General features: G+C 43.3%; 2 protein-coding genes across 5 annotated transcripts; one reads left to right on the top strand and one right to left on the bottom strand.

Moving 5' to 3' along the window:
• Positions 1-3,710: 3,710 nt before the first annotated feature.
• On the bottom strand, positions 3,711-16,136 carry PLEKHB2 (pleckstrin homology domain containing B2). Of its 4 annotated transcripts, none has more exons than XM_030456393.1 (8): positions 15,797-16,136; positions 12,454-12,501; positions 11,614-11,766; positions 11,303-11,405; positions 10,356-10,395; positions 9,753-9,842; positions 8,732-8,846; positions 3,711-7,799 (listed from the first exon to the last, which is right to left on the bottom strand). In XM_030456393.1, the coding sequence occupies exons 2-8, from the start codon at positions 12,488-12,490 to the stop codon at positions 7,663-7,665; spliced, it is 675 nt and encodes a 224-aa protein (XP_030312253.1). In that variant the 5' UTR covers positions 12,491-12,501; positions 15,797-16,136; the 3' UTR covers positions 3,711-7,662. The 4 variants fall into 4 exon arrangements, with proteins under 4 accessions (XP_030312253.1, XP_030312254.1, XP_030312257.1 ...); XM_030456394.1 differs by lacking the exon at positions 15,797-16,136 and adding an exon at positions 15,582-15,661; XM_030456397.1 differs by lacking the exon at positions 15,797-16,136 and adding an exon at positions 13,665-13,690.
• Positions 16,137-41,501: 25,365 nt separating this feature from the next.
• On the top strand, positions 41,502-69,839 carry FAM168B (family with sequence similarity 168 member B). Its single transcript, XM_030456398.1, has 7 exons — positions 41,502-41,736; positions 48,225-48,305; positions 55,415-55,498; positions 59,216-59,358; positions 60,242-60,419; positions 63,536-63,665; positions 64,695-69,839. Exons 2-6 carry the CDS (start codon positions 48,236-48,238, stop codon positions 63,646-63,648), a joined length of 588 nt encoding a protein of 195 aa, XP_030312258.1. The 5' UTR covers positions 41,502-41,736; positions 48,225-48,235; the 3' UTR covers positions 63,649-63,665; positions 64,695-69,839.
• Positions 69,840-71,017: the final 1,178 nt, after the last annotated feature.

The raw sequence follows: 71,017 nt of genomic DNA, 5'->3' as shown, positions 1-71,017 counted from the left end.
AGCCCTCCTGTCCCTTCTTCTTTGTAAAGAAACACAATCGTGCTCTTGAACTACCAGCCCTTGCCCTCTATTCTAGGCTGTTTATTATTTTAAACACTGTTAATTGTTGTTGTTTCCAGTCATATCTGATATAGGTTGTCTGAAAATGTCAGACAGTACTGACAGCCCTGTATCCTCCCTGCACCCACACAACTTACAGCTTTTTGCTAACTTGTCTGTTTCCCTCTTTTGGGAACCAGACCTGTGACACCATCAAGTGGCTTTTTCGAACATCAAACAAACTGCCTGTGACAGAGCTGGGAAAATCCACCCAGAAGATCCTAGTTCCAGCCCCAGCCTCTGCATTAAAGCTGGGAATATCCAGAGCCCAGTTTAGGGTGTCACTAGCTGTCATTCACCTCCCTGTGCTTGGCTGGCAGCTCCTGCCAGGCTGTGTGACTGATTTTCCAGACATTTTCCAGCCTAGGAGGAATTACTCCTCTTCTTGGACCTGACATTTTCCAAGCCTGGAAGCTGCCCCAGGTTAGAGCAAAGCCACTTCAACTCCAAGCTTGGCGAGAACATGGATAAACAAAATCCTCCTTCGTTTCTAGGAACAGAAAAAAAAAAAAATCATGTGGCTTTATCACAAACAGCTCTTCAGCTGTGGAGCAGTCAGGGATTTTGAGCCTTTCAGGACAAGAATGTGTCTTAGCATTCCCAGGGAAAAACTGCTTGTGATCCCCAGCAGCCTTGGAAATTATTACACTGCAGACATGCAAACTGTGCAAACCTGCAGGGTTTTTTTTCCCACTCCTCATTAATACAATCATTACCATTAGCCCAGACTATTTTTGCCGAATTCAGAGCTCCTGTGGGGACTGGGACAGCGTTGATAAAATCCATTTATAAAGGTGAAGGCGAAATACCACGGCTTCCCTGCAGGATTGAGGGGACAGCAAGGGTCTCTGGGGGGCCTGAATGCTGACAGGATTTCCTAGGAGAGCCCTGGTTGGAATTTGAAGCTGGATGCTCTGCTCCTTCTCCTCCTCCCGCTCCCGCTGTTATGGAGGTACCTGGGGGGGGAGCTGCGGACCGACCTCCTCCTGACCCCAGCGGTGGTTGCCGGGGGGTCGGTGGGGGTTTCCTCGGGTGGCAGAAAGCACTCTGCCTTTCGGAATTATTTTAATAATCCCTTAGCTCCCGCAGGAAGAGAGAAAGAAGGGGGGATGAGGAGAGCGCTGCTCCATGGCCAGGGTGGCGCCGCCATCTTGTGGGCAGCGGCGGTACCGGCCCAGCCCCATCCCCCGGGGATGGCCGCGGGTTTCGGATTGTGAGTGTCCGACCCAGAGCCCAAAAGGCTGTATAAGAATTTTTGTGTGGCTGTATAAGAATTTTTTTTGTTGTCCTTGAGATCCCTGGCCAAATTTAATTCTGTCTAGGCTTTACCTTTCCTAACATGATCTCCGGCTGATGGGATAATTTCTTCCTACTCTTCCCAGGTTCCCTGTCCTTGCCTTCACACACTCTGGACTTTCCTTTGACGTGGCTGAAATCCCCCCGGAGAACCACAACTTGTGACTGCAAAGCTGCTTCTGTCGATTTGTAGAAGGCTTCATCTGCTTGGTCCTTAGCAGACCCCTAAAAAGGTACCACCTGCCCCTGTCTTCCCTTTATCTCTAACCTGCAACCTCTGAGTCAGCTCCTTATCCATTCCCAGCTGGAGCTCTAGGGATTTCAATGGGTCACTGATGTGGAGAGCATTATCCCCTCCTCTCTTTTCTGTCCTTCCTTAAGAGCTTGGACCCATCCATACCCATGGAATATGGAAGTCATCCCACCATCCCTCAGTAGTGCAAATAACATTGTAGCCCTGCAGGCATGCACATGTCTGTACCTCCTGGTTTGTTTCCTATTTAATGGGAATTTACATAGAGGCATTTAAGTTGGATCCCCCTTGAGGATTACATTTGCCTTCATTTCAGGTGTTTTCTTGCTGACCTGTGGTCCTTCTCCAGGTCCAGAGCATCTCCTACTGAAAATGGTCTCAAAGTGGTGGCAATGGGATAGATTAATGATGCCCTCCTTTGGCAACTCTTAGCTTAAAACCCTTTTTACTGAACAGACAAGCCTGTGGCCAAAGATGCTCTCCCCTTCCTCCAAAAGATGAACCCCATCAGCCCAGGTTTCTCAAAGCCACTCCCATGGTCTGTGTTTAAGTCCAGTATTGTCAGTCTGAAACTTTCAGAACTTGCACCTTCAAAATCATCATCAATTAGATCTTAAGCTTTAAATTATGAATGCAGATAACATCTGGAATTTTTATTTGCCCAGTGAGTCTTGGAGCATTTTAGAGATGCCTGAAGAAGTCTGGAACCTAATGAGACAACCTGTGATAATCAGAAGACTCCCAAACCAGTGCACTACTGTCATTGCTGCTACAAGCTCTGGTTTGTAGGTAAGTGCTCTCAGCATACTGGAAGTGGTGATAGAGGGGAGAATTTGCAGCTTCACTTAACTGGAGAGACCAGCAATGGCTCCACACTCAGCTCAGTGTTGTAGTGGAACAGCAACAGGAGAGAGGGACAAATGAAGGGGTTTTTTAGGAATACAATCCAAGTTAAATGACTATGATTTAGTACCACAGACACAACAGGGAATGTAGTAGAAGGGAAAGCAGTAAAGCTTATTCTCTAATCTGCTGCCAGTCCAGGAGTCTGGCAATTGCTGAGTCTTGCAGACCAAATTTAGTTTCCCAACTTGTTCTAGTATAGAAATTTCAGTCAAGGTTCTCTGATGAGCAAAGTGTACAGAATAGTCTCCTTAGCCTAGTAAATCCATCATATGGAACTGAGAGCTGGATAAAATAAGTGTAGCCAGCAAAGCATATTGGAGAGAAGAGCCATGTGCATTCCTACATTAAGTGACTGATTGAAATAGCAGTTTTGCTCTCATTCCTCCCTCAGACAACTGTCTAAAGAAACCCTTCTACCCCTCAACAGTACAACCAAAAGGTGCCTAAACCAAGGATTTACAAAGGTTACAAAATGTACTGGGATCCTTCTGACAAATAGGTTAATTCCCAGCAAAAGTACGAGGTAGTGAGCCTTTAGGTGGCAGAGCTCCTTAGTGGTTTTATCTAAGCAAACTTATTGTGCCCAACTCCACTGAAGGAATTAATAAAAAAGAAACAGCAATACAGCAACAAGTAGCATTTAGCCCAGAGCAGCATCTGTGCCTCAAGCTGCTTACTGTAATACTAAAGAGTACAAATCTGATGATTTGATAATACAGTGTCAAACAGTAAATCTGGATCAGCATTGCATATATCCAAGATTAAGCATTTCTGAGGCAAAGCCTTCAACTCCCTTAAAAGAGAAATAGGCTTTAATTCTAATTTTGGGATAGTGGTTTTACTGTGGAGTTACTTTGCTGATTTCACAGACTTTACATCATCTTTATTAAAGGGTAACTGAGATGGCTGAGGTATTTAAGCCTGAGCTCTACCTCCAACTGCCACAGTTGCTTTAGTTAATTTTTCTACCATGAAAAGTCAGCCTTGTAATTGCTTAGGAATGGCTGGAGATGACAGAATTTATCATGGATCATGGCACTGTTTCCCTGCATAGGAAAACTGTTAACTGCCCTAGTGTTTGAAAAACATATACCTGTCTATAACTTAATTGAGAAATGTTGTAAAAAGGCCACTAAACATGGAAATACAGAACAAATACACTTAAATATGAATTTTATTGCTAGAAGTATTTTGCTGTAGATCAGTAATGAGAATGAGGAAATAATAAAACAGCAGCTAAGATACAGGGTGCACAAGAACATGAAGGACTTCAAGGGGGGGAGGAGGCACATTTGCTGCATGCTAGTTCCATGACTTACACATATCTATATTAGCCATATCATGAGGAAGAAAAGCCACAAACACAGCTGAGGAATTATGAATTTTCTCCTTTACTCAGCTTGCTTAGCTGGTTCCATCACCTACTCTGTCTCTACTGAAGAACAAACACAAGGAAGCCAGTTTGGTGTGACATTTTAGTCCCATCTAGACACAGCTCAGAACATTCTTCAGAAAAGATGTCTTTGCTAGAAATCAGTAGTTGCTCTGTACAGAAACATTCCCACCTCCTTCTCTCTGCTTCATATGCACTTACCAGAAGAGGCAGGCTCTCTAGCCCACACGCTCAAGCAAAAGAAGCCAATAGCTATGTTTTCAACCTAAAGTAGGAATTGGGGAGGGAACCATTGTTCAGCTTTTTAAAGTGGTGGGACTTAGCAAAAGGCTGAGCTTTTCCACCCCACTCTCTGGCCTCTCTCCAGCTGTCCATAACTGAGAATCCAAAAGTAACTGGTCACAGATGAGCAGAGAGACTTAAGACCTTTGTAAGCACTGTCATATTAATTCTGAATTGACTGTAACTGCTATACAACAGATTTAGTCATCCTTAAAAAGAATGTACACTGCAGAAACAGTGGCACTTCAGTGGCTGCGGACCTCCCATAGCATTAGAAAGTCTTTGGCCCCAGTAGGAAAGCAGATGCTTGGTTGCCATGTTGCCATCACAGCATCATCAACAGCACTGCTGAGAAACAAACACCTCTCTAGGACTCTCATTTCACTCTGTTTAAAAATGATCTTACCACACCCACTGCCTCTTCCCATCACTGTGGTATCTCCTATCTGCAGATTCTGGCATGGCAGTCCCTCCAAGCCCCAAAATCCACTCTGGCCCTGCAGCTTCAGCTCACAGCAGCATCTACACAGCCTGCAGAAACACTGGACTGGGCAGAAAAAGGCAACTGAGTCATGCTTGTATCCAGATGGACATTAGGAGAGATATGAGCAAACCATCTCCTCAACAACCATGAATTCAAGTGGCTACCCCTGTGCTGCTGCTTTGAGCACCAAGATATTTCCACCTCTGTGTCTGTTGTGAGCTCAGAAAGGCAGCAAGCACCTGCAAGAAGGTAACTGCTCCCTCCATCTTATGCTCTAATCCAGAATTGTACATTTGCTCTCTAGCTTCTAAATGCCTCTGCTGCCAGGGTAGAAAAGTAGTTCATTATTTTTGTATAAAGCCACCTATTGTTACCAAGGTAGAACTAGAAGCTTCAGCTTCTATTTGTAATTTTTTTTTTCCTCTTGAGAAGAGGTAGTGTTTGGTTTTGGTTTTATTTTTTTCATGAAGACTTACTTCAATTTGAACTCTTAAAAAAAGATCATTTCTTGCACTAAATACTGCCCAGGAATGTTTTTGAATCAACATAGTTGTTATCTTAGATACCTGATTTGAAGATCTGGGGACCTATATAGAGTTATCTCCTGAAAGCACAAGAGATGCTCCCCTCTTGTGATCAACAGCTCTGGCAAAGAACAAAAAAACCACACACACAACACAACTCTAAACATAAATTACCAGCTGATTCACTTTCTGCTACTCTTTCACAATCATTAGGAAATTCAGAAGAAATCACAATATTGTTCATTTGTTTTAGTCTCCCCACCTCTTACAAGCTGAGTATCACACAGGGAAAAGAGGAGATGGAGGCATTTTGCAGACCTAGTTCCATTGCAAAGTGCAAACTAAACAGCAGTGTAGAGCTGTAGTCAGTTCCAAGGTATCTCAGAGCTTTAAAAGGGTAAAAATGATTCACTCAAGTTCCAGGAAGTCACCATCTCTTTCTGACCCCCAGAGTACCAGGCCTCTAAAAGAATTTTAGTATTCTACTCCAGTTTATTTTGGTTGGGACTAGCAATGGAAAACTTTTATTCTAGTCTTCTTTTGAACCCCCAGCAAGTCCTTTCAGTACATAGCACTGGCAGAACACACAGAGTTTGTATTAATCCTTGAAAGGACATGCACACACACATTGGTGTACAGCTCAGAGCCAACATTTCTTGAAATAAGTTTACATTCCCTGAAACAAGCCCACTCTTAGTAATGCAGCCAAGATTACATCTGTTTACTTTACAGTTATTCCTGTTTGTTGAGTTGGTCCTAAGAGCCATGTAAAGCTTAGTGCTTCCCATGTCTGCTACTCAAATTTGTCCCAAGACCTATTGCTTAAATCTGTAGGATGGAGCCAAGACAGCTTTAGGGTGCAATGAAAAAGGCTGCAGCTTGATCTTAATTTATGTGGGTGAGAGGTCTCACCTCTTTTCATCTTTCCTGACATACCAGCAACACCACAAAGCTTAAGGAAATTAACTACTTCTGAATGAAAGCATAAGACAACATATTAAAACAGTATGAATACAGGAAGCTGAAAGTATAAAAATAAGTCCTCTTACTATAAAGAACTCAACTTAGGCACCCTACCTCTTTTACCTGAAGAAGAAAGCACATGTATTCAGAGCTTTCTTTCCCCTGCCAAGCACAGCTCAGCATGGATTTTAACAGGATAAAGTAACAGGACACACAACATGCATCCCAGTTGCACTCCAGATCACAATCCCTAGCACAGCAGCCTGCAGGAGTACATGTTGTGAGGCAAAGACAGCCAGGTTCCTTGGAGTGTTTTCCTTACCAAGTGAGGGAAGGAAACAAGCTGCTGAACTTGAGGGGGGGGAGTGTGCACAGAACAAACCCAGGCTCAGCTGTGCTCAAAACTAATTGCCAATAATGAACCTGGTTCAGGAAACTTTGGAGGCTAAAAGGCAGCCCCAGGAGCCATGGCAAAGCAGCTGGTATCAAAGTGCCTGTGTGCAAGGTCTACTTGTGCTATTTGTCTCTCCTCTCTTGACTGTTACAGCCTGTAGAGGGGTTCTGGTAGGCCCAACAGGGAAAGGGTTGTTCAAGTTAATTCTGCAGACTTTGCAGTGCCATGCCAGTAGTGACAGAGAGGTCACAGTGGCCTCTTCCTCAGCATGGGGTTGGTCTGAGGTGACTGCTCTACAGACAAGACAGACCACTTGCCAAGCTAAAGATCCATTACTTCACTATCAAGAGGGATTCAGGGTAAAGAGGGAGGTGGAACAAAAAAAACCCACTGGTCTTCCCTGCCACTGAGCATTCACATTTCTGGGAGGACAACAAAAGAGCTGAGGAGTGGTGCCACCTCTTAGCAGTTTGCTTATATGTTCTTGAAGACAACTTCACCTGGATGGGGAGACAGACAGGACTCCATCCATAAAAAATACACTACCATCTGCAGGCAAAAAAGTCCTCAAGCATAGCAGGCTTCCTAATGCCAAGGAGTTTCTGCTGAGCCATAGGTTGGTTCAGGGAATGTTTAGAAGCCAGGGAATGTTTGGTTTACAAATAAACCAATGCAGGGTTTGCAGAGCTACTGAAAATCTCCTGGTAGGACAAGATTTTAGATGCCCCCAAACCCCCATTTTTTTCTGTGGTGTTTATAAGAACAGTCTGTTCACAAAAGTGGTGACTGCTACCATGTTACACTTGTGCTCACCTTGATCTTTATCAGCACAAACCCTAAGAACTCCCAACATCTGAACAGGATTTAAGAGCAGCAGGTGCCACCTCCAACCACTCAGCTAAAGGGTGCCTTTGAACTCTCCTCAGGACAGTTAAGAATCATTTAATAAGATGTCACTACTGAAAAATAACTATTGCATTTCTTAAAGTTTAACAGTAAGTAACGTTGCCAATATATTATTGCACACAATAAAGGTTTGGGGAACTACAAAGGTAAGGAAAGGGTCAGCTAGAAGACCCAGAATAATGATCCCAGAGCCATTCCAGTTGCTGCTCCAGCAAGCATTCCCAGGGCAAGATCTCCATCACTGTCACGGTAACGCTCTCGAATGATGACATGGTTTGCAGGAGGCTGCCCATAAGGTCCTAGGTAAGAAGAGAGTGTTAGGAGGAGAGGAAAAGAAATGTTTTAATAGCATTGTGATTCCAAAACATCTCTGTTTTGTCTCCTTCTTCCTTCCACTGCAGATGATGTCAGCTACAAAGGTAGAATACCCCTTGGCTTTGAATCATCTCCCACATTTATTAAATAAATCCAGAGGCCCAGGAACACCTCTAGCCTTGGAAGAGTTTAAAATCTGGGAGATCTTTTACATCACAAATGTAAAACAGCACTGTTCTGAATTTGTATCAGCCAATCCTAAATTAAGGTGACTAAGCTTAAAAGCACACCCTAACATTTTACTCTCTTTCCATTTTTACTAGGATTGAAAGCTGTACAAACTGAGAGCAAGAGAAGACTTCACAAAGCTCAAAGCAGTGCCTTACAGCAATTCTAGTCATGCAGGTAAGCTGCAGTCATGTTTTGGAAGTGTATTTACCTTTGGAACTTACGTTTAATTCTGAGGTCGTAGGTGAGTATCAATGGTGAAATAATTAAGTTAGGTATAAGAGCAACAGATGAATCAAAAGCTCCATCAGTGCCCACTATGGAGTCCTGAATCAATCTTGTTCTGGCTCTCTTTATCTTTCCTTAGAAAACAGGCTGCTTACCTATTTTGAGAGTTGCGTGCTTCAAAAAGAGGCTATTAAGTTATTTAAGTGCACTGGGATTACATTAGCATAGAGTGGTTTGGCTTGAGATGGACCTTAAGGATCACTTAGTTTGACAATTAGGAAGATTAAAAATCACTTTATACAAATTTCACTGCACTTGCTTTGTAGTGAAAGGGTGAAGGGACTTGTTTCCAGTTACAAGTAGATGTGGTGGGTGGCAAAGGATGGAGATAAATCAAACCAGAGAGACTCACTTACAGAACTTCAATGGGAAGGTGAAGGATGTGGATGAGACTGATTACCTTGGTATGGATACTGATAGGGAACAGCATAAGCTTGTCCACTGGAGGTGTAGAAGACTTGAGGACCAGGAGGGGGACATACACCATTGTACTGGTTGTAGCCATAGCCATAAACCTGATTAAATTTAAAAAGTCCATTACAAAGAGATTCTTTGCTGGGCATCTGATTATGCACCTCCCTCGTTTCCAATAGAGTCAAAGGTTCACTAAAATATCCAGTCTGTACTGATGCAGCCTATTTACTCCCTGGAAAGGATACAGAGCAGCTGACTGACTCCTGAGCAGCATTCACTCTCCAACCTTCCTGGAGAGTGAATGGCAGAGGCAGGGCCTGGATTATCACACAGAGCAGCTTAGCCAGCTTTTTCTCTGTCCTCCTGCCAACAGCAGCTCTCTGAAGAGCTCAGAAATGCCAGGTAGGCAGCAGCTGATCCCAAACAACTTTTTCTTTAGCAAGTAAATGTCAGATTCAGGACAAACGCTCTGTAGCTGTAGGTTTTGGATCCATTTTGTTCTCTAAAAGAGGAAGCTGCTCTTCCACTGCAAAAGAACTGTGAAACCAGGAGCCAGAGTTACTGTGTTGCTCTGACATCTTGGATACAGCAAAATCTTTGTGTGTTAACAGTGACAGCTCCAGTCATTAAATCCTATTTTTCAAATTCCTGATTTTATATCCTTCCAGTATTGACAGACTGTGAAAGTGCAGTCACACCTCCTTATGTTAAAAGATGCATAGCAAATATTTTTCAAGATCAGACAAATAACTTCTGCCCTGTCTCTAAGAAGCTTAATTTTCCCAGTTGACTGAGCAACCTCCCTACTAAATCTGCCTCAAGCTCTGTCAAAGGAAATCCATCTCAAATAGGAGTGACAATAGATTTTCAGTGCCTTACTGTAACTCCTTTTGCACAAACTTTAAAGCTGGACCTGTGAAACATTTGGGAGCACAGTTTGAGTGCTTAAAGCATGGCTGCTTCTGCTGCCTCACTTATTTTTAACACTTCCCAGCTGCAACTCTTACCTCAGGTGTTGGTGTGGCATAAGCTGTATAGGGTGGAGGGGCTGAGGAAATGGCTGTCTCATCATACATCACATCAGATCCCACGTAGCCCTAAACACCATGGAAAAATAGCAGTTACCACCTTTTCCTGCTGTCAGCCAGCCAGAGTAGTGCCAGAATTAACACTGAACCTAAAGAAAGGCTAACCCTTAGACAAGCCTGCATGTTAAGAAAGCAGTGAGTATTATAAAGAGCTGCAAAAAGGACTTGGAGAGCAGAATAAAAATGCCTCATCAACCATAGGAAGCCACACAATTTTTTGCCTGTGTTTGCACACACACGTTCACATGTGTACATGGAAGCAGGCTGACTCCTCCCCTAAGTTTATAGCTTCAGTTTTAGAAAATACCCCTTTTTTTGCCTGGATTTTGCTGCAGGGATGCCATGTGCTTGTGATCCAGAGGATCATTCTTCTCCCTACCCCTCATGATGCTCATCATCCTGTTTTTCTCTAGCATAGAAGAATGGACATGATTTCAAAGTAAACTGCTGGACATAACACTGATGTGCTGCTTCACTATCAGTATAAAGTCTAGGTACTTACTAGGTACTTGGTATACTTACTGTGTTTGTTCTGGCATCCTGGAGAGCGATTTTCCATGCCCTGAAAAAAAACCCACATTATTTAGTGGAACACTGCTAAAAATTAACACCACTTTTTCTTTTTAGGACGATGAAAAAAAACCCCAAGATTAGCAAGCAGAGATACTGCTGGAGAAAAAATTAAGGTACTGCATATGTCCAAGCCTAATGATACACTAAAATGAACCCAGAAAGAAGATACACCAAGACTGAGAAATAATTCCTTTCCTTGAAGAGCTGAGATGGAATGGGGAGGAAGGAAGGAAGATGGGGAAGAAGGAAGAGATGAAGTTTTGAAGGTCCTGACTGCAAGCACAGCGTGCAGCCATGCTCAGGAGAAGGTAAGAGGAAGAGATGCACCAGGGAAGTTATATTTTCTGCTTGAACAGTTGCATTTGTGCTGACTCGTGGTGCTGTTACAGCTTGACCAGAAGGTATATACACTTCCCATAGATATTCTCACACCATATGGCTGGCAGCATGCTCAGTGCACCATACATACTTGGCAAACAGTGATGACAGAAGTTATCTATCTATACATAGCCAAACCCAGCTGAGAGCCCACAATAATGGAATATGCTTCTTTCACTGCTTATTGAGATGTCCTTGGACTATGCAGGGTCATGCACTGCTCAGAGAATGGGAAAAATGCAAAAAGATCTGGTCAGCAAGTCTTGCATTAACCATATTATTAAAATTTTTATACTTCTCCCCCTTTACTGCTTTCAGTGACTCAACCTGCAGTTAGTTTGCATGGCTAGATAACATCTTGCAGGACAGCTATGTTTTTTGTCACTGAAAGCCTTGCTTGAAAACTTTCCTAAAATGTGTCTCTGAAAGGCTGAAGGAAGGAAAATAATTAAGAATAGATAAAAAGAAAGATAAAAGGGGAAGTAGCAGCAAAACCCAATATTCTCTGGCAGACTTACAGGCAGTCATCTGCACTCTCTGCACAGAGGTTGACTGTCTTCCCATCACGGCAAACTATCTGAAGTAAACAGTCTCTCTGCTTCCCCTCTGGAGGCTGGAAATCTGGGTCAGAAAAAATAGACAAGTTATGAAATAATTATAACCACGATTTCATGATGACATTTCCCACAAAAGGCTGAACAAAACAAAAAAAAAAAAATACAGGGCCAGTTGTAACTGCTACCCATGGTATCAGAACAAATGAGAGAAGGAAAAGAACCAGCAGACGTTTAATCTCGGAATGTACAAAAGCTGAAAGTTTCATTGTTACCTCGACATTCATTTCCCACCCTGAGGTTGATGCAGTGGATTCTCATGTGGATTTTATCTTCTAAATCGTGGCGATTTGGGTCATCATAGAATATGAAACGGCCATCAGACCACAGGTCAAACCAGTTCTTCTTCCAGCGCCGTAGAATAGTACCTTAAAAACCAGAGTTAGTTTTGAGGGACATATTAGGAAATAGAATAGTACCTTAAAAACCAGAGTTAGTTTTGAGGGACATATTAGGAAGTAGAATAGTACTTTAAAAACCAGAGTTAGTTTTGAGGGACATATTCGGAAGTACTTACATCTAAGAGTTACAAAAACACCCCCAAAAGCCCCAAGAAATCCTCCATAGTTGCTCCAAGACATTGTGAGGTGCCAAGCAAAACCTGTACTAAATCTCCACTTCAAAACATTACAGAATTGGGTTCCACACTTCAGGTAGTATTCAAAGTCACAATGGAGTTTATTTTAAGTGTACAACCTGGCACATTAATTCTAACTTGCTGCAACACCAACTAGAAGGCATGACTAATTCAAGACATGAAGATGTCAGGTAAGGTTTCCCTGTCTCCACTTAGCACAAATTACAGAGCAGCCTCTGAAGCTGAATGCCACTCTGACACCTCAGAGATGGTATATCCTGTTTCCCACTGCTATACCCAAAGGTCACATCAAAATGCTGTTGTGACAGGTCATTCCGTGGAGTGTCCTAAAGGTAAAAATAACAAGCCCCCCAACACTAAATAGAGGTAAGGTTTTCAGAAAGACATAGGGACGACTAAGTTGTTTTGGTGGTTTTGAAGAATTTAGTGGGAAGAAGGTAAAAAGGCCATGACTTACTTTGCCTGAGCAGCCATCCACTCTTCACAAATGCCATTGGTGCTTAATCTGTTGGACAGAGGAAGAGGAAGGTGAGGGGGAGAAAAGCAGCCTTCAGTGTTTCACAATAATTCATTAGAAAGAGGCATCTTGGTATAATATAATTTATTACAGCTGTGGTATTGCAGAGACACACAATAGATCTTGAGATATTCAGTAAGGCAAAACGAGTGTTGTAGGACCAATAAATGGAACAAAACGAGCAATTGTGGCTATCAGGGACCACTTTTAAATTTAAATGGAAAATGCACAAACTTACAGCTCCCACTCTTGCAACCTGGGGAAGAGCCAGCCTGGAGTGACTGCTTCCTGACTCACCACTTCCTTTCAACGCTGATCACTTGACACCCATGTGCTTCCTGTATGGTGCACTCACAATTTCTAAGCACCCTGGCTTCTTCCCCACCTCTCTTTATCTGTACTTCCTCTTCTGTTTTGTTTTGTTTCAAATTCCTGGCTCAAAGTCCAGCCAAAACAAAAGCTGAGGCTGTTTAATCTCAAACAAGGAGGAGAAAGCTGGTTTTATGACCTCTATTTCTTCCAAACTGTCACAAGCTCACTCCAGGATGAATTGAAATAAGTAAAAATTAATACTCTCGTTTCTCCTTGACTTTTAAGTGAAGCTTAAATTGGCATGGGAAGAGTCCTGCATTAAATTCAAGTTATCAGACATGACATTAAGCACTCAGCCACTTCACTCTGGTTTATGAGCATGCAAAAGACAATAGATCAAGTATAGGATATACTGGAGGCTGAGTTTTTATTTTATAGCTGAACAGTGTTCTGACTGCTGTTCTTAAAGGGATTCATAAAATCACAACTATCTGGATGCAATTTAACTAGAAAAGCAATAGCAGAAGCATTTTAACCCTCCCTTGAGAAAGCTGCCTTTTTTTAGAAATTATCTGTGGGGCTTGCAAGCCAGTATGAGAGACACGTATTTAAAGTTACGAAATAAAATTCTACTTGTAGCAGAATAAGAAAAGCAGGGGGAAAAGGTGGCACAGTAAATTTAATATACAGGAACTCCTTCTAGACACAGAAAGTGTTTAAAGCTGGGAGGGGAGGGAGGAATAGAAGGGAATTCTGTTATCTTCTAGTAAAATACAGTTAGTAAGCATCTACTTAATTTCTGATAGATGTATGTATGCTGTCTATTGGACATTACTTACAGCTCTGTCCTCTTCAGAGTACCAGGCAAATACTGTTACACACAAGTAAAGATTTCAGCCAGCAGAATTTCCTATTGAAAAATGCCACATCCAGTACAGGCTCAGGTGTAACAGTCAGAACTACCTGCAGGTGAAGTTTAAACTCCAAGATAAAACTTCTTACTATAGTGGCTTGGACCAGCTTGCTGGGAAAACAAACATTTACCTGATAGCTCATCAAAAGAGAGTGTCAAACTCCTCTCATCCTGTTCTACTCCTGCTCACTCAGTGCTGTTCTGAGGTCTAAGCATGCTGCTGTCACCTATCTAAACAGAGTGAGTTTCAGACATAGAGGCAAATTTATTCTTCCAAAGTCACAAAGCAGTATAAAGCACCTGAACCTCATTCTCCTACTACCAGGATATTCTCCTCTCCCCTTAGATTCTCCTTTGCAAGGGAACAGTCTTCTTGCTCTTGGTTTTCATATGAATGCAGTGGTGCTTCTGTGGTCTCCCAGTTTGCCCACTAAGCTGAAATTCCTATATATTTCCAGAGGTCTTTTAATAGTCTAAAAGCCAATAAAGAACTTGCATGAACTTCTAGTCTGTTCCAAGTGCTAGATTAGGCCATGGAATGTTTGTTGCTGCCTTTAAACCTACTCAGTTATACAACAGTATAACCAGATTTAACTTAGACACACAAAAGGGAGGAAATTAAAAAAACATTTCACTTGGCAATTAAGTTTTGCCTGTAATTACAGGCTCACAAAGTCTCATGTTACAGAAAGTCTCAAAGTTATCTCAGGCTTCTGAGGAAGGAAAAAGGCTTCTGCAGCTGTACAGCACCTTGCACGTCACCTTAAATGCAACAGCTAAATTTTCCAAACACTGAATTTAAGGGCCAAAAATTTCAGCTCTGGATAGAGATCAAAAATCACACAAACGATTTTGTCAGCACTGAAGTAGGAGGTGCAAAACCAATTCTTTTTAAGGACAAACACTCACTTGAAGTCCTAGGCATATTCACAATCAAGCCAGGTTATGTTTGGAAGATTATTTCCAGAGCTAGATGACAGCCTGGCAAGATCAGCAGCAACTGAGTAGTATTTGCTTGTTTAGCTCAGTGCAACCAGCATGGAAAATGGGATTTACACAAAGATGGATGAATGAATTACCAACCAACCTCAGCCTTGTTCCTTGGTCACTGAAATCTAAATGCAGGAATACTGAACACAGAGATGCAGTAAATGGGGAGGACTATTCCTTCCTATTCCCTGGAAGAGCAGTTTGGGTTTTTTTGCCCAGAATACAATGTGAAATATACAACAGTCTTTTCCAGTTCCATTCTTCTTAGACCCAGCTGGCAGGGAGGAAAAGCAAAATTCAAAAACACTTAAATGTTTCTACCTGTGGCTTATAATTACCAGAGCAATTTTGAGTATGCAAACCAGCACTGGCCCTGATTCTGTAGTCCATGGAGATGGAAGGAGCTTAGCAACACAGCCCCAACTCAAGAGCTCAGTCCTGCCTGACAGTCCCTGATGATGCCCGAGACAGAGAACCGCACACAGCTCAGCGTTCACACCTATCCCGATTCACCTCCCTCTCTCTCCCTGAAAGCGAATTTTCTGGGTTTGGAACTCCCCGACTCTGCACCTCGCTACACGCAGGCCTTCTGGCCCTGCCCTTGTGTTTATTTTCTATTAGTTCTACCCAGAGCTGCTGTTCTAGTTCACAACCTGCCCGTACATCAGCCAGCACCCGCACAGCCCGCACCTCCGGGACCGCCGGCCGGGACCCTCCAGCCCCGCACCCGGCTCCGTGCGGGCAGGCAGCGGGCCGGCAGCCAGGCCAGGCCGGGGCAAAGCAGCTCCCGCCTCCCTCCGCCACCGCAGACCCCGAAGAGGCGACCGTTCCTGCCCCGAAACCTCCGTCCCACCTCGGGTCAGCGCCCGGCCTGACTCAGGGGACTCCTCCCGGGCCTGGCAGCTGCGGGCCCACCGACCGCCCCGGCCTGCACCGCGGCCCCGCTGACCTTCGGGCGGCTGGCGGGGCCCGGGCAACCGCACAGAGCCCTGGCCCTCGCCGCTCCCGCTCCCCCTCCCCGGCTCCTGCCGGGTCCCGGGGGCCGTGCTGGGGTCCCCGCACCCTTACCTGCCGCTCCCGGCCCCGCCGCCCGCCCCGCTCCGCCAGCGGGAAGCGCCGGCCCCGTCCTGACGTCAGCCCGCAGCGATCCGCTCCGCTGCCCTGCGCCAACCCGGGAGCGGGACGGGAATCGGGACCGGGATCGGGAACGGGAGCGGGACGGGAATCAGGACGGGAACCGGGATCGGGTCCGGGAACGGGATCGGAAGTGGAGTCGGGACGGGAAGCGGGATCGGGAACAAGAGCGGGATCGGAAGTGGGGTCGGGACGGAGATCGGGAACAGGAGCGGGATTAGTCTCCGCCGCAGCTGGACCCTGGCGGGACGTGCCGTGTTTTCCGTGGGACCCCGCGGCGTTTAGCGGGAAGGCGCATGCGGGGAGGCGGGGATGGGGTAGGTGTGGTGCGGGATCCCGTTAGGGTTAGCAACTCCCTCCCCAGAACGCGGGGTCTCGGTGCTTTAAGCCCATCCTTCTGCACAGGTCAGCCCGGTCACACGCGCGTTTTTTCCTCAGAATCTGTTACGTGGTTATTTCTGGTTTTTCTGGTTATTTTAAGTTTTTCAAAACTTAAATGTGAAGGTTCTGGGCAACTTGAAAGTAGTTGAGTGAGAGCAGCAGGGCAGAAGATAGGAAGCTTAATTGCGTGTTAATTAAAGTACCCAGCTCTGAAAGTGTTTGTATAGAGCCTGTAAAGTTTCCCTGATGAGATGGAAAAGAACAAAATTCTAGTTTTCTAAAAAGCAAGATTGTCTCAAACAGAAAGATAAATCATAGACTCGGAGAAAAATATCCAGACTTTCTTAATACACTCCTTTCTCTCCAGTGGGAAAGACTTTTAGCTCCTACTATTCCTCTGGTTAGCAGACCCACACCCAGGATTTAAATTCTTTGGAACATTTCACCTCCAAAATTTAATCTGTCTGTTTGGGTTTTTTGCCGCGTTTTTCTCATCTGGTTGGGAACAGGACTTCCACCTGCAGGCGATGCATCCCAGGCAGGTTTCCTAATGAGTCTTACAGGGGGTGAGCTGAAGGGAAGGGATCAGATTTTTCCATTGCTTTGGGTTTTGTTCCAGTGGAATTTGCAAAACGCAGCATCTCCCTATAGCAAAACATGAGGTGTAGGTGCAAAACCTGGGAGATCTGTGCAACAAATCTGGAAAACAAAGTTTGCTGGCAGACTGCACAGATGTTCTGCTCCAGCTGCTGGTGATGAGGCTGAAGCATGTGCTGGCAGGCAGGCTCCCAGGGATAGGGAAGGGATATTGCAGACTCAGGATGCAGGAGGGATATTGCAGACACACAGGAAGGGCTGTGCCACTGGGATTCCCAGCTCTTGGTACCTTTGGGAGCTGGATTTTGCTCCTGAGTAGCAGCCGACTGTGGTGACAAAGCAGGTAAGTGGTTTTGGAGCAATTCAAGACCTCTAGATGGCTGTATCTTGGGAAGATATCTGTACTAAGGCTTCAGAGTTGAGAGAAGTGTAAATTGTTTTTGAAAATGGCACTGATGAGCTCTGAGAAAAGACTGGGAGACTTCCCCAGGTGCATGCAAAGGCCATGGCAAAGGTGGAGGATGCTTCATCTTGGCTTGTATCTGAAACCCTATTTCTTCTCCTTTGCTTCCTTCCTTGGTTTGTAGAGCACTCCAGACTGTGCTTCTGCAACAAAGTCATCTCTTCAGATGTTTACTCCATCTCTTCAGGTGTTCACTCCATCTCATCAGGTGTTTACTGTGTTAATAAGCTCCTGTCTACAGCTTTTTGATGTGAGGCCACTGTAGCTCTCTCCAGGCAGCAGATTGCAGAGAACAGGCAAATAAAAGGTTCAGCCAAAAGCTGAGGAACTTTCTGGATGAGACTCTGGGACTACATTGTCAGCTTCTGTTGTTGAAATCTGATTAAAAACGAAAGGCCACGTGCTTAGCAGCCATCCCTGCAGGTCATGCCACTAGAAAACCATTTCAGTGTTTCACCATCTCCTCTTTGGCAGGAATGGAGTTTTGGATTTCGCTTTTATTTGTTGGCCATTTTGTAAAGCACAGGTTTATCAGGGATGGGCTAGGTCCTTTGCAACTTGCAGAAAAGTTACTGTCTCATTGCAGCCGTTCTGAAAAGAAAGAGGGAAAAAAACCCCAAACTTTTACATCTTCGTTTTCCACAAATAACTGAGAGCCAGCCAGCATCAGTGGGAGTGTTTCCTCTGAATTAGCTGGGCTCTGACTCTCACCTTTACATTGGCTGTACTGTTCCATTAGCATTTAAAAACAGTGATATATGCACAAAGTAGAGGACTGACACTCATTGGGAAAAGGAAGAGATGGCAGGGGAAGAGGGCAGAGATGAAGAGAAGTTATGCTCCTTTTCACTGTAGGAACTAAAGCACAGGAACAGACACAGTTACTTGGAAAGTTTGTGACAATGTGGTGAAATAGATATTAACACCTCTTGCTAAGCCACCAGGTATATGTGTTCTCTCAGCAGACCATAGAAAATCCAGATTTGTAGTCTAGCCTCGCACTATATTGGAAGCCAGGTAAGAAAGCTCCAGTTCCATGCTACTTGTTAGTGAAGATTTGGACTTAGGTCTGGAATTTACTTTGGAAGAACTGTTGATGAGGGGGGTACCTGTTTTGCCTAAATTCATTCTTGAATCTCACTATGTTAAAAGTCAGTTCCCTCATCTTGCTCTGAAGACCCTGCCCCGTATTGTATCCAAATATCTATTTAGTCTGCTCTCCAAACTGGAGGAATCAAAAGTGGAAAATCATTGGTGGGAAGCATCAGCTCTTCAGAAGGTTTTGCATTAGGCCCCATATTTTTGCCTTTTTTTTTTCACCAGTCAGACACTGGGGGATACTGTGCTGCATAACAGCTACACTAAAGTGTGGAGGATTTGTTTGTGTTTGCTTTCTGCTTTTTTAGGGACAGATTCCAACACCTGCATCTCCCAGGAGCTTCTGCATTCCTTTGATTAAACAGCAGGAGCTCTGGGTAAGAGTAGAGCTTGACTGAGAGTGTTTTATTTCTACAGCTGAGCTCTCTGGATACTGTCCTGAGTGAAAACAGAAAATCTGACAGCTCAGAAAGGGTCCTGAAAGAGGGCCAGCACATTCCCCACACCCAAATACAGGTACTCTGAATTCTTTGCTAGGAATTATTTCTGCCAAGCTCCATGTTCCCACTGAGCTGCTCTGGCCACATGGCAGTATTAGGGCCACCACCCAGCATAGTGCCATTTGTTGGAGCTAAAACAAGCCAAGAAGCAAATTATCTCCTGTCAGAAGAAGGCAAAGGCCAGCTGGAAGTGTTTCTCACCTTTGTAATGAGGCCCCTTGAGTGAGCATTCCCAGTCCTCATGCAGTTCAAACCACCACTCTATCACTTCTGGGACTGGATTTTTATCTTAGAAATCCACAAACACTGGAGCAGAAAGGTTTTAGGCAGTGGGCTGCAAGAAGAAAAACAAAGAATTCAGCACCTAGCATCAGTATTCAGCTTTTAGAGGCAGTAGAAAGATCTGAGCTCTGGAGATATGTTCCATATCTGACTTGCACTCAGAATTGTTCTCTTCCAGCCTGCACCTACCTGTCTCTCTTCTAGAAAAGCTGCAAAGGTTGGGGGTGGATGCCTAGGCTGAACTATGGATCATCCCTTCTCTCCCTTGCTAACAGTATGGTACCCTAAGAGTGCTTGGGGGTCTGGCAGCCTCAACTTTGCTAAGATTATCATACTGAATTTGAGTCAGAGCAAGAAATACTACCTCCTTTTGTTTACTTCTAATTTGAGGTCTGGAAGGGTTGGCAGGTTGCTCTAAAATGCCTAAAATGGTAAAAATTGCTATTTGAAGCACTGAAGATGTTTCCTCTAAGCTAATTTGATGGGCCAGCACTGGAAGAGAGAGCTCTTAACTCAAATGTAGTGAAAAATCCTCAAGACAGTGCTTATTTGGGCTGGTAAATGTAGAGAGGATAATGATCTCCACGTTCTTTGCATATACAAAAGCTTAAGAGACAATTATTTGATAATTTCTATGTACCTTGCAGAAAGCATTCACCAGAAACCAGTGGTGGGAACAAAGAAGCTCCAGGCACGGAGCCAATATGCAGCTGATTTTTTTGCAGGATATGGATCAATTGCTGAAAACCCCATCTATATAAAAAAAGGCTTCTGACTGCACACTAAAAGCTCTTCACATGACTTGACCCATAATCTATCAGCTAGAAATGGAAAGTTCTGTTGTTTGTATCACAGTAATGACAGAGGCTTGGGCATGCCTGTGCTCTGCATGTAAGCAAAGAGGCAGCCCTGTCTCCTGAGATTAATCATTTAACAGATATGGTAAAAATAAAAAAAAGAGTTAATACAAACCATCTCTGAGACCAGCTTGACATAATGTGCTGTTTACTTGTTTTGAACACGTTTGTAAATGGGCTCCAAAGCAGAAACCTCTTTTACAAGTCCATACAAGCAAGAAAAGCAAATATAGTAATTTCAGGGAACCAGCTGTGTGCACTTTAAGGTGCTCAGGCTGCTTTCCATCTCAGCAATAACATTCTGCCACCTTCTGTGTCTTCAGAGAAATTAAATCACCCAAAGATACAAGACAAGGCAATATTTCAAACATGCTTTCTGAAGTGTTACTCGGCTCTGAAAAAGCTACAGACCTTTAGAAATATGTAATATCTGTGGGATGTGAGTTCTCTGTGGTACCCTACACAATGGGTTTTTGGTTTCTGTAATGGAAGTATAAGAAACTATTCTGGCAGAACAGGCTTTTGTAAAGTTTAAGGTGTATCAAGAGGGTTCCTGCTCCCTCAGCACTAGCACAGTTTGAGATGTAGTAGTTCTAGTTCGGTAAATAAAAGGGTGTTTGCTCCAGGCACTGATGTTTCTGGGACTGTTGGTATTGACAGGCATCTGTGCTGAGTCAAAGCATTAGGCCAGTGCATTAAAAAACCAATAAATATCCCCAGCCCTCCTGTTCAGCGATGTATTTGGTCTTGCCACCTGTCATTTGACACCATCTTGGAGCCAAGAAGAAGATTTCTATATTTTCCATAGAGAAAAATCCACATATCCATTTATTCATGCTCCTTCCAGAGCATTTACAACAAACACATCAGCCTCCCCTCTATTCATCTGGCCTTTCTGGAGCTCTAAGGTGTTTCCATCTAACCAGATCAAGCTTTCAAATGATAATATTCTACCTCTGAAACAAATTTCTGGCATGACAGAACCTGAGAGCCTTTAACTTGGGGTTGGACCAGATGATCCTTGAGGTCCCTTCCCACCTGATTCTATGAAATCTTGGATTGCAGAGAAAGTCATCTGAGTGGGGTTTTGTTGCTGGGGCATAATGAGTATGTCTTCATATGACCTGCTTATTCTCACTGGTCATTCCCTGAAGTTTTAAATTGAGAGTGGGACAGCTTTCTGGAAAAAATGCTATAAGAGTAAAGGCAACCATGCTGCATGTGTGGGTGAACATGCAGTGGCCTCGGTGTGTGGAAGCTCAGATAAACTGTGACTGCTTTGGGCTTCAAACTCAGTGAGTGAGCTTGAATCTGAGTTGCTGAGTGAGTTTAAATCTGGAGACATTTCAGTCCTCAGCCCCTGCATGGTGCCCTTTTCTTTGCCAGCCCCTGAGCCAAAGTAATGTGATAATTCCACTGCTGACAGAGCCTCAGGGATGCCAGCCAAGTTATAATGTGTAAGAAGGTTTCCAGAAGGCCACTTGTATAGCTACAAGTCCAGATTTGCCAATTTATAGGTGCCTAAAGAAGCAGTTAGGAATCAATTTAGGAAGGAGCTGTAAATTAGATGACCTCCAGAAGTGTCCTTTCCTTATGAGACAGTAAGAAGTATCCCCAGCAATTTACTTAGGCACTTGTAAACCTTGTCAATTTTCTTTTATTCTCCATTCTCAGAGCATGTGTGGGAATAGAACTCATCACTTCCACATCTGGTACAGCCCTTACAGAAATGCAACACACATGTGAGGTTTTGCAAATGGATTTTTGCCTCTTTACCTCTATTCACCTGCCCTCCTCAAACCTTCCCTTGACCAGTTGCTCTCACACAACATTTTTTTCACACAAAAAACTTTGCAAAAGGGATGCAAAATGTAAACAGGTCTCCTTTAAATGCTTGTGTCAGGACTGCCAGCTGGGGAGGAAGAGGGCATTGAAGTCTGGATTGCCAGGAAGCTGAACAGGAGGCAGCAGTGTGCCCAGGTGGCTGGCCAGTGAGCCAGCCATCCTGGGCTGGCTCAGGAGCAGCGTGGCCAGCAGGTCCGGGGAAGGGATTCTGCCCCTGTGCTCAGCCCTGGTGAGGCCACAGCTGGAGTCCTGTGTCCAGTTCTGGGCCCCTCAGGAAGTTCAGGAAGGAGATTGAGGTGCTGGAGCAGGTCCAGAGAAGAGCAAGGAGGCTGTGAAGGGATCCAGCACAAGTGCTGTGAGGTGAGGCTGAGGGAGCTGTGTCGCAAGAAGGGGACTGACACACGATCAATATGATCAATCAAGTCCAACTTTATTAGAGCATCAGTCGGTTATTTATACCTTTTACACTAAACTATGACATTACATCATTGATAAGTGATTACAAAGGCTTAGTTTACTACTAGTTACATATTAGCTATTCTCTACCTCTTGCAATTTCTTGTTCTTTTCCCAGAACTTCTTGCTACAGTGATCACAATGCTTGCTTTAGTGATCATAATGCTCTTCTCTGTTTTTCTTCATTCCGGGGCTTTCCAGGTAGCTCAGGGTGGATACATTTTATCAAGGTTAGTGCTGACAGAGTGCTGACACAAGTCCTTGCAAACTTTGGCTAAGCTTACTTAGCATTAGTGAAACGCAGGCCTTGCAGCCTTGCAGTGGCTTTTACTTAGCATTAGTGAAATCCAGGCCTTGTAGTGGCAAAGCCCAATCTTCCACATTTCCCCCGTTTTCTTTAAGAATAACATAATCACCAACTTTCAGATTATCAATTGCTTTGGTAATAAAACGTTGAATGCATTGTAAAACACATGGTAACAAAAGCAATAACAAGAGTAAGGTAATTCCAACATAACAAGCCGTTTTCAACAATGAAGATAACCATCCTGTGATTCCTAAACTTGAAAGCCAATCTGTGAAAGCATCCCCAAACAAAGAAGTTTGTTGTTGTATCAACCCAGTATGCTCCTTCAAATATCTCAGGGACGCATGAATGCTTTCACTATGATCTGATAAATTCATACAACACATTCCCTCAAAATCATCACAACCATGGCCTTGGGCTAACAGCAAAAAATCAATGGCAGCGTGATTCTGGAGCATGGCGTGTCTCATGCTGGATTGATCCTGGAGAAGCTCTTCTAAAATTTTCGTGGTAACGTTAGCCTGTTTTTCTGTCCAGCAAGCCAAGCTTTCTAATTCACGTAAAGCATTCCCAGCAGCTGCACCAGGAATAAATATGGCCAAAGCAGTACGTGCTGCTTGACTCAGAAGTTCAACATGATCATTGCAGTCAGGGGAAAAGCCAATACTTCTTACGAGCACTACAACTAATGTTGCGCAAAGCAGCGTATTTTGGAGCAAACATAGTTAACCTAAATAGCAAGGTTTTCCGACTATTCCTTTAGGGATACCTTGCCAAGCTCGATCGCCACAAATCAGAAACACTCCTAGTGGCAAAGCGGCAAAGCATATGCTGATTCATTTTTCCAGATATATGTTCCTTTTTCAGGTTTGGAAGAAGAGCGATCTCCCACTGGGTACATTCTCTTATCTGACTCTGATGATGTATCATTATAGCCACAATATCCCCAATGAGCATCATAAGGATACCCTGGAGAAACATCAGGAGCATTGGACAGCCATGAGTTAGCGCCAAATTGTATACATGTGGGCGTCCAATGCTTAGAAACATTGCCTATGCTTTGAGAGCCTAGTAGATTCAGTTCTAGTGGATCCCATGGCAATGTTGCTGAGCAGTTTCCTAGGGAAAAGCTATTATCACAGGAGTCACTTGAAAATTGGCCAAAGATACATTAAACCCTGGGACTCCTATTAAGCAGGTACGAAAAGGGGTGTGTGGCGGAAGCCATTGCAATATAAAAATCAGTGGTACTGGTCATTGTGTAGTAACTTTTTCTTACATAGTGTTTCTGTGACCACCTTGTGGGCCGATCTCATTGGCCCCTCAAACATGGGGTTGAGCATGGCAAAGGGTTCACATATTCCCCGTTTTTATTTTTGCACAAGCCCATGTTTGGTTAAAGACTTTTGCAGTACCAATTCTCAAACAAACATAAGGCAAACAACAAAACATGCAGAACCTAAAAATACATTCAATATCATAATACCCTTATGAAGCAATCTAAAACTACTCAGTTAACAAATCAAAACATACTGGTTAATAGGTTATTAATCGGATTTTGTTTCCCATAATCAAGTGTAAATGGACTTCGCATTCATGGCATGTCTCCGTTTCACACAAGCACTCATACACATGTACTCTCAAACAGAGCTCTGTTTAATATTAGGAAGGTTTGGCGTCCACTAGTGAAGAGAGTCAAAGGAGGGATAGGAGAGGCTTATCCGACGGAATCTTGTCGGGGGGCCCCTATAAGCGTCTCCAAGTCCCACTGACTCACAGCACGATGGAGTCCTAGTTCCTTCATAGTTGCCAAATTAAAATGCAATACACGTTATCACAATCTTCACAAACATACCCTAAAAGTTAATAATAAAAGTTAGAGGCAACACGATATTGTAAAATTACCTGTCTGATACTATTAAAATCTTGTTAGCATCTGTGTTAAACTATCAAAACCTAAGTTCATCTACTTGGCAATACAACAACAAAAAAGAAAACCACAATCAACAATCAACATATAGACAAGGGATCCCATAATCAACATATAAACAGTCATGTGACTCACGACATTAATAAGTCTTTTATCAATACCTTATAGTATGAGAGGAAAGGCCTAATAGAATTGTTCAGAGACAGAACTCTGAGCCTATAAACGGCAAAGGCACCAGACACAATTTGTCTAGTAATGCTGTAATGTGACACTGGTCCAGTTGATGCTCTCACGGTGCTTTGGGGCGTCGATCCATCGGGAGGTGTAGTAAGGCCGTGCCTCCCGTAGAGCCAAACACTGTTGCTCAGTGAGAAACTGTCGAAGAAGCAGTTGCTGTATCAGTTAGTTGTCATGTTGGAACTAATTAAGCAATTCGAGTTCTTTTTGGTTTTACCATAGGCAGTGTTCAAGCTATAGTCATAATACAGGTTTCTCTAGTATAGTCACTGTCTTTTAGTCCTGGTAAGACAAATAGACTCTTAAGTCTAGCAGACGATGGCTCTAATAAGAGAGTTCCACATGGTTTTTCACTCATATTTTACTGGGTCAATGATGCTCGGAGGGATCTCTTGGAGTTTGCTGTTGATAGGTCCTGCCAGAGGCTTCTACTGGTTGCTAGTTGAAGGGATGTGACTGGCTGGAGTTGTCGTGGGAGGGATGTGGAAGTGGCTGGTTGCTGGAGAGAGGTGGCTGTTTGGAGTTGTTTGGAAGGGTGCACACTAGAGCCAAAGTTGGGGTGTTCATGCTGCGGCTTCTCACACTCTTCGATCTGTTTCCCTGGTGTGCGCCTCTCTGAGGACGAAGGAGTTGATGCTGTCGTCGCGGGGGAAGGCGGGGGCTTCTCGGGGCCGCGGCAGCATTAGCAGCGGCAAGGGGTTAGGTACAGATAGATGAGGACCAGGACCACGCTCAGGATGCAACCCACCAGCGTGGTGTAGACGGTGTTGAGGGTGTCGTGGGGACCGTGCAAGGTGAAGTTGTGCACCTGCAGCTCCACGTAGAGGGTCTTGTTGAGTACAGGACCCCCCACCCAACAGGAGTAGGTGCCGGCATCCTCGGGGCGCAGGGCTTGCAGCTGCAGGCTCCCGTGGCGGCGGTGGCCGCGGGGCACCAGCTGGAAGAGGTGACAGTCACAGGCCAGGGGGTTGGCGTGCGATTTGTGGTGGCAGCGCATACAGCACACCGGGCCAGCTTGGCATTCTCGTCGCATGTGTCCAGGGGCGCCGCATCGGAAACAGCGATATTTTGTTGCTCGGTTTCGCTGAGCGGGTGCAGTCGGGCTTTGCTGGGGTGCAGGAGCAGCTAACACCTGAGAGCTAGTCGCCCTCGCCTGTTCCCTTAGGCTTTCACCTAAGTCCTTAACTGCCTCTACTAACATAGCATTTAGCCCCTGAGGTACTTGTTGCATGCGCTCTAATAATTCCTCTACCGACCAAGTCCCTGGAAGTGTAACGATGACACTACGAACTACAGAATTACAATTTTGCATGGCACATTGTTTTAGTAAAGCCCCATGCATATACTGCGGAACTCCGGCTGCCTGAATAGCGCTAGCAACTCTGTCCACAAATGACCTGAAAGGCTCTTCCCTCCCCTGCTTGATTCCCATATAAGACAGAACTCCTCCAGGCGCTTTAACGCGCCTCAAAGCGAGACGTGCTAAATGCATGGATTCCCTGATTTTATCTGGTCCCAACAGTGCTTGTGCCTCAGACCGACGCCACGGACCTAGACCCATTAACTTCTCAAGTGTTATTCCATACAAAGGATCGCCAGCCTGCCTCGGCACTGCCACTGACTCCTGGCAATATGATTGCCAGTATAGCAATTGCTGATGCTGAATAAGAATCAATTTCATGATGTTCTTAATATCTTCTGGCAGAAGCAGATTACCTCCCCAGATATAATCCAACATTTGCCGAACAGGCTCACTCTGCACTCCGTTTTCACTGACAGTGGCACGTAACTGTGATAGTACTTTCCAGTCCAGATTATTAATGTTCGCCTGCATACCAACAGGTACTTGAGAAATAACTACTGGGAACGCACTGGTTAAAGAATCGGCTGCGTCCCTATCTCCTGCCTGCATAGCGTCTGCAGCAATAGTTTGCCACATTTGCCGTCTCATGGCAGTCATTTGCAGCTCCTCAGGCGGAAGAACAGGAGCACTATCTCTAAATGGATTTTTTGACAATTTAGAGGATTCCAAAAAAGGATTTGAAGGAGGCTCAGGAGGATCTAAAAAATTTGGTGGTGGGACAGAACCCGACAAGGTGGTAGAAGGACCCTGCGGAGTAGGAGGCACAGCAGGGGCAGACAGCAAATCACTTCCCTTTCCTAAGGGCTCAGTCGGAATATTTATGACATTGGTAGCGGGGGGTAATGGGCAATTAGGCTCTGTAACAACAACAGGAGGATTGGGCTCTCCCAAGCGCTGTGCCGCTGCACGAGCGGCCTGTTGCTCAGCCTTATGTTGTTGTAACGCATTGATAACGACCCGCCACTGTTTCCCTAATTTCTTAGCAATTTTATCATCCTCTATTGTACCTTCCCACAATGAGGCAGTACAGCCTCAGACTGTCTGCACCAAACAATTGCTGATAATTTCAACATAAGCTTTGGGCTATGTGCAAGGACAGTGCTGCTTAAAGCATATTTTGTAACCACAAGGAACAGCACGTTAGAACACTCGAAGGTTAAGGAGTAAGCAAGACGATTAGATTAAGGGACTCGGCATGATAACAACATCCACGAAGAAGCTCGAATGTGTGAAAGATAAGCTTTGTTAGTTAATTGTTGCTAAATGCTTTGTAGCCAATCAAGTTAAAATGTGTGTAACGAGATGTAGAAATCACCAATCAGCAATATGTATACGTGGCACTAGCTCTTAGATTAGTGTATAAATATTGCCTTCTGATTCAATAAAGTTGGACATTTGTTTGCATCAATTTATCTTCTGATTTATCTTCTTGACCACAGTTGCCATCAATTAATCCTCTGCTTCATCTGTCAACACCATCAGTGCCTGCTATAGAGCAACAGCCAAGGAAAGAACTGGGACTCGGAGACAAGCAACTAAGGAAACTGCTGAAGAAGCTGACAGAACTGGAAACCAAGGATGAGTATACCCCTGAAAAAACTCTAGTTTTTGCTCCAGGGAACATCCCGAACAAGGGAGCACTAATCCATTTTTACCCCCTGATCTGTTCCCTATTCCTGCTCCTATTTCCCTTAACCCTTTAACACCCACTGCTCTACCTCTTCCAGATCCGACATGGGGAGGGGAGGGTAGTGGGGGAGGTGGTAATGTGTATCCAGTAACTAGATGGAAGGGAATTATTCAAAATGCTATAGTTGAAGGAGAAATGGTTCCCAAATGAGTCCGATGGTTTTCCAGTGATTGTGGGACCACGAGGAGGAGGTCAATGGGTTGCATTAGATTGGAAAATGGTAAAAGAAGCCTAAGTTGTCATTGTGCAGTACGGTTTGAAATCGGTTTGAGTCATCTCCTTTGCAGTATCTTTTTACTGCTCAATTGTTGATGCCATACGACACAAAAATGCTCATTAATACTCTGTTAATTCCTTCTCAATAATTGCAATATAGTTCTCAATATTGATGCATATTGTGGTGCATGGTACACTGGTGTTTCATACAGAGATAAAAAACTTGGTTGGTAATTATACTTGCAGTTTTGATTTAGGAAATTGTACCATTTCATTTTGTTTCAGGGTGACTTTACCAGATTTTAGTAGCAATATCATTTCATTTTTTAATCTTCTAGTGGTGGTTGTTAGTTTTTCTTATATATTGGTGAGAAGTAAGACAAAAAACACAGTTATGAGAATGAGTACTCCTTTTTGGAGGCTGGAAGTTGCTGTGGAGAGCAAGAGTTGCTCCTGGTACGGAGAGCACTCCCACTCCTGCCTCCGCAGCCGCTTCTCGCCCCCCCCCGCACACACTGCTGCTGCTCAGAAAACGAGCCCACCATACCTCTAAAAATGTATCTAAATCCACCAACAAACTTTTATTGCTTTCCCCGGGTTTGTTTTTTTTTATAGACCATGGCCTGAAAGTTGCTGAGGAGAATGAGAACTGCTCCTTGTACAGAGAACACAGAGTAAAAAAAAAAAAGAAAAAAATTGAAAAAGAAAAAGAAAAAAAAAAAAAGAGTGTGTATGCCTTTGCTATTTAAAGGCTTGAAATTTTGTCTGTAAATAATTTTATTAGGCTTTTTAGGTTTCAATTTAGCTCCCATGGAGGAAACTAGGACTCCACCGTGCTGTGATCCGGGAGGGGTCTGGGGACGCTTTTGGGGCCCCCCGACCAATTTTTGTCGGATAAGCCTCCTCTACCCCCTTGGTTCTATGCGTCAGTGGACATCTGAACTTCCTCATACTAAAAAGTTGTTTAAGTCCTTCCACTGCAGTGTGAAATGTACTTTTCGTGTTGTATTGATAACAGGCATTTGTTAATGTTGTAATTCATGTGATCGTTTGTATGTTGACTAGGGGATCCCTCGTTTATGTGTTGATTGTTGATTGTGCTGTTCTGTTGTACTGCTCTTTTATTGTTAGCTTTTAGGTCATATTTGTGAAGATTTTAATGGAATGTGTTGTATGAATCTTTCTGATCACTCTCAATCTATACATGCTGCAATACAATCACTTAAAGAAGGGGTTGCACATTTGCAATCACAAGATAATTAAGGACTGGTTTGATAAACTTTTTTCAGGATGGGGTCTAACGGGATGGTTGCGAAGTTTGGTTAAGACTGTTTGTTATGCTTTATTTGCCTTTTTGCTTTTGCTAACCTTGCTACCTTGTATTTTTCAATGCTTTCAACGGATGCTCGATCGTGCCATGAAACGAGTTTATCTTGTCCAGTCGGAAGGGGGAATTGAGGCAGTACAGCCTCAGACTGTCTGCACCAAACAATTGCTGATAATTTCAACATAAGCTTTGGGCTATGTGCAAGGACAGTGCTGCTTAAAGCATATTTTGTAACCACAAGGAACAGCACGTTAGAACACTCGAAGGTTAAGGAGTAAGCAAGACGATTAGATTAAGGGACTCGGCATGATAACAACATCCACGAAGAAGCTCGAATGTGTGAAAGATAAGCTTTGTTAGTTAATTGTTGCTAAATGCTTTGTAGCCAATCAAGTTAAAATGTGTGTAACGAGATGTAGAAATCACCAATCAGCAATATGTATACGTGGCACTAGCTCTTAGATTAGTGTATAAATATTGCCTTCTGATTCAATAAAGTTGGACATTTGTTTGCATCAAACTGGGTCCCCGTCTCGCATCTGTTTGCATCAAACACCCACTGCGACACCACAACTTGTCCCCAAAACGCCTCCAATCTCCTTCCTCAAAAACTGTATTGGGGTCTGCAAAGCAACCTTTGGCAACCCCTGCTGCCAGTAATCCTGGCAGTTCCTTTTTCAAAACTAAACCCTTAATTCCCCGCTTTTCTAAAAAGCATTTAAAAACATCATACGTCGTCTGCCTCTCCATAATTAAGCGTTAATACCTGTGCGCACAGTCAAAACTCCGAGCAGTATCGGCTTACGACGTCTTCGGCTCACAGACTCCTCTTATCGCTGCCTCTCTGCGGGTCAGCACGCAGGTAGTCTCCGGTACTGCTATCCCGGGGCGGTCTTCTTGCTTCCAGTTTCGCGGTCGAGCCGCCGGCTGTTCCCGACTTTTTACTCCTCAGACCAACATAGTCCAAGCTTCTAAATTGGGCCTCTCTGCGGGTCCCTGGGCCTCTCTGCGGGTCCCTGTTCGGGCGCTACTTGTCGCAAGAAGGGGACTGACACACGATCAATATGATCAATTAAGTCCAACTTTATTAGAGCATCAGTCGGTTATTTATACCTTTTACACTAAACTATGACATTACATCATTGATAAGTGATTACAAAGGCTTAGTTTACTACTAGTTACATATTAGCTATTCTCTACCTCTTGCAATTTCTTGTTCTTTTCCCAGAACTTCTTGCTACAGTGATCACAATGCTTGCTTTAGTGATCATAATGCTCTTCTCTGTTTTTCTTCATTCCGGGGCTTTCCAGATAGCTCAGGGTGGATACATTTTATCAAGGTTAGTGCTGACAGAGTGCTGACACAAGTCCTTGCAAACTTTGGCTAAGCTTACTTAGCATTAGTGAAACGCAGGCCTTGCAGCCTTGCAGTGGCTTTTACTTAGCATTAGTGAAATCCAGGCCTTGTAGTGGCAAAGCCCAATCTTCCACATAGCTGGGGGAGTTGAGGCTGGAGAAGAGGAGGCTCAGGGGAGACCTCATCACTCTCTACAACTCCCTGAAAGGAGGTTGGAGCCAGGGGGAGGTCGGTCTCTTTTCCCAGGCAACTCTCAGCAAGACAAGAGGGCAGGGTCTCAAGTTGTGCCAGGGGAGGTTTAGGTTGGAGATTAGAAAGAATTTCTTTCTGGAGAGGGTGATCAGGCATTGGAATGGGCTGCCAGGGAAGTAGTGGATTCTCCGTGTCTGGAGATATTTCAAAAGAGCCTGGATGTGGCACTGAGTGCCATGGGCTGGGAACCACGGGGGGAGTGGATCAAGGGTTGGACTTGATGATCTCTGAGGTCCCTTCCAACCCAGCCAATTCTGTGATTCCTGCTGGCATTCTTTATACCATGAAGCCGAAGGAAAAAATCCTCACTGCTGAAATCAGCTCTGCCAGCCTCAGCTGAGAGGCCTGGCAAAGAGGGAGGTGCACACTGAGGACCAGGACAGCAGCCTCATTATTTTGATGTCAGTGATCCACTGAGTGCACTCAGTTCACCAGGGAATAAATGGAGCTTTCAAGGGAATGGGAACAGCCGAGGAGAATGCTCTTTTGATTTACATTTTGTCACATGCAGAAGTGCTATGAAAGCACATGTATATGGGAGATGCTTTTTGCAGGCAAGGAGACATTAATGATTGCTTTAAAAGCTCAATTTCACAGCCAGAGTAGTTGCAGTGTAACAAAGCCCATCAGGACTCACTTGCTCCAAGAAAGGTTCTCCCTCTAGGAGCTGTAGCTGCAGTTGTCACCAGCCAGCAGTTATTCAGAAATCCCTGACTCCTCTCCAAATAGAAGCCTTGAGGAAAGATAATCCTCAGGGGATATGCAGCCTACCAACCTGTGCTCAGCAGCTTGTCCATACTTGTTTTGGTCTTGTTTGAAAGTAATTATTTAGGGGAACAATTGCCTTTTTTTTTTTCCCCATATTTTGGGGCACTTCAGACCCTGGACCGAGTGATGCTCTGGCTCATCAAAGGTGGTCTCTGACTGTACTTTGCATTCTTTTTTCATCCCTGGGTGTATCCAGCAGTTTGTACCTTGGCTGGAGCCTGGGGCTGGGAAGCTTCCTGCCAGGATGTGGCTCCAGGAACAGGAGCTGAACTGAATTGGGAACCCAGAACAGGGTGGCTGTACCCACTGTGTATGTCAGGAGGATCTGTTCTGAGGGGTCTGGTTTCCTTCTTCATCTTTGCTGCTTCAAGCAAACAACAAAACAAAACCCAACAACACTAAAAGAATGATTATTAACAATTATTATTAACAATCATTAACAATTATGGACTCCAGAGGTTTAAAAGAGCATCCAAATTTTGTTTGATGTACAAGTCTTCTTGTAGCTCCTGGCAGGCATTCCACGTGAATTATTCACACAAAGCCTCTGGAAAAGCAGGAATGTTCTCTTCTTACCTTGAAAAAGTGACATATTTTACTTGGTAGAATGAATTGTTCTTGGCACTTCTTAGATCTGTAGCTGTAGGAAGAGTTTCTGCTTGAGATTTGAATGTCTCTGCTAGCAAATTCAGGAGGTGAAATGTAAAATCCAAGGCATCACCAAGAATTGAAATAGTCTTAATTTTATGTGATGGTTTAACATCAATTATCAGAGAACACAGCTGAAAACACTGCTTACATCAAGATAAGGATGCTTATCTCAAGATAAGGAATGTAGTGTTTGTATTTAATAATGTCTTATGGATCAGTATCAGTGGAGTATCACTTTTTGGTCATTCACTAAACATTACCACAATGCCAAACACCTTATTGTAAATGAAGAGATCAACTGAGAGCTGTTATCCTGTGCTAGAGGATGAAAAATTCACTGAATGTAGCTTAACTTCTTTATAAAAATGTCTTTTGGAGCTGAACAAGTTGGTTGTTTTTTTTTAAATGAGTGTGTTAGCCACAACTGAATTTCACAATCTGCAGTATCGGAATAAAGCAAAATATCCCTGTTGAGTGGAGTTTAAATACCTAGAACTTCCCTGGATAGTGCTCAATGGTAAGAAAAAAGCAATGGGAATGTTGTGTGGAGGGAATGAACCTGATAGAGGCTGTGTCCAGAGCAGATAGCATGAGATTGGGAATTAAAAAATGTTAGGGAGGCCACCAATTTGATGTACTCAATATTATCCAAACTAGACACAGCTAAACTCTAGTTCCCTGTGCTTACATCTCCATGGTCAGCCTTGTATCTAATTAACAATTAAATAATTGACCAGCCACTTATCTGTGTGTGCCCTGGGAACTAAAGAAAGTTTCATGTAGAGGTTTGAGGAGGGTGAACACAAGGAAGAACTATTTACCAATTTTCAGTGAATATTGAGTTCTCCTCATTCCAGTGAAGTTCTGACAGTAGTTGCTGAAGAAACCACTTCTCTGGAAGGCCTTACTATTATCAGATAATTGTCAGCATTTGGCTGGATTACTTGAACTTCCCAAGCAGAAAATCCTGGAAGGAAAATGGGAATCACTGGTGAGCATTATCACACAGGGGGTGCAAAGTGCACTGAACGTTCACTTTTTCTTTTAAAATGTCAGGAAAATATCTGGCAGATTATTCTGATTTGCTTTTCTACAATAACTATTCAAGCCTTTTGTCTCTGCCATTCTAAGCACTTGGACTGGGAACTGTCAAGCTGAGTTTATTCATCTTAGTGTATGTTTGTGCTTTAAAGTGCTCTAAATGTGTTTTTGAGCTTCTTTCAGAACAGAAGTGTGGAATCATTATGATCTGCAATTGTCTCAGTGCATTGTCTCAACTTGTTCATTTTAATAACTTGGAATAACTTTAAAAATAGGGTGAAAAGCATGGAAGCTGAAGGGCATTCAGTTGTCCAACAGCAAAGCTTTTGGAAAGGAGTTTTGTCCAGCAAAAAGAAGAAAAACCACAAGCTCAGGAGTTTTGCAAATAGTATTTCTTCCCATACATCCATTAGACTCCTTCCCAATCAACTATCTCAGAATTACAGCTGAAACTGGACTCTGCATCTCCATAGAAAATGGACTATTGGCTTGCAAGTTGGTATATAGAACAAAAGGAAAAAAAAATAAAATATTTGTCATGTGGTCAGCAGGAATAGGGGAGTGATGGTTCCCCTCTACTTGACACTGAGTTGCTGGAGCTTGTCCAGGGAAGAGGAACCAAGTTGGGGAAGGGTCTGGAGAACAAGAGGAGAGGCTGAGGAAATGTGGGTGGTTTAGTCTGGAGAAGAAGAGGCTGAGGGGAGACCTTCTTGCTCTCCTCAAGTCCCTGAAAGGAATTTGTAGGGAGGTGGGGGTTGGCCTCTTCTCCCAAGTAAATAACGATGGGAGTGGGGGAATAGCCTGAAGTTGTCCCAGGGGAGGTTTAGACTAAATGTTAGGAAGAATTTCTTTATGGAAAGGGTTGTCAGGCACTGGAAGAGGCTGCTCAGGGAGGTGGTGGAGTCACCATCCCTGGAGGGATTAAAAAACCCTGTAGATGAAGCACTTCAGGTCTTACTCTGCTGGGCATGGGAGGTTTCTTGCTGGCTTGATGGTTGGACACAGTGATCTTTGAGATCTTTTCCAACCATGACAGTTCTGTGATTACTGTACTTCCAGCCTGTGGTAACACCACCTTTCACTCACTGATTGCCTGGCACATGGAATGTGTCAGCTCCAGTTGTGTACTGGGAAACACTGGGGATCCAACACAGCTCTGCCAGGTGCAGCAAAGACTTCTCTGGCTCTGTGCATCTGTCTCAGAAGGACTTTTTCAGCACCAGAATGATTCCCAGAAGACAGACAGATGGTACCATCTCTGTAGTCTCCTGATTTCCAGCCCTCATGCTTGCTGCAGTCTCACTGGGTACATTTTTTATTTTTTTCTTTTTTTTCTTTTTCTTTTTTTTTTTTTTTGTTACATGCCTTTTTACAAGGGCACGTAGCAATAGGATAAGGGGTAGTGGCTTTAAAGAAAGTAGATTTAGGGAGAAATTTTTTCCTAGGAGGGTGGTGGGACTCTGGCTTAAATTGCCCAGAGAAGCCCCATCCCTGGAAGTGTTCAAGTCCAGGTTGGAAGGGGCTTGGAGCAACCTGGGCTGGTGGGAGGTGTCCCTGGCCATGCAGGGGGTTAGAACTGGATGAGCTTTATGGTCCCTCCCAACCCAAACTATTTTATCATTTTATGCTCTTGTTTCATTTTATGAGGCCAACTAGTTCAGAATTGGAATTGTCCTAAAAATCTCCAGGGCCTGTGGTCATCTCCCTGCCTCTTTTTTGTGATTCTCAGGCAGCTTGTTTCCATGGAAATGAGTCCCATCCATAATGGATGCTCCAGTCATTATATTGTCAAAGCAGAAACACAGAGAAAATAAAAATCTACTTGGGGAGAATTACCAGGCCACATACTTAGGTGTGACAGAAAATATTTAGTATTTTAGGAAAGAACATGGAAAAAAAAATAATCATGCTGCTGTGATTCTTAACAACAGAGGTATCTGGTATCCCAGCTTTATCTTCATTTGGTTGCAGTTTTAAAACTCCACAGAATAGCTAAAAATCTGGAGAAACATATTGTACATTCTCTAAGAGGGCCCATTCGTTTCCCACTGGAGGAATGTCAGAAATTGTTTCCCTTCCAGTCAGGGCAGTTTCAAGAGGAAGCTGAACTGGTTTTCATTTTTCATCCCAAGTCCCCACCATAACAAGAATCATCACAGCTGCAAATAGCTGCTGCCCATTTAACTTTTTAACCACTCTGAACGGCTTTTGCCACAATTTGAACCTACTTGAAATGTCTGACCCTGTCTTCTTACAATTCTACTGCTGATATATATATATATATTTATGTTCAAGAAATCTTCAGTGGTGTAGAAGCACTGTATGTGCTCTGTGTGTAGAGGCAGAGATGCATGGACAGGTATATTTTTGAGTAACATTGTCTGGCAATGGCACATCCCATAATAAATCTTGATTTTTCAACTTCTTACAACTTTACCAGGTTGGGACCACTCAGGCTTAATGCTGTTCAGCCCCATTTACATTCCAGAGATTTCTTTTGTGCTGTTAATTTGAAGTCTAACTTTTTTTTTCAATTCTAGCCAAGAAACAGGATACAAAAGAAAATATTTTGCTGTCATGGAGAAGACACAGGCTTTTTGGTAAGCCCTGGAACAAGGCTGTAGAGCACATGGGTGATGTCTTGCTGTCACAGACACAGCTTTTTGCTGCCCTACTAAGGATTAACCCAAATGTGTCTGCTTTAATCCTCTGAAAAATTTAATCTCTCCTATTCATAGTCTTGCCTTCCTAAAATTCACAGCTTGAATTTGGGGATGTTTAAAGCACAACTGAGAAGTCCTGTGTGTTGCTTGGCTGTGAGTTCATCTTCCCCAGGTGCTGAACATTCACCCATCTACTGCTCCAGGGTCGGGCAAGGTTGAGGACAAGGTGAGAAAGCAGAAACAGAGAGAAAAAGGAAAAGGACCCTTCAGGGAAATCTGTACATACTGTTAAAATTAAACACTGTTAAAATACATACTGTGAAAATGAAACAGGTGTTTAAATGCTCTACAGAGTAAGCATGCAGTGCATCTTTTTAACAAAGCCATTTCCCTGAATCTCTGAAATTCCATCCCCTCCAAACTTTCTCTTTCCCATTTCCACCTCACCCACCTGACAAACCCAGAACCTTCCACATCTTCGTGTGAAATTCTCAAGCAAGGGCATAGCTTTGGTGTTTGAGTCAGTGACAGATGCACTGGAATCTTGTCAGTAGTGCTTTGATGCAGCCCTTTTCCAAAGAATATGCAAAGATCCCTTTCCTTAGGCACAGGGGGAATTAATCAAAGAGTTTATTTGCCCACAGTACCTAATCTCCTCCAATTAGCAGTTGGCCAGATGAGTTAATTCTGGACGTGCTTGCTGAGCACTCTGGTGTGTAGGCTGTGTTTTAGGTGGTGGCACTGAATGTTTCCGTGGTCTGTTCCATAAAGAAATGTGACTTTTCCTACATTTCTCCTGCAGACAAGACAACTGTTTATCCCCAGGAACTCCAGAAGAAAGCCCACACTCCCAATAGGACATAATTTTGGAGAAAAAGAAAAAACAGCAACAGAAAAATCTTAGCAGGTACACCAAGGTTAAACAGTTATGTTGTGCAAAAAATTAACCTCCTGTTAAAAAAAAAATTGCCAGCATCAGATATATTTGAAACATGCTTAAAACCTAGGAATACCAGAAAAATAGTCAGAGTTTCTTTTTTCTTCCTTCCAGATTTTAGGAAGCAATTCTAATTTTTGCAGGCAGACTTTTGAACTAAAGCAAATCCTTTTTGGTGATGTCTGCCCTAATACTGTGACATATTTTGCAATAGGCTGGAACATGGGCACTACAAGTACTGTCTGCAAAAGGCTCTTTAGAGCTCCTAGCTCTTTGCTTTAAGTTGTAGTATCTGGAGAAACAAATAGAATCAAGACTTGATGACCTTAATAATTAAAAAGAGTAAATATAATCTTTCACTGTAGTCATAAAGAAATAAAAAAGGTTTTTTTATTTAATATATCAAAAGAATAGTATTTTTCTTTCCTTCCTCACAATACTGGATTAACCCTGCTTCTCTTCTGCAAATAAATCAAATAAAAAGTGATGGGTCAGTGACAGGGAATACAAATTGGCTTCCTTTTCTAAGTCCTATTATTTTTACTCTTGATACAGGACAAAATTGAATTGTACTCTTTGGACCTGGTCCTTAAGGCCGTGGTTTAGGAGTTAGATTATGGTGTTAATCAAAGTTTGGACTGGATGATCTTGGAGGTCTCTTCCAACCTAAACATTCTGGGATATTGTGATCATTTCTGGGAGTTTTTCAGTATTCCACTGATTCCAGTTTGAGTGATGTTCAACATCTGTAGCAGCTGAGTTACCTTGAGGTTGTGCTGGAGATTCTAACCAGTTCTGTGTATGATTTTTACTGTTAAATTCCAACCAAATAGTTTGTCAGTTTTATTTGTAGAGGCTCACAGTGACCCCCAGCACTAGAAAAACACAGCAGGAGTTCCCTTTGCCAGCCCCACTGCCTCTAGGTCTGGGAAATCTCTCTGCTTTTGAAACTGAAAAAGATTATTTCAGGGCTTTCAACAGTGTTCAGCAGAACTGTTGCTCATGATTTGCACGACTAAAATAAATTCCAACAGTAACAAATATTTCTAAAGCCCTCCAGAATGCCACAATGTCCTTGTTGTAAGCCCTTAGTAATAGAAGCATATTATTTGCTCCACTTTTCAGCAACTGTACACCTGGTTTATAAAAGCTGTGCCCATGGTTTCAAACCTGCCTCTGGTGAGTGGAAATCTAACCAGTAGATGAAGGATTTTATCTTGCATTTATCTGTCCACTACTGAGAAAAGGAAAGAGGCAGGGATGCTGTGGTGTTTTCAAATAGTTGATGTGGCAGCAGGGTTCTGACCCTCAGAAAATCAGAATGCATGTGCACATTTCTTCATCCTTGGATTTGTGGTTGGCCCCTGAAATGTTTGATAAAAAAAAAAATACACTTTTGAAGACTTTTAATAGATGGAGGTGGTGATAAAGCCTACAGAGATGGAATTTTGATCTTGTGGAAAAAAAAACTAAAGAGAAGCATAAGAGCTCCAGAATGGTGAAGAAAGGGGTGGAAATGCAAGGAGCCAAAAATGAATATTTTTATAGCATTTACCAGTCTTATTGAGGGAAATCAGAACTGCCTAAAATATAATTTCAATCAAGATGCCAGCTCTTTGGGGTATTTTTTAATTACAGGCTCATTTGGAATTGCTGACCAGTTTAGATAAACTATGAAAATGTACCCTGAATCCACATGGCCCTCCACACACCTCCATTGCTTGCTGTGGATCAGGAAGTTTTTCTTCCTTTAGAAGAATTCCTTTAGAGGAATCCCTTTAGAATTCCTTATAGGATTTGTAGTATGGGATTAAAATACATACTCAAACCAATTCAAAACATACAGCTGGACAAAAAAAAAAAACGAACCCAAAGCCACCAAACTAAATATCATAACCACCCATCTGTTTATCTGCAAAGCTGGAAAACAGTTTTTCTAGATCAAAGTAATTGTCCCATTATTGCAATAGCTCCTGATTGCCACTGGGTGGTGGCTGCCCAGAGGGGACTGTGGAAGCACAGATTTCCACAACACTGGAAGCAATTCCAGGGGAGACAGCTCCCAGCATAGGAAATTCTTATCGGTGCACAACGGGGGGGAGGTGCTGAGTGTCTCAAATATTCTGGAATATTCGACAAACCACAGGAATTCCTTTTGGAGTCAATACCATCTCCCTGCAGGGGTATCTTTCCCTCTAGTGCCTTTGTTGCTTCCTCATCACTAAAAATTCAGGCTCCTCCAAGGGATACCATGGAAGTGTCTAAGCCAAAAACATCTCCAAACATTTTTTTTGTATCCTCAGTGTGGCTACAGCAGTTTTATGACCTCTCCTCCTCAGAAAAGTCTCTGCTCTTACCCAAACAAACCACACCCAGAGGAAGAATATTGCATTGTAGTGCTGGAGACTGTTTCTCAGTCACCAGTGTACTCATTCCTGGCTAGGTATTAATTATTATTAATTCTTTTTGTAATTATGTCAGTGCACCAAGTCTCCATTTCTTGTGTTCCTCTCTGACCAGCACAATTGATGAATGTCAGTTCACGTTTCTGGAAAGCATCTGCAGCAAGATGGGGATAATTAGAAAAGGGGATAAATGTCAGAAATGGGATCAACTTCCAGTTGTCCCACAGAGGACACTATCACTTCTATATCTTACTGCTGAAACTCTGGCACTCAACAAAAATATCAGATGGTCTTCAGGTTTTTTAGTTTTTAGAACGTTTGTATTTCACTGGTTGATCAGAGTTGCACACTATAAAACTGACATATAGCTAATATATGGTAGGGATTATTTTATATATGTATTCCCAGTGTGTAAGAGTTCAGATTATTGCTTTGTCATCTCTTTGGTAGTAGATTTTTTTTGGTTTGTCTGAAATATTTTCCACCCTGGTGTATGGTGTCACACCATAAGTTTAAACTGACCATGTAGACATAGTTTGCAGAATGCAGAAATAGAAATCCCACTTCATGGTTTTTATTAATAATAACAACAATAATAATTTTAATCATAATAAACAGGGGGATAACAGCAGAGGGGTTTAATGGGAAGGGGAATTTTAGGGGAACCTGAGGTTTCTGAGCTGTGCCCTGTAAGGTCAGCTGTGGATGTGTACTGGCCAGGGTTGAACCTGTTGTACTCCAGAACTTTTTTAGGAAAAAGCTGATCTGGTATCTTTTACTGTCATCCCTTTGGGATCCCAGGAGTTTCTGGTTTATCCGTAGTTTGTCCCAGGAGCAGGGACATTCTGCTGCTCAGAATAGCCCTGGAGCACAGACACATCCCTGAGCTCACCAGATCCTACCTCTGGGACAGTGTCCCTACCAGGGACAGGTTTTGTGTTCTGTGCAGCCCAGGGGCACTTATTAAAAAACAAGATTAAACTGACCATGTAGACATAGTCTGCAGAATGCAGAAATAGCAATCCCACTTCATGTTTTTTATTAATAATAACAACGATAATAATTTTAATCATAATAAACAGGGGGGATAACAGCAGAGGGGTTTAATGGGATTGCATATCCCTAGGGAAGGGGAGTTTTAGGGGAACCTGAGGTTTCTGAGCTGTGCCCTGTAAGGTCAGCTGTGGATGTGTACTGGCCAGGGTTGAACCTGTTGTACTCCAGAACTTTTTTAGGAAAAAGCTGATCTGGGATCTTTTATTGTCATCCCTTTGGGATCCCAGGAGCTGCTGGTTTATCTGTAGTTTGTCCCAGGAGCAGGGACATTCTGCTGTTGAGGATACCCCTGGAGCACAGATACATCCCTGAGCTCACCAGATCCTACCTCTGGGACAGTGTCCCTACCAGGGATGGGTTTTGTGTTCTGTGCAGCCCAGGGGCACTTATTAAAACCCAATTAACAAAGGCTGCCCGAGCTTTGCCAGCGTCAGTCACAGTCACCAAGGCTCCCGGTTTGTTTGGAGGCTTTTCTAGACAAATCCTCTCTGTTCAGGCTGCCTCCAGATGCTCCCAAAGTTACGTTTCCCTTGCAGTTGTTGAACAGAGCTGGGCATTGTCTGGCCCTGGGCCTTTGGCACACGCAGCTTCAGCTCTTTTGTTTTTTAGGGACCAGCACGGCCGCTTCGCTCACTGCCAAGTTCATTTACCACACACACACACACACACACCTTGCTCTCTCCTCGCCGGGTATTTAGTGCTCGATCGGAAAAATTAATCCCCAATTTGTTTTTACTGCCAGAAGAACGTTTTCCCTGAGGATCAAAACCTCCACGGGCCCGCTCAGGCCTCGGAGTTGCGGGGCTGCCTCCCACCCACCATCAGAACCAGGAGGAGGAGGGGGGGGGGGAGGGGCAGATCCCTGCCCGGGTCCCTCCCGCTCTCCCTCAGCGCCCTGCGGGACTTCCGCGCATGTGACGGCGGCTTCCGCCTCCTCCGGAGCAAGGTACGCGCATCCCGCCCCCCTACACCCCCCTCCTCCGCGGAAGTGACGCCTGCGCTTGGGTCGCTGCGCAGTTGTTCCTTCGGTGCGGCCGGCGCGGAGGAGCCGGAGTCGCCCGGCGGTCGCTGCCCTCCCGTCCCTCACAGTCCGGACCTTCCCGCCCGGATACTCCTTCCCGTCCTCCGCTTCCCTCCGCCCGCATCCAGGCACCCCCGGGACGGCCTCGCCGCAACCACGAAGCTCCGCAGCGCGGTGAGTGCGAGGCGCTCGGAGGCCGCTCCGCGGGTGGCCTCGCTTTGCCGGGAGCCGCCGCCGCCGCCGCCGCCTCCTCCTCCTCCTCCTCCTCCTCCTCCTCCTCCTCCTCCTCCTCCTCCTCTTCCCCGCCGCGCCGGGGCCCGTTATGTAAGGGAGCCCCGGGCCCCAGGCGCCTCAGCCGCGGCCTGCGCCGCCGGCCTCTCGGGCGGGCCGCACCGCGCCGCTTTCAGGGCCCCTTCGGCGATTCGGGGCCACCCTTCCTCGGTGAGGGGGGGTCGGGGGGAGCCGAGGCGGCGCCATCCTGGGTGTCGGGGAGGGTGCGGGTCGGGTTCCAGGCCCTGGCGCGGGGAGCGCTGCGGGAGGTGCCGAGCGGCGGGCAGCGGGGCCTCGCTCCCCGGCAGGCCCTGAACCTGCAGCGCCGTGCGGGGCCCCGCAGGGTGCTCGGGAACAGGTGCCTGCAGGGGCCCTGTGACGGGGGAATTTGCCCTGAGGGGGGAATTATTACCCCCCTCTGGGTCCCGCCTCGGCCCCTTCTGCGTTTTGGGGCTGCTGAGGGTGCGGGTTGCCTTTGCGGTGTTGGTGTTGAATGAGGCGTTTTTACTGCTGGTTTGTTGCTGTAGGCTGAGGCTTGTCCAGGTGATAACTTGAGGAACATCGAGGAGAGCGTCAGGAGGGTACCAGCCAATTTGTTGTTTTTTATTTAAATAAATGGTATCGGCAGCCTCCAACTGCATACAAAGGACTGCGTGTAGGATCTGCCCTGCTACCTTTCTATCTGTGAGCTGGAGGAAGGAGTAAGATTTTAGTCGTGTGTGGCTTCCAGAAGCAGGGTGAGAGGGAAAGATAAAAGACCTGGCACAGGCTGGGCTTTCCTGGAGCATTTGGAGCCAAATGGTGAAATCTGTGCTTTGAAAAAAATGTGTAGAATGAGTTTTTAAGTAAGGGGATGTGTGCAGCTCTCAGCAGGAGAAGACCTGGACTTAATTTGTTCTTAAGTGTGTTCAGGCTACCTAATTTGACTAGACTTTATGTCTGCTGTAATACAATTTCACTGTTAGAAGGTTAATTGTGCCATAACTTCTGTGCTCATATGATGCAAAAATTCCCAACCTATACTTTTTGTGGTACTAATTATGCACTTTAACTTTCAGCTTAAAAACTAAGAGGGTTTAAGAGGCTCTTAGAGGTTCTGTCAATTTGAAGAAAAACAAAACTGACAGCTTCATCTTATTTCTGAAAGGAATATGGAATGAAGTGAAAAATAATGAAAAAATGCTTTGTAGGATGCAAAATTTACCCAGAAGCAGTTTCAGAATTTAACAAAAACATTGAGTGCCTTCTCATGTAGTGAAACTTAATTCTTAAAAAAAAATTTGTTTGTTTGATAGTTGATTTGGCAATAGACAAGCCTGTAGGACACTTAAATGAGAGGAGGTAATAAGAAGGTTACTCACAACCTCAAAGGTATGCAGGAGATGCAAGGGTTGGAGCTGACAACTTGAACCCCTTGTGCAAGAGCAGCAAGAGAAATTGTAAGCTTCAGGCTTAATCTTTCTGTAGGTAGTGGCTTTCTTGGAAGAAAAAAACTTTTCCTACAAGGATTTTTTGGATAATAGAACAATGCCACTAATGTACAAATGAAGTTGGTTCATGAGCAGGATTTTAGGATGAAAATTCTGGTATAGGGTTTGTTTTCTGTGAATGACATGACTACATCTGTTGAATCTTTAATATATAGCCAGGGTCTCTCTCCTTAATGGTACTGTGTGAGTATTAAAAATCTGGTATTCAACATAAAATGTAGTAACAAAGTGTTTGATACTGTAGGCTTGCAGATGAGAATTCCATCCATCAGAAAAGCTCCCAGAGTTTAAACTGCTTTGTTCATTTTTAGTCATAAATTGCACACAGACAGAATATTGAAGCTTGATTACAGGTGCCTCCCATTCTTCCTGTTTTATGATGAGCATCTTGCCACTGGAGCAGTGGAGGAAGGCTTGGATGTGAAGGGTGTTTCCAGCTTTATGTTTTGCTTTGTGTAAAAAACTTGAGGCAAAGTTGTTAATTGTCCTTTTCCAGGCTGTGGTTCTGCAGCCTTAGTCTGTACTGCCAGGGTCCAGTCCCAAAGCCTTCCTTGCTTTGGGACTGGGGTTGTCTCAGGCATCTGGTGCTTCAAGCTGGCAGGAAGAAAATGGAGCAAATCTCTGCTCAAAATGCTCCAGCAAAACCCCAAATTACTTCAGCTGACTGAGAGGTTAAAAGTGCCAGTTGTGTCCCAGCACACATCCATTTTGGGATGGATTCCCAAAAGTGGGAGAGTTACGGACTGCCATAAACCTGTGCCCTGTTTAGGCCAAGGGGTGACACTTGCTTCCTGGTAAAATTCAGTGACCTTTATTGAAATCTTGGATGAATGGAAGAAATGAAGCCTGCTCTGTCTGCAAATACCAGTGTGATGTGGCAAGTGGGGTTTTTTAAAGTGTTGTTTTTTTTTTAAAGTGATTGTCACAGAAGTGCCTGTTACTTTGCTGGGTATGTGCATCAGAGGGCCTATTTTGGTGGTTAAAGTTATGTCAGAATATAATCATTGGCAGATATTTGAACAACAGATGTGTCCTGAACTATTTTTCTTTGATAATTGTCAGCGGAAATTTTTTATTATTATCATTATTACAAATTATCAGACTTTTAGGAATTGTATTTTACTTTTTCACTATATCACTGAAAATTATGACTGGAAATCAAACGGGTGAAGTGTTACCATTACTAAGATGGTAATTAACTTAAGGAGTTGTATGTTAGTAGAAACTGGGTTGTTTGTACAGTTGCATAGTAAACAGCATTCCAAGAGGATTCCAGAGTAGATGTTTAAAAAAAAATATCATAAAACCGTGGAATTTTCAGGATTGGAAGGGACTTTTAAGATCACCCAATTCCAAGCCCCCTGCCATGGCCAGGGACACCTCCCATTAGATTATTAGTTAAATATTATAATGATTTAGTGTCAGTCTGCTTGAGTTCCATGAAGCCATTAGAGAAGCACAGTAGGCTGCTATAGTCCAAGGCATTAAGTTAAGACAGATTCTTTCCCAACTCCAGCCATGGAATTGTCATAAAATAGCTCAAAGTAATATTTATTGTTCTGATAGTGTTTCTACACAACTTTGGAAGAATCTAGGAAGTGAATATCTGTTGCAGAGGAACGTGCAGTTTGTTTCCCACTTTTTGCACTGGTCTGTGCAAAATTATTGAAAAATTATTTTTAAAAAATAATTATTTTGAGTAATTATGAAAAATTATTTTTAAAGGCAGAATTTTTTCAAGGAATGTGCTTATTCTGAGTGGAGCAGAAAAAGTTGTGTGCAAAAAGCATATCTAATTTGGAGTGCTAGGGCTTCAGCATTAGCAGCACTCTTGCCTTTGTGCTCCATTTCCTGAAAGGTGGATTTAAGAGGAGGATGATTGTCTTGGGATCTGTCCCAAGATGAGCTTTAACAGACTTGATGAAAACTGAGTTGGATTGTTTGGCTTTGGCAAGAAAGAAAGGTGAAGCATTTGTGCTTCCCCAGCATGCCTGAATAGTCTTTAATTGGAGCAAAAATATCATTATTACCTTTGTAGCTTCAAGGATTTGTTGCCTGTAATTTGTATTCAGTTGGCTCTCTGCAATTTATATACAGATGATGCACAGTAGACACTTAGTAAAATACACATTACCATGAGAATGCTTTGGAGGGGATGCCAACAAAATGGTTGAAAGCCATGATTTTTGGGGGTTCACTTTATACTACTTTTTTAAGTGTTTGATGTGGACTTGAAGTGTTAGAGGGAAGTGGACTGCAAGGTTCCATATTTCAATGTATCAGATGCTCTTCCAAGTAAAATTACAGTAAGAATGGATGATTACAGCCACTGGGTAATACTACATAATTATACTTACACATATTGGGTCCTTCAGAGAAAACCTGAAAATAATTATTTTTAATTAAAAGTGATCTGCAGTTGTGTCTGCTTTATGAAAACTGTAAGCAGTGTTTTTAGAATGGTGGAGCTCTTATTTCAGTCGTGAAAACAGGAGTGTAAAAATTTCCCCCATTTCCAGTTCCATTTGAGTTGCTGAAAAGTTGATACCTGTTGAACCCAAGTTGCATTTACGTTTGTGCATAAGGGTGGATGTATTGGAAGTGGAAGCTGACATTGTTTCTTGCAGGTTCCCAGTGCCTTATGTTTGGGGGTTTGTGTTTTTCTTTTCCTTACTGAAGTGCAGTTTCTCTTAATCTCTGCTTTCTTTTGAGCTCAGATCTGATGGATTGTCTGACCTTTTCTTTTGTCTGTACCTTAATTTTCTGCACCTTGTTGGCTTCTGTTTTAAGTCATCTGTGTTCTTCCACAGCCACTTATGCTTCTGATTATTGAATGGGATTATTTTTTTTGCAGAATGTGAGTATTTGTGGAGTGCTCTTGCTGGTTTTCATTCAGAATGGTGAGAAGGTTGTGCAGGATCTTCTTTCTCCTAATTTCTGTAGAGGCTGCAAGGAATAGCAGCATGTTCGGAGGTATATGGGGGTGTGGGAGAATGGTGTTTGCATTTGAGTGGGATGGTATTCACCTCCTTTAAGACTTTTATGAAATGCTGAGGCTAAATGAAACTGGAGCCTCTTAGAGATTTGGTAAGTTTAGAGACAAAATGGGACAAAAACAACACTGGAAGACAAGCAGAGATGTGAGTGAGAAGGAAATCCAGGGAAAGGTCAAGGGAATGTACTGAAAGTTTTCAGTAGATGGTACTCCTTATTTAGAAAGGAGGACATCCAGAAGAAAGTAGGGGGAAAAAAGAAGTTTTTCAGCAGTGAAATACTAATCCAGCAAAACATGGCCTGTTGGTTATGGTGCACCAGAACATCTCCAGAGATGTGTGTGTCAAACTCCTTTTTTTGATCTTGGTCAAGTGAGTAAAACCTGCTGCTCTGTGGAACTTCCCTTGTACAGTGCAAATGGCAGGTGGGGTTTTATCTCATTTGTAGTGGAAATCTGTTGTCTTGATAAGTAGTCAAGTATGGTGCTGGGAAAAATAAAATTATTGTTGAGTGGGAGGAGGGTGAATCCAAGAAACTGGGCAGTCATGTCACTCTCTTCAAGTGAGTTATGAGCATTTTTGAGAAGCCTGATTGTAAACTTTCTGACAGCATTTACTTGCTGATTTCCTAAATCTGCACAAGTGTTTATTTTGCTTTCGTGTACCAGGTGCTGTTAAAACACTTTGCACAGAATTTGGTTTTGTTTTACTTTAAAAACCAAACTGTGCTTTATACAGTCATTTATATAGCATTTATACAGTGCAGCTATGCATATGAACTAAAAAGCTTCCTGTGTCACTAAATAGTGAATGTGTAATTGTGACCCTTTCTTGCTTTATAAACTTCATTTACAAAATTTTGGCAAGCTGTGTTCATTTAATTATGACAGCATCTCCAGATGTAGCAGAGGCAGTGACTCAAATCTATATCAGCAGTTAATAAGAAGATTTGGTTTCACAGTGTCCCCTCCTGGCTTGCCACTGGAGGCTGTTTGCATTAAAAAATGGGCACTTGCAGAAAGAGCAGTGGTAAATCTGTGAAGATGGAGAAAATCAGATGATTGAAGTTTGTGTTAAAATAGAGGAATTTTTTTTTTTCTAAAATATTACAGAAGTACAAACAGTACTCTTGTAAGAGACACATAGTGGGCTTGCTTGCAAGCTGTGCTGCAGGGATGTCTGTTCCTGAGAGCACTAAAAAAATCTAAACAGCATCTTAAATGGCATTTGCTTTTCCTTAGTGTTTGTGTACAAGATCTTTGTAAAACTGGGGCAGTTGGTTTTGTTCCTGCTGGATGTTCCTTTTGGTGTGAGAATAATTCAGAAGTTACTGGACCCAACTGTAAGGCCCTGAAGAACTTAGCAGCAAGGGAACTTTTAAAGGAAGCATTTGCTTCTGTAGTACTTGGATTGCTGATGGGGAATTTAATGCTGCTTAAGGACTGGAATTCCAGGCTTGAGATGTCAGTAGTAATAGAAATAAATATTTGCATCTCTTGGATGAATGCTTCAGGAAAGAAATTAGAAGAAACCAAGCTTGATGAATGGTGATAAGTGGTTGGTAGATGGCAGGGGGAGGGGGGAAAGTCCAACACTTGGGGACTTGTGCTGTGGGGAATAGATTTGTGTGTGCCATGGGGGAGCTCTTGGGGATGGAAATACTGAGAAAGTTTGTTTCCTGAGACATTATCTGGGTGACTTAGGGTTGTGATGCTTTGAAACTTACTACTTCATTGACTCTCTTGTTTGTATCTACTGTTTTTATGTCAATGAGCGGTGGAATTGCTGCTTTTTCCTTTTAGTTTTTCTTCCTTTAGGCTTTCCCCCACTTCCAATTTCGTTTTAGTTGCTGAGATTTCAAGCTTTCCCTAAACTCAAATAAATATTTTGTTCTTTTTTTCTCGTTCAGTTACTGGAATCATGAATCCTGTGTATAGCCCTGGATCTTCTGGGGTTCCCTATGCAAATGCCAAAGGAATTGGTTATCCAGGTAAGTAACTGGGTTTTTAAATGAGTTTCACTTATACTGATTTTTGTTAGTAATCAAGAAGAAATAGTCACTTATGACTGGCTTTCCTGTATAGTAATTGTTTTGGGATTTGGATGTCTTTGGGGTTTTTTAAACTTAAAAAATGGCATTTCAAGAGCCATGTTAATTGTACTGTAATATTGCTAAATTCAGTATCTCTTCCAAAGCAGCTTATTTTAGGAGCTCTAATAATTACACCCTCCAAGAGGAGTCAGCCTCCTTCAGGGTTTTTTCTCTCCTCATCTTCTAATGCATGTGTTAAAAATGCTTCATTTATATTTAATTCAGGAGCTGGATAAGGCATTAAATTGTATTTGGACAGAACTTTCTAGGAAAGCCAAAGAGAAGGGCTGGTGCCTCTGAGGCCTCTCAAGCAGTGTGTCTAGGTTTCTGGTATCTATAGGGTAAGGGTATTTTTCAGTCCTGGGAGAGGCTGGAGGGTCTTTTCAGCTCAGGTTTTATGTATCATAACCACTTAAGCTTTTTTTACTTATACATTGAGTCTGGTGATTTAGTTGGTGGCTGTGTTGGGAACAAGAAACCATTCTGTGCTGTTGATATTCTTCATAGCTGGAGTAGACTTTCCCACTGGTATTTTTAGGTTTTAAATTTGTTTCTCAGTTTAGGGAGTGTACTGGAGTTGCTGGCTCTTTTTTACTTTTCAGTTATTTTATGTTTTTTCCTCAAACTACTGTACCTTTCTTGATTTTGACAGTATTTATAAAGGAAAAAACCAAACTATTGCAGTCCTTTTAAGTCCTGAATAACTGAAATGGTGCAGTAATAAATTGTAAAGCCAATGCTGTGCAACTGCCAGTCCTGCTGGATGTTTTTATTCTTCATAACTGTCTTATCTATATGACCTACAATCATTTTATAGGAAGGCAAGCAGCAGAGGTTTACTAATTAGTATCAGCTACAGTACGGGTATTTCTGTACTCATGCCACACTGCTTTTTCAAGGTTTTCTTTTGGTTTAGATAAAGATTTTTCTGCATTGTGTAAATAGAACTTTGTTTATCTCTGTTCATTTTCTAAACACAGATTTATATTAACCAGGATTTCATTTGTACTTGGTACCATTTACACATGGATCTAAGGGTTACTTAAATTTAGTTAGGAAGTGACTTAAATCTTCAGCACTGTTGTAGATTGATAAATTCCAGTTCAAACAACCCTACAACTTCTTACTTTTTATGCAGCTGTTACACATACTGGACTACATGTTGAATGATGCAAGTGCTGTACATTTGCCAGACTTCACTGGGATGTAAATTAGCTTAACTAAAATACATAATCGAACTAGAATTATTGCAGAAGTGCATTAAATGTCATGTAACAAGTTGATAACTCAGAATTCTTCCTTAAAGCAGCCAATCAGTTTACACAGCTGACTTAAATTCAACTTAATAAGTTCTATAATGCTGTACTGTTAAGGATAGTTTGCTGAGCTCCCTGGTTCAGGCTTAAAGATCATTCAGTAAACACAAAGCATGATCTCTGATGTCCAAAGGGTGTTTGCATTTTAGGATTTTTTTAAAAAACTATTGCATGACTAATTCTCCTGTCTTTTCCACTCCTAACTAGAAAGGTACAGGTTTGTTCCCTGGTTCAGGCTTAAAGATTATTTAATAAACACAAAGCATGTTCTCTGATGTCCAAAGGGTGTTTGCATTTTAGGATTTTTTTAAAGACTGTTACATGACTAAGTCTCCCTTGTGTTTTTTAGAAAGGTCCAGGTTCTCAGTTCAGAATAACTGAATTTACCCAGGTTGTATGGTAGTAGAAAGTAATGAACATATTGCTAGGAAGAATGTATTATTTAAAGGCACTTAAATTCTGAAGTTGCTGCATATTGTCTCCACACCGGAGACAAGGTATTTAAGAGCCTGAGTCAGCTAGAGAGCTTCATAAGGCTGCTGGGAGCCTGCTACTGCTGCTGCCCAACTTTCAGCTGGAGGGTCTTTGGTGAGGCCAATCAGCTGTTAAGGGCTGTGAAGGGCGCGGCCCCCACACCGGAGACAAGGTATTTAAGAGGTTTCCGGGAGCGCCAGCGACCCGGAGCGCGGCGAACAGGAGCAGGCAAACAGGAAAGTGAAGCAGCAGTTAGCGAGGCAGTTCGCGTAGGCAGAGCGAGCAGGATGGTCTCCAAAAAAGCAAAAACTGTTGCTGTCAAGAAGAAGAATGTGTCCATACAGACAGAATCCCTTAAGAGGAACAAAAAAATAGATGTAGCCGTTCAAGTCTCTGGATGTGCCGAATGTTTAAGCCTCGTCTTAGCACCCGCGGACAGTGAAAATAAGCCCTGTGTAAGATGCGAGCAGGTCAATGACTTGCTGAGCATGGTGGCAGAGCTTAAGGAGGAGGTGGAGAGACTGAGAAGTATTAGGGATAGCGAAAGGGAAATTGACTGGTGGAGTCACACCCTTTCGACTGCATTAGAAATGCAACAGGATACGGTAAAGCCCTGCCCCTCCTATCAGGCAGCTGATACGGACCAGGTGGATAGGGGAGAATGGAAACAGATCCCCCACCGGAAAGGCAAAAGAATTCTCCCCCAACCCCCACCATCCCCCCAGGTGCCCATAGAGAACAGATATGAGGCCCTAGACCCAGAGGATCAAGAGGAGGACGGACAAGAGGACGATCTGTCCAGAAGGTCTCCTGTTCACCCCCTGTCTAGCAGCCTGATTAAAACTTCACCCACAAAGAAAAGAAGAAGGGTAGTCGTAGTTGGTGACTCCCTTCTGAGGGGAACTGAGGGACCTATATGTCGACCAGACCCATCCCACAGAGAGGTATGCTGCCTTCCTGGCGCCCGGGTGAGGGACATTACTAAGAGACTCCCTCAACTAATTCGACCCTCAGATTATTACCCACTGCTGGTAGTCCAGGCTGGCAGTGACGATATCAATGGAAGAAATACTAGGGCAATTAAAAAGGACTTCAAGGCCCTGGGTCGATTAGTTGGTGGATCAGGAGCACAGGTGGTGTTCACCTCAGTCCCTGCATTAGAGCAGATGAATGAGGAGAGGAGCAGGAAAACATATCTCATCAATAGGTGGCTAAGGGACTGGTGCCACCAGAAGAACTTTGGGTTTTTTGACTATGGGATGAATTTCAGCATATCAGCTGGACTGCAACTATCTAACAGGGGAAAAAGGACTCTAGCCCACAAGCTGGCGGGTCTAATAAGGAGGGCTTTAAACTAGGTTCGAAGGGGGAAGGGGTTGAAACAAGGTCCTCCGGAAAGGAGCCCAAGGGTGGACAGCACAAGTTAAGGGACAAATCAGCAGCCCAGCTGAAATGCATGTACACCAATGCACGCAGCATGGGCAACAAACAGGAAGAGCTGGAAGCCACCGTGCAGCAGGAAAGATATGATGTAGTCGCTATCACGGAAACGTGGTGGGATGACTCCCATGACTGGAGTGCTGCAATGGGTGGCTACAGGCTCTTCAGAAAGGACAGACAGGGTAGAAGAGGTGGAGGGGTAGCCCTGTATGTTAGAGAGTCTCTTGACTCCACAGAAATTGAAGTAGGTGATAATAAGGTGGAGTGCCTGTGGGTAAGAATCAGGGGGAAGGCCAACAAGACTGATACTGTAGTGGGAGTCTGTTACAGACCACCCAACCAGGAGGATGAGGGTGATGAACTCTTCTACAAGCAGCTGGCACATGTTTCAAAATCGTCGTCCCTTATTCTCGTGGGTGACTTTAACCTGCCGGACATCTGCTGGGAATTCCACACAGCAGAGAGGAGGCAGTCTAGGAGATTCCTAGAGTGTATTGAGGATAATTTCCTGATGCAGCTGGTAAATGAGCCTACCAGGGATGGAGCCCCACTTGATCTACTCTTTACAAACAGAGAGGGGCTGGTGAGGGATGTGGTGGTCGGAGGGCGTCTGGGACTTAGTGATCACGAAATAATAGAGTTCTCAATAATCAGGGACACAAGGAGGGTTGTCAATAAAACCTCTACATTAGACTTCCGGAGGGCAGATTTTGGCCTTTTCAGAAGACTAGTCCGGAGCATATCCTGGGAAACAGCCCTTGAAAACAAAGGGGTCAAGGAGGGATGGACATTCTTCAAAGAGCAAGTTTTGAAAGCTCAGGAGCAGGCTATCCCGGTGTGCCGAAAGGCGAGCCGGCGGGGAAGACGACCACTCTGGCTCAACAGAGAGACTTTGAAGGAAATTAGGATTAAGAAGAGGGCCTACCGGTTATGGAAAAAAGGGTTATCTACTCAAGAGGAATTCAGGAATACAGTTAAGTTATGTAGGAAAAAAATTAGAGACACAAAGGCACAACTTGAACTAAATCTCGCCACCTCTGTGAAGGATAACAAGAAGTCCTTCTACAGATACATCAGTAGCAAAAGGAGGGGCAAGGAAAACATTCATTCTTTAATGGACGTGGACGGGAATGTAATTGTCAAAGATGAAGAAAAGGCTGAGGTATTTAACACTTTCTTTGCCTCAGTTTTTAACAGTAAAACGGGCTATCCTGATGACAGCTGGCTTCTGGAGCCTATAGGAGACAAGAATCTAAACACTCTCCCTGCAATCCAGAAGGAAACTGTCAGTGATCTACTGGGCTGCTTGGATCCCCACAAGTCTATGGGACCAGATGAACTCCATCCAAAGGTGATGAGAGAGTTGGCAGAAGAGCTCGCCAAGCCTCTCTCTATCATCTACCAGAAGTCCTGGCTCACTGGGGACATCCCAGATGACTGGAAGTTGGCGAATGTCACGCCAATCCACAAGAAGGGCCAGAAGGAAGACCCGGGAAACTACAGGCCCGTCAGCCTGACCTCAGTGCCTGGCAGGGTTATGGAGCAGATCATCCTGGGGGCAATCACACAGCACCTGCAGGATGGACAGGGGATCAGACCCAGCCAGCATGGGTTTAGGAAGGGCAGGTCCTGTCTGACCAACCTGATCTCCTTTTATGATCAGGTGACCCGCCTGGTGGATGAGGGGAAGGCTGTGGATGTGGTCTATCTGGACTTCAGCAAGGCCTTCGACACCGTCTCCCACAGCATCCTCCTGAGAAAGCTGGCTGCCCACAGCTTGGACAAGCGTACTCTGCACTGGGTTAGGAACTGGCTGGAGGGCCGGGCCCAGAGAGTGGTGCTGAATGGGGCTGCTTCCAGTTGGCGGCCGGTCACCAGCGGTGTCCCCCAGGGATCAGTGCTGGGCCCAGTCCTGTTCAATATCTTCATTGATGACTTGGATGAGGGGATTGAGTCCATCATCAGCAAGTTTGCCAATGACACCAAGCTGGGGAGAAGTGTTGATCAGCTGGAAGGCAGGAGGGCTCTGCAGAGGGACCTGGACAGACTGGAGAGATGGGCTGACTCCAATGGGATGAGCTTCAACAAGGCCAAGTGCCGGGTCCTCCACTTTGGCCACAACAACCCTATGCAGCGCTACAAGCTGGGGACAGAGTGGTTGGAGAGCAGCCAGGCAGAAAGGGACCTGGGAGTCTGGATTGACAGGAAGCTGAACATGAGCCAGCAGTGTGCCCAGGTGGCCAAGAAGGCCAATGGCATCCTGGCCTGTATCAGAAACAGCGTCACCAGCAGGTCCAAGGAGGTGATTCTGCCCCTATACTCAGCCCTGGTAAGGCCACACCTTGAGTACTGTGTTCAGTTTTGGGCCCCTCAGTTCAAGAAGGATATTGAGGTCCTTGAACAGGTCCAAAGGAGGGCAACCAAGCTGGTGAAGGGACTCGAACACAGATCCTATGAGGAGAGGCTGAGGGAGCTGGGGCTGTTCAGCCTGAGGAAGAGGAGGCTCAGGGGAGACCTCATTGCTCTCTACAACTACCTGAAAGGAGGATGGAGCCAGGCAGGGGTTGGTCTCTTTTCCCAGGCAACTCTCAATAAGACAAGAGGGCATGGTCTTAAATTGTGCCGGGGGAAGTTCAGATTGGATATTAGAAAGAATTTTTTCACGGAAAGGGTGATCAGACATTGGAACGGACTGCCTGGGGAGGTGGTGGACTCTTCGTCCCTGGAGACATTTAAAAAGCGACTCGATATGGCACTCAGTGCCATGGTCTAGTGACTGTGGCGGTAGCTGATCAAGGGTTGGACTCGATGATCTCTGAGGTCCCTTCCAACCCAGCCTATTCTATGATTCTATGATTCTATGATTCTATATTTAATAGCTGGCTTTATTATATTATACCTATTTGAGGTGGTTGGATGGGTTTCCCTTGACATGGAATCAATATCTAAATGTTCTCACCTGGATTAAAATTCTGTGTACAAGTTAAAACTCATGCTGTCATAGTTACATTTTCCACAGCTTGTTTCTTGAGCAGCTCAGAGTGTTCAACTGGGGAACTAAACCTGTGAACAAAGACCAGAGGGCTGAAAACAAAACAAACAAAACAAAAAAATAGTAGTCCATTTGTGTAATGTGGAAAGCTCTACTAAAGATTTTCACTAGTATCTTGTGAATTTGCATCTTAAGAGCTATTTACACTCAGAAAAGTTGTTATAAATTGTATGTTATTTTTAACTTTGATTTTTCAGCATAATTTAGGAGTAATTGTTAAGGACTCTGAGATTTATAGCAAAATAGAAACCCTTCAAATTTGAATAGCAGATTAAAACTTAACAGCTTTAAGCCTGGCAGTGAATATGTAAATATTAAGTCTTTTATCTGGAGAAGTTGAAATGTTATTAACAAAATGTAATAGCAGCTTTGTCTCTATAAATACAGACATTTCTCAGTGTTACAAGTTGGAATAATGTAAATAAGTTCTTGGAAGAATTAATGGCCATGATTAATTCAGCACTTTCACTTACTACAACCTAAATAAACTTTGTATGTTCCAAGTCTCTGAAGCTTTTGCTAATCCTGTTTTTTGCCTTTTGTTGGAGGTGCATATACCTGAAACTGCTGAGTTTGTTTGATACCTGAGTGTAATAACAAACCTCTGTCAAATGAAAAAAAAAAAATGGGACTACCTGAGATTGCTTTGCTTTGTTTACTTGGGATGTTTACTTGGGATCTGGAGAGTCAGTCTAGAAAATAACTTGGATGTATTTTTTTTCTAGCTGGCTTCCCAATGGGCTATGCAGCAGCTGCTCCTGCCTATTCCCCTAATATGTATCCTGGAGCAAATCCTACCTTCCAAACAGGTATGTGTGCTGGGTATGTCCAAGCAGAAACCTGGAGGGGGGAAGTTCTTAGAACAGACAAGCTGTAGGGGCTTACAGTTACTCTTGTGCTGTAGAATAAGTTTTACATTTCTTTGCATATGACTCATAAGGAATCATCTGATAAATGGAGTATAAATTGGAGTCACACTGCTTTTACCTTCAGAGAAAGGAAAATCTGGTTTTATCTGGTTTCTCTATTTCAGGTTGATCCTTGAGGATTGCATTGTGTTTCCCTTCACTGCTTCCTTTTTGATTCTTCTTGCTTTGCATCCTCCTGGTTGTTTTTCCAGTTTCCTTTTTTTTTTTTTCCTGTTGTCTTTAAAATTATTCTTTTTCATCCTTTCCTTAAATCATACCTCTTTCATGTTCAGCTTCCTGCCTTCTTTCTGCCTGCAAAATTGTCTTCCACAGACTAATTATTTGGAAAGCCTGGTTTCTGGGTAAAACTCTTTTGTCCATACTGGATATTGGGTAGGGCTTTTTTTGGATGCTTGTCATTTAAGAGGAAAGAAATGTAAGCCTAGGAAAAGGGAGGTGAAGAACAGTCATAAGAGAAACCAAAGCACTCAGCCTGGTTGTTTTTATGTAGATTTTCTTTCACTAACATAAGATGATTTTGATGTTCTAATGCTTGAAACAAAACTGAAATTGGTAGCATGTAATTTCCCCTTAAACCAGGAACATACCTCTATTAAATTGAAAATATATTCTCTATAATATACTCAATATAAACTGAAATTGGGGAGCTTACTTTGTGCAAGTCTGTTGGCAATATTCAAGTTCAGTGCTTGTAACATGAGCATTTAAAAAGAGACTGGATGTGGCACTCAGTGCCATGGTCTAGTAACTGCAGCAGTAGTGGATCAAGGGTTAGTCTTGATGATCTCTGAGGTCCCTTCCAACCCAGCCAATTCTATGATTCTATGATTTTGCTGGAGACCAGGAGATTCCTGTAAGATACAAAATCTTCATCTCAATCTTAGCTGTAGATTCAAGTCCTGCACTGTCTTCTATACTGAATTATGGTTGTATTCCTCAAAGGAAAAAATTTTTTTAGTATTTTTGTTTTTTAAGATCAGGCTCTGTATGAGAAGATAGGAGGACTGATAATCCTACTGCTTAGAAATCACAGGATCACAGAATGGTTTGATTTGGGAGAGACCTTAAAGCTCCTCCAGTTCCAACCCCCTGCATGGCCAGGGATACCTCCCACCAGCCCAGGGTGCTCCAAGCCCCATCCAACCTGGGCTGAGACACTGCCAGGGATGGGGCAGCCACAGCTTCTCTGGGAAACCTGGGCCAGTGTCCCACCACCCTCACAGGAAAGAATTTCTTCTTAATGTCTAGCCTAGATCTTCCAGTTTGAAACCATTCCCCGTGGTCCTGTCACTCTGTGCTCTTTTTAAAAGTCCTTCCCCAGCTTTTCTATAGCCCCTGTTTTAATTTCTTAAAAGAAAAAAAAGTCATTAAGAGTGTTTACCTGCAGAACCTTTACATCTGTGTAGCTTTCCTTGGAATGGTGAAGTGTTCTGGTGGGTACAAGCTGCATCTCTGCTCAGTTTGCTGCTCAGAGGCAGTCAGTGCAGTACTGATCTTGCTTGCCTTTGGTCTTCAGTTGTAGACAGGGAATATGATGAATACTATAAGTTTCAGTAATTTAAAGGTTGTTTTAGTGTTGGTTTTTTTTGTTAATCTATCCATTGCGTAGGGTATTGTCTCTGTGCAAATGTTGTACCCAGGGTGTACCAGCTTGCATTGGCACTGGAGTTCTTGTTTGGGAGTCTTCAAGGGAGAGCAGTTCCCAGCAGGGGCCTAAGTCTTAGCATGGGAATCAAAGCTCTCTCTTGGCTTTTATTTTCAGTTTATATTGCTAATAAACCATTGAGTTTCAGGGTTGAATGGAACCATTCAGGTTCTGTGCTGTATACACTATCAGGATTTCTGTAGCTGTGCTGAGAAGCAGCTGTCATTTTTGCTCTGAGATAACTGAAAGGTAAATCCAGTCTTATTGCTGGCTGCAGTTTGCAAATTCTGCTGCAGGAAGATCAAGATAAACTCCATCTAATGAGTTTACCAAATCACTAGACCAGCTCTTTTTAGCCTGTTATTGGGCTTTTTCTTCTGTGTCAGTTATGGTGTAATAGAAGGTTGTAGTTTCTGGCAAAGATTCTTGACTTGTTAGACTGAGTTGTGCTGTCAGATTAGTTTGCATTGGTTGGTCATGCTCTGATTTTGTTATATAGCATAATAATTTTTTCAGTTTTGTGTGGAAAAGGAATAAAGGTGTATGGAAGTAGTCATATAACATCTCTGAATGTCCTTAACTTTTTGAAAGCTAGTACAATTAGAGTGTTTATTGCCTATTGAAGAAAAAATCAGCTTTTATTTCAGAGCTGAGAATAGCTTTCATTTTTAGCCATTTTTCAAGCTAAACTTGAAAAATTTGAACTTAAATTTGAACTTGAAAATTTGAACTTAAGTTCAAAATGCCCAAATCTTGTACTTCAGGCAGGTAACACCTTTGAAGTACTTTGTCCAGCTAGGATTTAAAAATATTTTGAACTTTTTTGACTACTGATTTGTAGAATTCTAACTAGTACCTTGCAGAATCAAAGCTTTTGTAAAACTGTGTTACACAGCTGTATTTGAGTAACCATGTGGTTTACTTTTAAGATCATTGTTCCCTTTAAGGGAGAAGAAAAACCAAATGGGAAGGCAGAATACCTCTTACACAGATGTAACACTTTGCAGGAGCAGAAAGTAAATTGCCTGTGCAGCTGTATCAGAGGGGTTTTAGAATGAGAGGATCTTTTTGTGTGAAAAACCTCAGCTACAACAAAGCCTCACTGAACTTCAAGATAGAGCTGTTATTTCCTCAGTGAGCTCTCTAAGTCAAACACTTAGGATCTCTGAAAAGAGAACTTCAGGCTAAGTGCTGTGGTAATTTCTTTAGTGTCTCTAAGTGATAAATGCTTGGTTTTTTTGTTTTTTTTTTTTAAAGTAGTAGACCCATTTCTTCATAGCAATTTGCAGTTTGAAGGGTGGAAGTCAGACAGTTTTTAAAGTCAGCCTGATCTCTGTTGTGGTAGTCTTGGCTTTTTTGGTTTGGTTTTTTGTTTTTTAATAAATACCAAGTGTTTCTTCTTCCCTGTGCTGTGTACAATTCCAACTTTATTAAAAATTGTATCCTGGGATGTTCTGTCTTCTACTGTGCTGGACCTGCATAAGACCCAAGAACTTTTCACTGTAGCCCTAGCTAGGGCTGTGATGCTCTCTCCAGAATGGGACATGTTGGTTTTTTACTATGTATTATTGGTGGCTACTTCTGCTGCTGAGGTTTTTGTGTTCCCACTCAGGCCATGAAGCCAGGAGTGTAATCCAAGCATTTAGTGAGATCACTACAAGAATCCAGATACACTTTTTTTTTTTTTTTTAATGCTATAACCATAGATTTGAAAAGAAAATTGTGCAAACCCAGTTAACTTTTCATGCTTACTTGACACAGAGAAGTCAAACTGTTCCCAGTATGATGGCAGTGGCAGAACTTGTGCTTGGATATTGAGAGTATCCTGCTGGGTACTCCCAGGAAGATGAAGGAATTCGGAAATACAGGAAATTGTCACCAGTTACTTTAGAAAGCAGTGTACTGACACTTGTTTTGTCATGTTTTTTAATGCAGATTTAACTCTGTTTCAGGTTATACACCAGGCACCCCATACAAAGTATCTTGCTCACCCACTAGTGGTGCAGTGCCACCATATTCTTCATCACCAAATCCCTACCAGACTGCTGTGTACCCAGTCCGAAGTGCCTACCCACAGCAGAATCCATATGCACAGGTAAATGAACAGAACTGAAAAAGCTTTGGGACAGTGTGTTGCTTGCTTTGTAATGTCTGCTTCAACTCCTGACTTTAACATTTGTTTTCTCATGGATTGGAGAGAGAGTTTTTAGCTCCCTATAATAAGAATCCCTCAAGCAGTGTTTGGCACAGAGTATGCATTTACCTTTTGTCTCTCATGGCCTTAATGATAATGTGTTCAATCTTTGAAGAAACACTAAAAATGGTCCAAAAATGGGTGCTGGATGCTGCAACCTCATTTAATATTGTCCAGAACTGACAAACTTGTGTTTTATTTAAGGAAGCCTCTGTTGTGATTCAGGGAGTTACCATGTCTCAGCGCTATCAGAAAACTATCAGAAATGATAGAATTAAGCCACGCCAGTAAACATCATCTTGGAGAAGTTTCAGCCTCTTTTTGCATTGAGGAAACCTGCCTGGCATGTAGGCAGTAGTTGAAGGGAATTAATGAGTACATAACAAGGTTTATCTGATCTGCTTGATGTATTTGGATTTATCAAAGAGCCTTGCAGCTGAACAAAAAACTGTGAAGTGAGAAGTTCTGTCATGGATTAATACATGAAAAGATCAGAAACAAAGGAAATGACTGACAAATGAGCCCCTTACTGTTGAAGGCACAATCATCTTTGGAGTTGTACAAAGCTCCCTGTTACCCTAAATGTCTTACACAGGAGCTAAATTTTAAAAAGTTTGCTAGTGGGACCCAGTTGGAATAGTTGAAATTAATGTTTTGGGCTTCAGCTCTGTAAATACATTGCATCTTTAGAACAACACTTTTACAATAAATGAAGACATCTTTCCTGAATCTCTTATCTTCCCAGCAGACAGACTAATGACTCCATTTCCTTTTTCTCTAACAGCAAGGCACTTACTACACACAGCCTTTATATGCAGCACCACCCCACGTAATTCACCACACCACAGTTGTGCAGCCTAATGGGATGCCAGCAACTATGTATCCTGCTCCAATTCCACCACCCAGAGGAAATGGTGTGACCATGGGCATGGTGGCTGGGACTACTATGGCAATGTCAGCAGGTATGTGAACTGAGCAGCTTTATGTTTTCTTGATGAAGCTCTCCTTGTGGAGGGGGACAGAACACAGCTGCATTGCAGAAAGTTGCAGGAGATGTGTTTGCCAGAATCATTAAATTTTTTGGAGGAGCAGAGACTGCTGTATCTTCAAAGCAGGTCCATCTAGATCAGCTTGTGCACTTGTTCTGTGATATTATTTCATCTCTAAGGATGGAGACATCCTCTTTTATCATACTAGTGTTGTGGTAAAATAATTCTTCATTATAATCTCTATGGAATTTCACTTCCTGTTGCATCCTCTGCTTCCCATCAGTGTCAGTACCCTGACTTCCTCATCTCACAGTACATTTTTCTGTGCATAGTTGAGAGGAGCATCCTCTTAAAGGCTGAGGAAAATACAGGGTTCTCAGCCTAGGCCTCCTAATGCTGACCTTTGATTTTGAGCTACAACCTTGTCTGTGTTGCCACTAGCTCCAGGTCTCCACTGCATTAGGCAGTGGTTAAGGGTATCCAGTTCCTAATGCTGCACTCTTTAAGTGGTAGAGTTTATGAAGAGGTGCTGTGCTTGGTTACTCAGTGAGTAGTTGGCCTCCTCAATCAACTGTTAAGAGAAATCCCATGGGACAGGGTGTTAGAAGATAAAGGGGCTCAAGATAGCTGGTCAATATTCAAGGACCACTATTTGCAAGCACAGGATCAGAGCGTCCCTATGGTTAGGAAATCTAGTAAGGGAGCTAGGAGACCAGCATGGTTAAAAAAGGAACTGCTGGGAAAACTTAAGTGGAAAAGGAAAATCTACAGATCATGGAAGGGGGGGCTGGTCACTTGGGAGGAATATAGGACTGTTGTCAGAGGATGTAGGGAGGCAATTAGGAAAGCTAAGGCCTCCTTGGAACTTAACCTTGCAAGTCAGGTTAAGGATAATAGAAAGGGCTTTTTCAAATACATAGCTAACAAAACTAACACTAGAGGCAATATTGGCCCACTAAGGAATGAGCTGGGAGCCCTGGTGACAGAGGATATAAAGAAGGCAGAGGTGCTGAATGCCTTCTTTGCCTCTGTCTTTACTCCTGCGGGGTTTCTGCATGAGCCCCAGATTCATTTAGCCCCAGAAGTAGTCGAGATAGATGAGGAGTTAGACATAGTAGATGAGGTTTGGGTAAGGGATCAGCTGAGTAATCTGGACATCCATAAGTCGATGGGTCCAGATGGAATGCATCCAAGGGTGCTGAGGGAGCTGGCGGAGGTCATTGCTAGGCCACTCTCCATCATCTTCAGTAAGTCATGGGTAACAGGAGAGGTGCCTGAGGCCTGGAGGATAGCAAATGTCACTCCAGTCTACAAAAAGGGCAAGAAGGAGGACCCGGGTAACTATAGACCGGTCAGCCTCACCTCCATCCCTGGAAAGGTGATGGAACAACTTGTTCTTGTCACTATCTCCAGGCATATCAAGGACATGGGAGTCATCAAGAGCAGTCAGCATGGTTTTATCAAGGGTAAATCATGTTTGACTAACCTCATAGCCTTCTATGAGGAAATTACTAGGTGGATAGATGATGGAAGAGCAGTAGATGTGGTTTATCTTGATTTCAGTAAAGCATTTGACACCGTCTCTCACAGCATCCTTGTAGATAAGTTGATCAATTATGGGTTTGGTGATCAGGTAGTGAGGTGGATCAGGAACTGGTTGAGAGGAAGGAGTCAGAGAGTTGTAGTCAATGGGGCAGAATCTGGTTGGAGGTGTGTGACTAGTGGAGTCCCTCAGGGGTCGGTACTGGGACCGGTGTTGTTTAATATCTTCATCAATGACTTGGATGAGGGTATAGAATGTACCCTCAGCAAGTTTGCTGATGACACTAAGCTGGGAGGAGTGGCTGACACACCAGAGGGCTGTGCTGCCATTCAGAGAGACTTAGACAGGCTGGAGAGTTGGGCAGGGAGAAACATGATGAAATTCAACAAGGGGAAGTGTAGAGTCTTGCATTTGGGGAAGAACAACACAATGTCCCAGTATAGGTTGGGGGCTGACCTGCTGGGGAGCAGTGTAGGTGAAAGAGACCTGGGGGTCCTGGTTGACAAGAAGATGACCATGAGCCAGCAATGTGCCCTTGTGGCCAAGAAGGCCAATGGCATCCTGGGGTGCATTAGAAAGGGTGTGGTTAGTAGGTCAAGAGAGGTTCTCCTCCCCCTCTATTCTGCATTGGTGAGGCCGCACCTGGAGTATTGTGTCCAGTTCTGGGCCCCTCAGTTCAAGAAGGACAGGGAAGTGCTTGAAAGAGTCCAGTGCAGAGCTACTAAGATGATTAAGGGAGTGGAACATCTCCCTTATGAGGAAAGGCTGAGGGAGCTGGGTCTCTTTAGTTTGGAGAAAAGGAGACTGAGGGGTGACCTCATCAATGTTTTCAAATATGTAAGGGGTGAGTGTCAGGGAGATGGAGTTAGGCTCTTCTCAGTAGTGACCAGTGATAGGACAAGGGGTAATGGGTGTAAATTGGAGCACAGGAGGTTCAAGTTGAATATTCGAAAAAATTTTTTTCCTGTAAGGGTGACAGAGCCCTGGAACAGGCTGCCCAGGGAGGTTGTGGAGTCTCCTTCACTGGAGACATTCAAAACCCGTCTGGACACGTTCCTATGTGATGTACTCTAGGTGGCCCTGCTCTGGCAGGGGGGGTTGGACTAGATGATCTTTCGAGGTCCCTTCCAACCCCTAGCATTCTGTGATTCTGTGAAATGTCCATGTTCACCCAGAGGATGTTCAGTTCAATAATTTAAGTACAAGACTCTTGAGTTTGCTTTCAAATTTTGCTTTCTGTCTTACCAACTGTATCCTGTAATTTCACATCTTCTCAAAATGAGGGAAGTTGTGTGGAACATGGGAGCTGGGGCTGTGGGCAAGCTTGCCCCAGGGGTGTGTGTTTCTGCAAGGTGCTGTTAGACTGAGCCTGGTAAGACCCTGCTGCTTTGGCTTGTTTGTTTCTGAAGCCTTTTAGTCTGTAAAACCCTGTCTGGAATAATGTCAGCAAGAACTGAATCATTCTGATACATCAGTAAAATTATTTCTGCCATTTTTTTTCTACTAAAATTTGTTCTCACTGAAATAAATGTTCTTTTCATCCTAGGTACTTTGTTGACAACTCATTCCCCAACTCCAGTAGCCCCTCACCCAGTTACTATGCCCACATATCGGGCTCCAGGAACACCAACCTATAGTTATGTGCCCCCACAGTGGTGATCATCCTGGCAGTCAGTGTAAGTTACCTCTTTAAACTGAATGCAGTTCATCATTTCTTACACATGACAGCATTACAGGTATTTTGGGGGGAAATTTTTCCAAAGGTAAGCAGCCCAGTGTATTTCTGCAGTATTTTAAGGAAGAATACACAAAAGTTATTTTGTATGTTAATAGGTGTTGCCTGCAAAGGAGAGAAGTCTGGTGGGACTTCTTCAGCAGTCTGTAACTTCAGAAATCATGAAACATTTTGATGGTGTTTAATTGCTGAGTCTAAAAGAATGAGATTTAATGTTGGCTTATGAAAATATGTCTGGGACTCAGCATGTTCAGTGTTTCAGCTTCATTCAGATTCATTGGTAATACTTGGACTGAGCACTGCTGTGCTGTGTGAATGAGGCAATGTGCATAACTTTGTATTTTGACTGGCCTTTTTTGATACCTTGCTATGTAGGCAAGGTATTTGGACTTGTTTTGAGGGTGAATCAGCAAATAGAGAACCTTGGGTTAATTTCAAGTATTCCCTCTGTTTCAGGTAAGTCTCAGGGCATACTTCTTGCAGGGAGAATGGAAAGTTTGTTTATAGTATGGACAAAAATTTAGATCCTGGGTTTCAAGAAAAGGAATTTTGGATTCTGCTGTGAGGTGGGATGGATTTGGGGAGCAGAATCTGTGTTAGACTGACTCAAAGCCAAATCCTTTTTGGATCTTCACTTCTGCATAAATTAAGGACAGCTTCAGTGGAAATAAGGACTTGAAAGTCCAGATGCCAGAAAATTTCACTTTTACTCCACTTAATTTATGACCAGACTCTTAAATGCTGATAATGAAATTTAGCATAAAATGCCTTGTACTGAAGATGCAACCACTGGTGATGGCAGCAACCTGGAATGGGCATGGTAGGAGAAAATCAACTTAGTAAATTCTTTAACTAGAAGCCTATGGATCTGAGTGTTGTCATGCAGGATTAGGCTGTTCTGCCACTCTCGGAATTACGTTAAATACTATTTGAATATTTCCTACTTTCTCCCCCCCCACACTTAATGTAGGTTTGAAGATGGGAGATATGCAATCAAGAAACTGAGGTTTAAAAGTTGGTGCTGAAGCCCTCATGCCTCCAACCAGGACTTTTCTTCTGAATGCTTTCAACACTTGGCTAAACACTACTAATTCCTGATCACTGAAGATTTTCCAGTGCTGCATATCTTACATCTTGGAACTCCAGCAGTTAGTCTTAAAGCAAATCCTGTTTTGTGGACTGTCTTGCAATTTTTTAGCTTATTATAATGATAAAAAAGGGAGTATAAATTTATTCTGATCCGTATCTAGTTGAATGCATGTTAAAAACACAAAAACAAAGCTTGCTCAATCTACCTGCAGTGACTGATGCAAAAACCATCATATGCAAATCCAAAGGAACCCAAAAGTATTTTACAACTTGTATCACCAATGCACTGTTGTGATGTATGCAGGGTCTTCAAAGGCAGATCCATGACAGTGAGTTTCTTTCTCTGATACCATCCTATACATTAAATAAGTGCTTCAGCCTTTTTCAGGCTGATGGAGTTGCCAGTTTCAGAGGGAGGTATTTTTTTATTTAAGTGGTGATGTATTCTTTTCACATTCATCTGCTAAATTGGAGTGACTGGAAACTTGAGTAAGCTGTAGAAACCCCACATGGGTTTCCTTCTCAACCTTTTCATTTGCATTGCATGGATTCAGTGTTACACAGAGGTTCTTAAGGATCAGAATGAAACGACCAAGGTAACAGCTGCTGTGTGCCAGTAAACAAAACAAAAACTTCCTTGAGGCAAAGCTGACTGTTAGGAGGAGGTGACATCACCTGCAGGATGAATTGCATGTCCTGGGGAGAGATTTATCCAGTACTTTCACCTGATGCAAAGTGGCAAAGTGAGACTGCCAGTGAGGCTGAGAGAAAAAAACACTTTTTAGTTCTCTGCTGAGGAAATCCACGCTGTTTGTTTTTTTTCTTCACAAAAGTTGTAGTCAGTAGTCAGTTGTACATGTGTCTGCAGTTGCTGTAGCTTGCTTTCCTGAAACTTCAGCAGTGCTAGGGCTTTCTGCAGCAGAGAGGAGGAGCTGAGCTGCATGTTACCTGCATGTTACTCTGAGGAAAGCTTGTGTGTCTGGTGAGTGTGTGAAAGGGGAACAAGTCATCCTAACACATTTCCTTATTAGCTCCTTGCAGTATGGTCTGTGGAAATGCTGTAGTAGGGCTGCCAGAATATAGAGGTTTCAAACAGATTTATTTTTTTTCCTGAAAATATTTGCAATTGAAGTAGGAGCCATTTGTTGGTTATATAGCATTTTGATGTGTTAGCTTAGTATTTTCCTTTATTTTTTTTTTTTTTTACTTCCTGAATTGCACTTGGAAGCATGTAGAATAAGATTGACTGCAGGTTAGCATTTCATTGCAATGCATCACTTCTGATATATTCTTTATTTCAACTTCAATTTTTAAAGAGTACCTCAAAGCAAATGCTGTGGGGATAAAGGGCTAGCCTTGGAACCCATTTGTATACCAAAATTGTTCTGGGAAAGATTTTAAATTTTTAAATTTGAATATTGCACAGAAAATCAAGGTTTTTCTTAAAACCTGCTCAGCTTACAATTCCAGAAGGATGCAATTTTGTGGTTTGTGGGGGTTTTTTAGGTTTTTTGGTTTTTTTGTGGGGTTTTTTTGTTTTTTTTAAAATGCATTCTGCCTGTAATAAACTATGCCATAAATGGTTATCAAACGTTCCCTTTCCAGCGTTTTCACTGAGGTGTATCAGGCCCTGTTCTTCTGTAGGTTACCTTCTGTTCAGAAGTGAATTTTTTCAAGTTGTTTATCTTAGTTGTGCTTTGTTTTGGGGTGTTCTGCACCTGTACAGATTTGGCAGCTGTTTCAGGGTAAGATCAGTGCTGATTTAATGCTGCCACCCCAGTACTCAGCCCTGGTAGGAGGCTTGTACCTTTCTAACACTTGGTGGTCAGAGCCTTCAGTAACTTTACTATTTACAGTAGAAGCACTCAATGTCTTTTGTACTTCCCTTTTTTGTTTTTTTAATAATTAAATAAAATTTAGGTTTATTTTGCATTAATTACTGTCAGTCGACGGCCCCCTTATTTCTTATCCCTTGGACATAACTGTTGGAATAAGTCCTTTCCAAACTTCTGAGCACTTATATAGGGATTTCTGTATCTTTTTTTAATAGGGAGCAGAAAATCACCCCAGACAAACTTAGTGGAATCTGTAAGTCCAATGAATCTGTAAAGCTTCACTGAAGTCTTTCCCAATTCCTTTTGTTGTAGCAGGTTTGCAGCTTTGCTTTGTCAGAGAGTACAGTGAATATTGGTCCATTTTAGTGAGTAGAGAGTGACCTTTTGTTGTCTTAGCATGGTTTTAAGGAAGAGCTGAGGTGTGACAGAGCTGTGGTGGAGAGAAGCTGGGAATTACAAGCTTGAAGCTTTTGTCACCCAGTCAACTAAAGCTTTGAATATCATAGGAGAGAACTTTCAGGAATGCTGCAATAGGTAAATAGTTAAGGAATGAACACAACTTCTCTAGATTTTTCTCTAACTTCAAGATTCCTAAACATCATCTTGGAATTGGGCTCTCTGTAATATTCCACCACATTTAGGCAGTCTCACTTGAGCACTTTTTTTTTTTTTTTTTCTTTCTCCTGGGATTCATCCACAAAAGGGGGGAAACTGTACCTGTTTAGAAAGGTACCACACCTTCCAGTTGTGATTGATTCCAAGCTTCTGGAAGAGTGGAGCATGTCTCCAGGAGTTGATATGGAAAGTAACCAAAAGCACAGTGCAGGGGAAAGGGGGGGAATATGTGTATATATAACTATCTTAATGGTATTTTGTCACAAATAGTAGAAAGCATGGATATCCAACTGCAGTGGGGGAAACTGTACATCATTAAATAGGAGTTTACACAGTGAGGGTCTTATGAAACATTCTCTCCTGCTTTTTATATAACATTCCCTATTTAGAATTCCTTTATAAATAAATAAGCAGTATGTGTTTGCACTAGAGCTCCTCAGCAAATGAAAAGAGCCAGTGCAGTAGAGACATTTCAGATCAAGCTTCTCTTTAAAAAAAAAAGAAAAAAAAAAAAAAAAAAAAAAAAAAAAAGAAAGAAACAAAAATTTTTATGGCAGCTTTATATGATTAAAAAAAAAAAGTACTACTTTAAACCTGGAACTGAAAATAACTGTTTGCAGCAATAACAGAGAAGTCCAAGAAACTTTTTTTTTTAATTATTTTTTTTTAAATTCAAATTTCAGGTGTTGAGTTGAAAGTATTTTTTAAAAACTGAGGTATTCCCTACATCAGTGACAGCTGATGAAATTATCTTTTAAATAGAGCAGCAGCAAAGGAAAAATGGGTAGTGATTGGCACCAAATCTGTGTAGCCCTAGTCAGTAGCATAACACTAGGAAGGAAAATGGAGAACCTACTACTAGATCTTCCTTATGCTTCTTGTAGCCATCTCCTGTTTGAAGTTTTTTAGGAGACATCCAGGAATACTGTTTAAGAAAGCATTTTGAGTTCCTTTTTTTTTTTTTAGTGTGCTATGCAAGGTAAATGCTTAGATGCAGTGGTGGATGAAAAAAACAAACCTTTATTTCAGTTGAAGTCCTTCCTTGTATTGCTTCATCCACTGGGGAAAAAAAAACCAAAAAACAACACCAAAACCAAGCAGCAAAACAGGAGAGAACCAACCACCACCACCACCCCTAAGTACCACCGTGTCTTGGTGTTGTCTGACAACAGCTCATGGTACAGTTGAACAGGGTACTCACCACTGACTGCTCTCCAGGGGACGTTCTGGTAGTGAGGTCACTTCAAGAAATGGTAAAGAATCCACTTGGAGCCACTCCCCAGTGCTCAAGCAGAGTTATTATTCACCATTTTGGGGGGGTTTAGAAGACCCTAAACTTCAGGTTTCAGTCTCGTGGCCCAGAGGAGTGAAACCTCCCAGCTGGGAACAGCAGCACTGGGAGGAGGGGGAGAGCTCAGGGGTTGTTGGGGGGACTTTGCCCAGGTTGTAGGTTGTACAGGAGGCAAAACCCCATGGTTGGAGTCATGAGGCACCCAGGTGTGACCACGTTGAGGTGTTGGGGAACACCTGACAAGGTTGAAGCTCACTGAGGTTGTTGTCACTGCTGAGTGTCACCTTTCTAACCCAGGGTTTGATCAGCTCTGAGCTCCCCACAGGGATGAGTTAATAGGAAAAAAAAATAAATTAAAAAAAGCCAATTCACAGGAAGAGCTGGAGTGAAGTGAGGATTTCTGGACAGCAAGCCTCACCAAAAATCAAGTTAATTCTGAGGTTTCCTCTGGAGCAGTGAGGACTCTCAGCAGGCTGGGTACACTCAGAAGAAAGTGAGGTGTGTTTTGTAGGAACAGTGCTGATCTGGGGACAAGGAAACCTTTTAGTGTGTGTGTGTGTGTGTGTGTGGAACAGAACACTGAAACACTGGGATTCCACGTGTAGTAAGAGCCGCTTTGTGGTATTTTTATTTTTATTTTAATATTCTAAATTTCTGGGCTCTGAAGTTTCAGCATCTAGAAAGTGAAGATGACTTTTCAAAACTGTTGTGACTTTGGGCACTTAGCAGGCAAACTGGGAAAGCTTTTTTTTAGCTGGCTGCTGTACAGACTTGTTTTAAGTAGAATGGATTTGTTAGTGAATTACTTTTTTTCTTTTTTTTTTTTTGTAATGCTATTATTGGCTGCCCTCATGTCTAAGATTTGAAAAAGTGCATGCAATGGAAGTACAAGAGGCCCCCAGTAATAGTTCTCCATGTTTGTTATGAAATAGACACAAGTTTCCTTTTTAATTTTTTTTTTTTTTTTTTAAGAAAACAAAAAAAAACTGTCTTGCAAACAGTTGTATTGGTACTTTTTTTTTTTTTTAAGTTTAGGTCAATGTAGTCTTCCAAAATAAGTTTTATGACATCACTCACTCCTGCATTGAACAATTGCATCAACACAGAGTGGAGATCCCATTCTGAGCCAGTTCAATTGTGAAAATTCATACTTTTTTTTTTATTTTTTATGCAATTCAATGAGTAGATGAGCTCAGATTTCAATTCTTAAAAGCACGTTTATTGTAACAAGAATTGTTATGTATTAATACTTCAGTTTTCAATAAAGATTGACTTGTGTTGCTTAGCAGGGTGGTTTATTCATTGTATGGAAAACCTTCAGAATGGGTTTTCTGTTTGCTCTCAAAAATGTGTTTTAAGGTGAATCCTGGGCATTGCTTCCCTTACTTTTTATTACACCAAAAAGGAAAAAAAAGATTGATTTTTAGTGGTGATTTGATATGGTCACCTCAAGTTGGTATTTTAAAAAAAAAGGCAAGAGTTACTCTTAAATATTTTTACACCCTGAGGGAGCAGGCAGTGGATCCACGGAAGGTGCCAGGTGCTGATTTTTATTTTTTTTTTTTCAGGGGGAAGGTGAAAAAAAGCTTTTTTTCCCCCAGAACCAAGTTTTTTTGCAGGCTTTTTCCCCAGGGAGGAGAGAAAGAGCAGAGGAGGAGTTTTGCTTGGTCCTCTGCATCCCCCTTGGATGTCCCAGGGCTGAATTCCAACTCTGGGAAAGAACCAGCTGAGAGGAGGGGAGAGAGGGAGCTTTCCCCATGGGATCAGAGGGGGAATTACTGCAGGAAAGGGGAAAAAAAAAAAAAAATCAGGAAAGTGCCCCTGGTGTGGGACAAGCAGTGATCCCTGGGCTGGGCATGGGCCCCGAGGGGAAGGGGAGAGGTGGGGGGAGTCCCTAGGGGGCTCTGGGCACCAAGGGAGCTGGGGGTGGGGTCTGTGGGGTGTGTGAGGGTCTGTGGGATGAGTGGGGTGTGCGGGGGTCTGTGGGTGTGGGGTGTGGGATGAGTGGGGTGTGGGGGGGTTTGTGGGGTCCGTGGGGGTCTGTGGGATGCCCAGCAGGCAGGGAAGGGGGAGCGTGGGGGATGTGGAGTGAGGAAGGGGCACTGGGGGGCACGGGGTCCCTCCCAACCAGGATAGGGACATGGGGGGGTCAGGGGGTGCCCCCAAAAGGGCAGGGGGTCCCTGGGTTGTTCAAGGGGTCCCCCAAAAAGGTCATGCGGTCCATGGAGGGTTCAGGGTATTCCCCCAACAAGTGCAGGGGGTCCCTGGGGGGGGGGTTCAGAGGGTCCCTCAAAAAAGATCAGGGGATCCCTGGGAGTTCAGGAGGTCCCTGAGGGGTTCAGGGGATCCCCCAACGAGGACAAGGGATCTCTGGGGGCTTTCGGGGATTCCCCAAAAAGGACAGGGATCTCTAGGGTAGTCACTGTGTCCCACAATGAGGACAGAGGGTCCCTCGGGGGGGGT

Source organism: Calypte anna, chromosome 9 (assembly GCF_003957555.1).
Source record: "Calypte anna isolate BGI_N300 chromosome 9, bCalAnn1_v1.p, whole genome shotgun sequence".
Classification (NCBI taxonomy): Eukaryota; Metazoa; Chordata; class Aves; order Apodiformes; family Trochilidae; genus Calypte; species Calypte anna.
The sequence above is the reverse complement of the archived record's forward strand: the minus strand, read 5'-3'. Positions and strand labels throughout refer to the sequence as shown.

Coding starts and splice junctions, on each gene's coding strand:
- PLEKHB2 (XM_030456393.1), bottom strand. CDS start 12,490: ATGGCATTTGTGAAGAGTGGATGGCTGCTCAGGCAAA. Junction 11,767..12,453: donor TGGATGGCTGCTCAGGCAAA/GTAAGTCATGGC, acceptor CTGGTTTTTAAG/GTACTATTCTACGGCGCTGG. Junction 9,843..10,355: donor AGGATGCCAGAACAAACACA/GTAAGTATACCA, acceptor CATGGTGTTTAG/GGCTACGTGGGATCTGATGT.
- FAM168B (XM_030456398.1), top strand. CDS start 48,236: ATGAATCCTGTGTATAGCCCTGGATCTTCTGGGGTTCCCTATGCAAAT. Junction 55,499..59,215: donor AAATCCTACCTTCCAAACAG/GTATGTGTGCTG, acceptor ACTCTGTTTCAG/GTTATACACCAGGCACCCCA. Junction 59,359..60,241: donor AGCAGAATCCATATGCACAG/GTAAATGAACAG, acceptor TTTCTCTAACAG/CAAGGCACTTACTACACACA.